Below are 69,901 nucleotides of genomic sequence, written 5' to 3' on the forward strand. Positions count from 1 at the left end.
CGGGTCATGATCTCGGGGTCCTGGGATCGAGTCCCGCATCGGGCTCTCTGCTCAGCGGGGAGCCTGCTTCCCTCTCTCTCTCTCTCTGCCTGCCTCTCTATCTACTTGTGATTTCTGTCTGTCAAATAAATAAATAAAATCTTTAAAAAAAAAAAAAACAGAAAGTTCGTATCCATAGAGAAATTCAAGAAGCTCCTATATCCCCCAAATAAAAATGGTATGATGTAAAAATGATCCAGAGAATAAGGTCCACCAAATTTTTCTAATTTGATGAGTATCTATCTTTACGGCTCAGTATGTCAACACTCATAGCTTAAACAATGTGATTCATAAGAGAGAAGAAAAGAATAAAACTCAAAAGCTCTCCTTCTTCTCGGACCTTCTGTGTCCTTATGTAACCAAATGTGGAGGCTGGTGGCTCTGCAGTGAACGGTAACGGGGAGCAGCAGATTTGTTCTTCAGGAATCAGAGGCTTTGGCTCAGGAGGCTGGATTCGTGACATGCACACCCAGGTTCTGGCCGGCTCTCCAGGGCCCAGGAAACAGCATTCTCTGTGGGTGCAAACAAAGACAGACTAAGTTCCTCAGAAATGGACAAGGATTCCAAGTTCATGGAAAACAAAGGATAGGACCAGCGAAATAGGAATGAGGTAAAGGATGGGAAAGCCAGAAAAAATGCCGACCGTCTGCAAGGGAGCCTGGGGCCGTGGTATGAATCCAGTTCCCTCCTGGGGTCCCCAAACTGTTCCCTGAGCTCAAACCCACTCTCAGGGGGCACTTGTGAGCGGGCATACCACTTTGATCTTGTGTGTGTGAGAGAGAGAGAGCAGAGTCCTCTGCTCCTATGATTTAAAAATGAGCAATGGGGAGAGGGAGGGTCCCTTAGACAAGCAAAAACCAGCTTTTCTGGGCCCCCTTTCTGCCTATGACGCTAGGGACAGGAGACAATGGCAGAAGAAAGAAGGACAAGATGCTAAAATTCCTTTATTTCTCACATTCTAGGGCAATGAGATGCCAGGCATGACTTTCCTAACACCATTGCACATGACAGCTGCCCTCCTCTGCAGAGAGCTCCAAATTCAGATGTTGCCCAAGCAGGCAAGTGAGCCCACAATTTGATCTTAAGGTCAAGAGAATGAACACAGTGTAAGATGGGGCAGGACCCAGCACTTTCCCAGTAACGGGTTCTTGTCTACACAAGGAGGTGTGAGCAATGCCGAATGGAGGAAGGAGAGGCCAATGAGTGAAGAATCCGTTTCGAGAGCCTAGAAGAAGTATCAAGTAAGTTATACCTTGAGTAAACAGACTGAGGCAAATAATGAGGAAAATAGACTGACAGATGAGAAAACAAACAAAAAAAGAATCAGCAAAGTCAAAAGTCGGTGCTTTGAAAAAAAAACTGGTAAAGTTGTGAAACCATTGCTAAGGCTGATCCAGGGGGGCAGGGAAGGAGAGAAAACACAAACAGCCAAATGACAGGGGAAAAGCTGGGCAGGGGGTATGCACATTTGATACGTATTTGTAGACAATATCATAGAACACTTACATCAACACAACTGAAAATACGGACAAGATGAGAAGAAATCTGGAGCAATACATTCGCAACAAACTGACACAAGAAGAAACAGAAAGTCTGAGTAATTACACAGCTATGAAGGACTTTGACGCATAACTGAAAACATTTACACCAAAAAACCCAGACATAGATGGCTTCATCTATATTCTACCAAATGCTCAGGAATGAAATTATCTTCATCGAACAGAAACCCTTACATTGAGTGCCAAGAAGGGATATTTTCACTCAGCCTGTGAGGCCAGCACAGTCTGACTCTGAAAACCTGAGGAAAAAATTACAAGAGAAAAGGAGGGGCTGACCTCACGCATGCAAACGGATGCCGAACTCCAAAACAAGATACGTCAAACTAAATCCAGCATCATACAAAGGGGGAAAATACGTCATGACCAATTTGCTTTATCCAAAAATGCAAGGTTAGCTTTACATTTGTAAACTGATTAACATAATACATCAAATGGGGAAAAAAAAGAAAGTAGTATAACCATTTCAATAGTAGAAAATATAGTTGGTAAAATTCAATCTCCATTCTAGAAACAGAAGATAATTTCCTTGATCTGATAAACAGTACCTACAAAACACATTCAGCAAACATCATTTTTAATGGTGAAATACAGAAAACTTTCCCACCACCCTTGGACGTGAACATAGATGCTTGACATCATCACTGTTTTTGACATTGTACTGAACGTCCTAGCCACTGAAGTAACACCAAATAAATACACAGGTGGGAGATAAAGAGATCGAGACAGAGATATACGGACACGGCATAAGGATGGGAAAGAAAAAATTAAAACTTCATCAGTCGCAGATGATATGAAAGTATATGGGAAAATATTTAAAAATCTAAAGATAAATTATTCAAGAGAATAAATGAGTTTAGCAAAGTTGTTAGAGATATCCCTGGCATTTCCATACATCACCAACAAAAATAAGGTAACATTGACAACAGTATAAGGGAAAAAAAAAAACCAAGAAAGAAGGGATAAACCTCACGAAAGATGTGCAAGATCTCTACACACAAAATTATAAAATATTATTTAGAGATATTAAAAAAATCTTTATAAAAAATCTTTATTCCATGTCCAAATCTTTATTCCATGTTTTCTTCCTGTCTAGAAGAAATAGTATTAAGAAACCATTTCATTCCAAATAAACTCTAGAGTTAATGTGTGATCCCTGTTGAAAAACCAGCAGGCTTTTTGCAGAGATCTACCTCCTGAGTCTAAAATTCACACAATATTGTCAAGTGCCCAAAATACTCAAGACACCCATGAAGAACAAGGTGGGTGAGCATGCTCCACTGGGTGTCACCACAGCATAAAAAGCCACAATAATTGGGACAAGTGACAGGATAGGCAAACTAATCAAATAGAAAAGGGAACCCAGAACAGACCTAAATATATTTATGACAAAGGTGGAAATGCATCACAGCTCAAAAAGGACTGTTTTTTTTCCCCCAACAAATACTGCACTAGATTATGTATTTGAGAAAAAATAGTGATTTCCCCCACCTCTTATAATACATAACCATTGCAGGTGGATGGTAGATCTAAATGAAAAAAGTGAAATCATAGAGTTCCTAGAAGCAGCATTAAATAATATCTTGAAGATCCTGAATGAGCAAAAATTTCTTTAAAATGGCACAAAAAGGACCTATGATAAATAAGAATACAGAAAAATGAAGAGTTTCTGTTCTCCAAAAGACACCGCTAAGAGAGTCCACAGGTGGGGGGAAGAGAGATAACTGAACAAGGGTTCATATCCAGTGTAACCCTCGCTCTGTCTCTCTCTGGAAGAAAATGTAAAGGAAGAATCATGAATTTTCCTGTAGAGAAAACCAGCATCCAGGACCTCACTCACTGCATTCATTATACGCCTGAGCAACCTGGAGGCAAGCGGTCTCGGAGCCGAGGTCTTCTAAGCTTGTCTCATGCTGTTTCTCCACCAGCAGACAAGATAAGCACACAGGACTGAGAAAACAGCAACAGCAACAAATCATAGGATAACCTGAAAATCTCAGTGATAATTATACAAGGAACAAGGAACCGGAGGGAATTTTCTCCTCCCGATAAAAAGGCATCTAAGAAAAACCTGCAGTTAACGTCAGACTCGATGGTAAAAGACTGAACATCGTCCCAAAATCAGAAACAAGACAAGCCTACCTGTTCACACCACATCCGTTTGACATTGTAATGGAAGTTCCAGGCAGAGCAGTAAGATAAAAAAAAGAAATTTAAAAGCATCCAAATATGAAAGGGAAAAAGTAAAACTGTTTCTATTTCCAGACAACATGATCTTGTAAATTTAAAAAATGCAAGGAAATCCACTTAACATTTACTATAACTAATACAAAAATTCCGCAAAATTCAACTGCTTATTTCTACAAATTAGCAATGAACATTCTGAAAACTGAATTAGAAAACATTTCCAATTATGATAGTACCAAAAAGAGTTTTGTAAATATTTTTATTAGAAGTAAACTTAGCAAAACAAATATAAGACCTGCAAACTGAAAACTACAGAACACTGTTGAAAGACATTAAAGACCTAAATATTTAGAAAAAATCCCATGCTTATGGTTCAGAAAACTTAACCTTAACGGTGGCAACACTTCTTCAATCAATCAACAGATTCCATGCAATCTCCATCAAAATCCGAGTCAACTTCTTTGCAGAAATTGACCAGCTGATCCTTATGGATTCCATCCATATGGAAATGCTAGGGACCTGGAAGAGCCAAAACAATTTTGAAAAAGAGAAAAGTTGGATGACTTATGCTTCCTGCCTTTAAACCTCACCACGAATCTACGGTATTCAAAACGCTGTGGCATTGGCACAAGATCATACACACTACAGTAGCAGAACTGAGAATCTGAATCAGCTGATTACCGACAGGAGTCTCAAGACAGTTTGGACAAAGAACGGGCTTTCCAACAAACGGTGTCAGGATAGGGAGACACCTGCATGCCAAAGAGCGGAGCTGGACCCCTACCTTGTATTGTGCACAAGAAACAACTCAAAATGGATCAAGGACTTAAATGTAAGCACTAAAACCATAAAAACTCTTAGAAAAAAAGCAGATGTGATCTCTGACCTTTGGTTGGACCATGGTGTCTTAGATATAACACCCGGAGCACAGGCAACAAAAGAAAAAAATTGATAAGTTGGACTGCATCAAAATTAAAAACAAATTTGCTACAAAAAGTGTACTTTTTAATACACTACCAAGAAAGTGAAATATTACCCCACAAAAGGGAAAAGACATTTGTAAATCATACACCTGATAATGAAATTGTGTCTCCAATGTGTAAAGAATACTTACATCTCAATAATTCGGGGACAATTTTAAGAAGGCGCAAAGGATCTGATACACATTTGCCCAAGAAGACACACAAATGGCCAGTACACACATGAAAATACACTCCAGGTCAGTAGCCACAGGGAGATGCAGGTCAAAATCACAGTGAGATACCACCTCACACTTACTGAGTTGGTCACAAGCAGAGGACGGGTGCTGCCATGGGCGTGGTGACACGGGGTCCTCCGTTCGCACTGCTGAGAATTTAACAGTCTGTCCACATTTGGGCTATTGGGGACATCGCTGCTATAAACATGGGGTGAAGGTGCCCCTCTGGGTCACTGTGTTTGTATCCTTTGAATAAATACCTAGTAGAGCAGTTACTGGGTCATGGGGTAGCTCTGTTTTTCGTGTTTTGGGGGAGCCTCCGCACACTCCTCCAGAGTGGCTGCTCCAGCGTGCATTCCCACGAACAGAGTAAGAGATGTGCATCAACAGATGAGTGGATAAAGACACACACACGCACGCACACGCACAATGAAATACTACTCAGCCATCAAACGGAATGAAATCGTGCCATTTGCAAACATACAGATCTAGAGGGTATCATGTTAAGGGAAATTAGTCAGAGAAAGACAGAGACCATATGAAACAAACCGGATAAACATAGGGAACGAAGGAAGGAAACATAAAACAAGACGAAAACAGAAAGGAAGGCAAATCATAAGAGACTCTTGACTCCCCGGAACAAACTGAGGGCTGCTGGAGGGCAGGTGGGGGAGGGGCATGAAGGAGGCACCTGACGCCCTGAGCGGGGATGTCCTATGCAGCTGATGAAGCACTAAATCCTACCTTGAAACTAATAAAAATCAGCAAACCAACGAATCAACAAATCAAAGCAGTCAGGGGTTCAAAAGGTCTCCCAGCGCGCCCCCTCCTCCGAGGTCGGCGCCCACGGGAGTGAACGCGCACTGCCGGCTAAAAGCAAACCCTGGATGGCCATAGATTTTTCAAAGAAGCCAAAAAGTGGCACCAGCCCGAATGCCCACCAGGAAAGAGCGGAGAAGCAAAAGCGTCTACCCACAGGACGCGACATTGTCACCAGCAGAAAGAATGAAGGACGCGGTCGCCGGCAGCACGCGGAGCCGTGGACACAGGGGCCCAGCGGGAGGAGGCCAGCCGCGGAGGACTGTCCAGTGTGACCCACGCACGGGCCTTTGCCGCCGCGGCGCAGGAGCGGTGCTTGAGCACCGGGAGCAGACGGCGACGGGAGGCTGAGGCTCAGGGTCGATGGCTTCTTCGGGATCACTGACCCGGCCGCGGCACACTTGTGCTGCTGGGACTACAGAGGGAATCACCAAGTTGTGCCCTTGGAGCAGGTGCCCTGTAAGAATAGGTTCGCTGCATCTCCATAAAGCTGTTATCACCCCCCAAAACGGGGGCATTCCCACTGCTGATATACGTTAGGAAAAGTGGGTAATACGTTTTTCCAATTTATAACAAGCTTAAAAAGGTACCATGGTCCTTAAAAAGTGGTACCTTCCCAAGAATTTATCTTAATTTAAAAACAACAACAACAACAAACCAAAACCACCACCTTTCACCGCGTCTGTTCCCCTTTGGGCCCTTTCCGGCCTCCTGCTGGGGCCTCCCTCTCCTTTGGTCCCCTCCAGACTCACCGAAAGGCTTGGGTCCCCGGGACCCCAAGGTCACGGGGCGGCGACGACGGGGCGGGCCCGGGGCGGCCGCTGTGACCTGGGGCGTGTGCAGACACCGCCCTCCGCGGCCACCGATAGGTCCCACCCCACCTTGGAGACCTGCGGGGCGGGGGCGGGGAGAAGCTGCGCAGGAGGCCGCGCGCGCGGCCCCGGCGGCTCCGAGGAAGCTCCGGGAGGCTGGGGAGGCCGGGCAGGCTCCAGGGAGCCCGGGCAGGCTCGGGGAAGGCCAGGCGCGGGATGTGGGCGCCGAGCTGCCCGCCGGGGCCCGCGGGCTGGGACCGCCGCAGGGTGGGCGCCCGGCTGCGCGCGGCGCTCGCGGGGCTGCGGGAGCTGCAGGGGCTGCGCGCCACACAGCAGGCGCGCGTGCGGGGCGCCCTGGCCATGCAGTCCCCGCCGGGCCCCGCCGCCCTCCAAGACCCCGCGCGCCCCGAGCACCCCCGCGGCCCCCGCGCGCAGGAGCTGCGGTTGGAGGCGGCGCTGGCGGCGCTGCAGGAGCAGCTGGTAAGGAGCCGGGGCCCCGGGGGTGCTGGGCGCGCGGGGCGACTGGGGGCCGGGCCACCTGGTGCGGGAGCGCGGTGGCCGGACTGCCCCACTGATTGAAGGGGACGCATTCGGGTTCGGATGGGACGGCCGCGGAGGCCCGCGGCACGCGGGTGGGGATCCGGACTCGGAAAGGCGCACCGGGGCTGCCCCGTGGCGCTGCCTCCTGCTCCCGCGGACCGGCTCTGAGCGCGCCCTCCTGCTGGACTTCCGGGCTGTTCCGGGAGGAGCGACTCAGTCGGTTTCCCCGGGGCAGGGGCTGCTTGGGATCCTGGTGTGGGATCCCGGGTGCAGGTGGCCCCGCCGCGGGGCTCTGGAGCGACACTGCCCGCGTGCTGGGCGCAGCCCGAATTGTGCCCGTACATCACACCCGAATTGCTCAGATTTGATGGGTCGGGTCGGTTGTAACAAAATGTGGAGGAAAGCATGTTTCCCAGGAAAGCTTCAGCTCCAAAGTGTAACCTGACCTGCAGAATGAGGTGTGTCCGCGGAGTCCCCGAGCGGGGGAACCGGGCACCCTCTTAGGGCGGCTGCACCTGTGTGTCTCCTGGCTCCCCCGCCTGCTCCAAACGCCAGCTCCGTCTCACTCCACGTTGTTCCTGCGGTTTTAATCTGCTGCCGGCCTCGTCTTTCCTCTATCCGACACAACTCGGGAGTTTTTCCAGCACTGAAGTACGTTTTAAAGGAAAAATGAAAAGGCTCTATGGAAAGGTTCATATCCGATGGCGTTCATTCTAGTCCTCTTAAGTAGAATTTTTTAAATTTAGAAGTTCAGATCTGTTGTGTTTAAACGCTGCTGGCTGTTCTCGTACAGCAGGCTGCACGGTGCTGCGGCCTTCCTCTCTGCTTAGCTCCGTCCGGTGACCGGCGCGTTGGGTGTTTCTGAATTCCAGAACCTGGAAGATGCCTCTGGGGACTCCAGACCCACATTGCAAAAAAAAAAAAAAAAAAAAACAGGCAGAAAGTGGAGGGAGCAGAACCTGGGCCCTGACTGCGCAGACTGCTCCCCGCCTGTGACTGGGCCGCCCACAAGGGCAGGGGCCAGCTCTGGAGCGGGACCCGCACCTGCGGTTTGCCTGCCCTCACCAGTCAGCCCCGGTTCCCTGTGCATCTGCACCCAGGGCTCCGTGGCACCCGGCCGCCCGCAGAGATGTGTGGCTCCGGGGAGAGCCGGGCACAGCTGAGAGGCAGCCCTGAACTCCTCCGCGGGCACGAGCACAGCTGATGATTAACTCGACTTCGGGGATGCACCAATCAGACTTGCGAGTCGTCAGCCTCTAATTACAAGTAGCCTTTGGAAGAGATCAAACAGGTTTTTTGTTTAATTTTTTTTTTAATGTGGGGACCAGAAGGAACACGCAGACTTTGTCTTCAAACTTTGTTCTTGGCGTGGATTATGTGATCAAAAGAGAAGAACTGAATTTGTGTGACATCAGCTAGGGCTTAACACTTCCCTGTTTTTCTTGCAGGGAAAACACAGGAGTAGTGCTAGAGCCGTGGGGAGAGCATGATTCATGGGCCTCCTGGCCATGGCGGCTGCAGACCCGCAGCGCCGCTCACTCCGCCTCCCCCAACCCCTCCCCGCCGGCGGCCGGGTGGCCGCGCTCGGGTGAGAAGACCAGAAGGGCTTGGATCTGCCCTCGCGGCCTTGTCGCGCACGCGTCCCCCGGTCGAGGAGCAGGAGCGGTTCTGGGGACCTGCACCGCACTCGGGTGAGCAGAGTTAGCGCGGTGACTCGAATGGAAGCAGGCTGCGCCTGAAGTCGCAAAGGAGCATGCAGGAGTCGCTTAGTAGGTGTGCGATGAGCAAATACAGGAGCGCCTTTCATTGCTCTCCTGGGGGATAACCTTCCTGTCTCCCTGTTGGAGCTGACGATGCCCCGTGACCCCGTGTGGGGCAGCTGCTCCTCACTGGTGGGTCCTGGGCTGATCTGTGGATAACTTTGGGGAGCCCAGTCATCCCTGAGAGGCGGCGGCCGGTCCACTGCTCTGGTGTCAGGTTCCCGCGACACCCATGTGGCCTGCGGTGCCCCAGGGCAGGCCAGAGGCCCCACCCCCCGCTCGGGGGCTGCCAGTGGCACTGGGAGAGGTGCCCCGAGGTGCCGTGAGAAAGGCCGCTGGGGACCCCGCCGTGACATCTTACCCCGAAGAATTTCCCAGGAGCTGGCTCGGCGGGTCGTGACTTGTCCTGAGAGTGGCAGCGGGCCATGGCTGCTTTTCGCGGGCAGGTGCTGGCATTAGGGACAGCAAGAGCCGGCGGGCTGCCTCTGCCGGGGTCAGCAGGAGGTCAGCTGCGTTCCTGCTTCCCGGGCCTGCCCGCTGGCTTCCTGAACTTGCTTCCTGAACCCTCCGGGGAATGAACTGGCTCAAGATCCCCAGCGGGGGCGGGGCATCCCCGACAGGGCCAGGCCTCCGGCCAGTTCCCACGCGGCCCATCTGTGCCCCTGGCCTTTGCTGGTGGTCGGTGGACTTCTCCTGCAGTCTGGCGGTCTACGGCCCCCGGGATAGCTGCGGCTTTCGCCTGTGTCCTGCTTCCTGTGTAGACGCTCAGCTTTTGAGGAGAGAGAAGGTGTTTTAGACGCCGTGGGTGTGTTCTGAACTGGAGGGCAGTTTTCCTTTTTGTCCTTTGGCTCTGCCGTGAAGGCTTGAAGAGAGCGGAACGCTGATTTGTGGATGGAAACCGAGGACAAAGAAGGGGAAACCGGGTGGTTCTCTTAGGGTATAGACAGCAAACTTCGCAGAGAAAGGATAAGCCGAGTCTGTTTTTAACGGCGATCTGTAGAATGCCCTTCTCCAGCCTCTCGTGTTCATCCGTTCCTAAGAACCCTTTGCGTTCCCTGGGAAGCTCGTCCCGATGCGCAGGCCCGGGGTGACCAGGATCCCCAGAATCTGTGTTTATGCTCAGGCGACCCCACCTCCCGGGGACTTGTGGGTGTGCACTGCCTTCACCCCAGCCCCAAACACCGGCTGGGGGGGATCCTGACTCCGTACACCGCCCTGATAGTGAGCCTGGATGCTGGGGACAGAGGTGGGGACGAGGGGCCCCCCAAACGCACCGGCTGCTCTGACGGGGGTGCACGTGACTGCCACGGCCCTGGTCCCCCGGTGCCCGTGTGCCAGTGACGTCTTCTCTGCAGAGGAAATACGTGAGGAGAGATTGTCTGTGGCCGGCTTCAGTGGCCCCTGCTCTCTCCTGGTCACAGACTGAACTTGGGCTCTTAGCACAGAATTAGACACAAGGAGTAAAGGAAAAAGCAGAAACATGAACCCCCAAGTGAGGGAGGGAAGCCTCAGCGAGGACGGTGTCACCCCAGACAGCGAGGCCCGCGCCTGAGCTGCCGCGTCCCGGGGACACGGTAAATCGTCGGGGCACCCCCGAGCCTGTGCGTCTTTGACCTCTTGCCGTCAATAAGGAACCGCCCACCGAAGGCCTGGCTGGGCACACAGTAGTCACAGAGCGGCCATTCTCAGCACAGACGCACAGAGGGGACTCTCTTTTTTGGAAATCGGCTTAGAGGAGCCCTGGGGGCTCAGAGGTGCCCTCCTGCTCCAGAAGGATGAGAATATCATGATTTGGAAGAGAAGCAGTCAGATTGCTTTGTAAGCATCGAGCTGTGACCCCACAGAGTAAGGCACAGCAGCCCTATTTAGGACAGGGAAGGAAAAGTCATTCGCAGTGAAAACACACACTGGCCCCTTTGCCTGAATGTAGTGTTCTTTGTGCGGAGGGTGTTGGCGTGAAGCCCAACTTCGCACACCCTCAGCTCTCTCTGCCATGGCTCTTGACACGGTCACGTTCTCCTTGGTGAAAATATTCAGAGCAAGAGGCCGCATGTTCAGGCTGGACTGGATGGTTCGGGGATTACAAAGTTTTTATGAAATCCAGGACTGGTTTTGGCTGTGATACGTTCACAGATTATCCTGTGGCATAAGACTCTCTGGCTGTGACACGTGGAGTCTGCTCTCAAAGCCGTGGATGTGGTCCCCGAGCAAAGGGGAGTTGGGCATGGTGGCCCGGGGACGGTGGCCCGGGGATGGCGACCTGGCACGCACCAGGCACTGTGTCAGGCCATGGGCTTGTCACCCATGTCACCTCTCTCGGGCTGGATCCAAAGGCTGTGCCCACGCGACCCCCTTGTAAGAATCGGCAGTTCCTGCCACCTGCTTCCCTCCCAGACCGCAGCCTCGCGGTGCTGAAATTACAGAGATAATTATGGGGTTTAGGGAACTTCCTCCCCTGTGATATTAGATTTGAAACACAGTCATTTTCTTAAACAGGGTGAACCACATAATTACATCCATTCATTATTTGCCTTAAACTTAATTGTTGATTAAAAATAAGAAATTTATGCAGCAGGCCCTGAAAACGGTGCTGCCTGACAATGGAGAGAAGGGAGTCCACATCCGTGAGGCACTCGTGCTAGTTCTGCACGTTTGTCATTTACTGTGGGTGTGCAAATGCGTATTATGGACAGTAACCGCGTACACATACGCGTATTATATGATCACACACATACGTGCGGCTGATGCTGTAATAACCTGTATATGCCTGAGCCTGGAGAGGGTAGAGCCTCAGGGCAGAGCCAAGATGTGAACCTCTAAACCCAGAAGATTCTGGGGCAGATTTCCAGGTGCGCTGAGTGCAGGCACTGCCCCCTCCTGCCGGGCCTCTGCCCCTGTCCCTGAGGGTTCCACAAGGCGTGGAGGTGACGCCTGTGAAGGGGGATCCGAAGAAGGGGGCCTCTTTCTCCCTCGGGGACGTTCCCATGCCCTGAAAAGTCCGGGGGCCGCACAGGGCCCACTGAGCAAGAGAATGAGGCACACGAGCGTGGGAAGGTCGGTTCTTACATAAGCCTCGAAAACAGCAGCCGAGCGCGACCTCTGGGCGGCGTGTAAGAGCAGGGGCCGCCTTTGACTCTGAGCTTGTGCCCTGTCAGTCTCCTTAGGAAGACATACCTCGTGGAGAACTGCTGACGCTTCTAGAGGCCTGCCGTGGCGGCCGGCAAGCCGGTCGGCGGGGGCAGGGGCTCTTTTCCTCTGGCGACCAGAGGGCCAGAGCTTTGGCTTAGGGAAGTGGAGAGGAGCTACCGGGCTTTGGAGCCGGAGCCGCGGGCGTTGCGAGGCACGTCGTGTGCCGGTGCTCACTTCCCGGGCGTCGGGCTTGCTCTCTGCACTTGGACAGCTTTGTGTCCCGCTTTCCCCGTAGAACCGCTTACGACGCCAGGACGTCGGCCTGAAGACCCACTTGGAACAGCTGGACCGGCAGATCGGCGAGCTTCAGCTGGACGGGAGCGGGCCCTGCGGCAGGGCGGCCGACGGCGACAGCAGGCCCAGCTCGGGTAGGCCGCGCCGGCGGGCAGTGCCGCTGCGGAGAGGACCCCCTTGCCCTCTGGGGACCCCACACCTTGGGGGCCGGTGCTGCGGCGGGGGGGTCCGCCCAGGCTCTCAGGCCCGGCTCATGAGTGCAGCCCCCCCCCGAGAACCTGTTCCCAGGGAGCACGCACTATGCACCCCTTCCTTCCACCTCCCTAAATGTGTTTCTGGAAAGAGGAGCGTGTGCACACTGTGCGTTTATGGGGAGCTCTTTGATGGGAAAGGCCTGCTTCCGGTGGACGAACCCTCCATGAGTGTCTCCCCTTCTCTGGGCTGACACACGTTCCAGGCTCTGTTCAGGTCGGAGTAACAGGGAGATGGTAAGGAGCTGTTTTAGGAGGTGATCGTCTGCAGGTTTATGGAATCTCAACTCTGGGTAGTTTGTCAGAGAAGGTGGGCAGGACACTGTCCCCTTGCCTGCTGCCCTTGGTTGAGAGCTGCGAGGAGATGGCTCTGGAGCCCTTCCAGCCCCCCTGGTTTAGAGCGTGTCTTCCCATGTGCCCGGAGCCTGGGGCACACGCAAACCCAGGAGACCGTGGGCAGCACCGCCTGCTGTTTCTCAGTCTTTTTGTAAATTTGCAAAACCACGGCCTAGTCTGGGTGTACAGCACGTGGAGTGGAGTGGGCTGGAGACCCCTGGGTGCTGTCCTTCCTCTGATGGCTGCGGGCACCTGGGAAGAGGGAGAAGAAAGCCAGCAGCCCGGCCACGTAGGGAGAGGGAAGCCACTTGCCTGAATGGGGGCCGAGCAGGTGGTGGGCTCCCACGGACTGTGCTCACGAGGCAACCGTGGACAGTAACGGGGAGTCCCCAGATGATTTCTCCAGCGCCCGCATGCTGAGATCCTGATCCCCTCTTAGCCCTGGGGCCGGCTCGGGCAGGAAGGGGGCCACTGCCCCAAGGTTACTGACTGCCTCCGCTCACCCCGTCTAGGCTTCTACGAGCTGAGTGACGGCGGCTCCTGCTCCCTGTCTGCATCCCGCACATCCGTGTGTAGTGACCGCGTGTACTCCTCCCGGGACACTTTGCTGCCGGCCAACCCCACAGCCAGGCCCGATGCGGGGGACGGCCGGCCCCGGTCGGCCGATGAGACCACTGTGCACGGAGCGCCCCTGCCCGCCTGGAGACCCCTGGCCACAGAGGAGGGCGTGTCCAGGCCTAGGCCAGTGTCTACAGGTAAAAGAGAGCCGGGCGGGGTGGGAGGCGCCCTCCCAGGTGGCAGGGGCTGCTGAGTTCAGAGCCGGGAAGCCCCAGGTATACTTGGTGCCGGTGCCAACCCCACAGGTACCACTCCAGGCGTTTTTGGTTTTCGGATAGAGACGGGAATACGACTGTTCATTGCAGCAAGCCTGCTGTGATAAAAAGCATTCTTTTCTTACAATTTAAGTGGACATCAGGAATTTATTTTACAAATCCTTCTAGAACCCTTACACACCCTGACGGGCACCGTCTGTCATCGGAGCGGACACAGCACCCAGAGTGAACCAACCTCGGGTGAACGAGGGCATCGAAACAATCGACTTTGCGTCAGGGCTTTACCACGCATGTCGGGGCAGAGAGGGGAGTCGGGACAGGTGACGGAGTGAGCGCTCAAGCCAGCCCTTTCTGCAGGCTCGTGTCCGGCGTCACTGAGCACGGGCTGCTGCTCCCGCCGGCCTCCTGCCCACACCCGCACAGGGCGCTGCGCAGCCATGATGCTGCGTGGAGGCGAGCCCAGGGCCGTCCCCAGTTCACCTGTTTGCTCTTTTTTCTCGTTCCCAGGCGATCTTGAAAGAGTCCTGCCGTCCGAGCTGGAGCTCCAGAAGGCCAGTGCACACCCCAAGTCCACTTCCGTTCTCTGCCCCGGGATGGACCTCCCGGCCCCCGTGCTAGACCCCAAGTACCAGTGTGACCTGGTGTCCAAGGGAGGCAGGGAGGTGTACCCGTACCCCAGCCCCCTGCACGCTGTGGCTCTGCAGAGCCCTCTCTTCGCTCTCCACAAGGAGGCCCTGCCAAGTCCGGGCCACTCGCCCCCCAGGGAGCCCCTTCCCAGCCCGGCGGCCCTGGGCTCCATCCAGACCAGACCCGTCCTCGAGGCTGGCCCAGCTGCGGCCTATATAGACAGGCTGCTGAGGCTGCACGGCCGAGGGGTCCCCCTGAGGGGCAGCGTGGGTGAGCAGGGACCCCCAAGACATGAGGGGCCCCTATCCCCGCCTATGCTTGGTGGCCAGAGAGCAGAGAGGGAAGGTGGCCTGGACAGGCTGGTGTGCACCCCAGAGAGAGCAGGGATGGGTAGGATGCCTCGGAGTGGGGACACCGGCAGGGACAGCCTCGAGCAGGGACCTGAGCGCCTCACAGCCACCCCTCATCCCAGGAGCCTTCCAGAGGAGGGACCCGAACCCCAGAATGGCTGCGTCCGTGGGGAGACCACACGGGGCTCCCCTCCGCTGGGGCATGGGCCAGCCCCGTCTCCCTGCCTACAGGCTCTGCAGCCGGCTCTCAGCTGCCAGGACGGCACGGTCCGGTGGCCCACCAGGAAGGGGGGCAGGGAGAGCCCCGCGCTGGCCCCAGGCCTCTGTGCCCAACCCCCGTTTGCTGACCATGGAGCTTTCCTCCTGGGGCTGAACACAGGCCACCCCAAGACAAAGGCTGTGAAGGTCAAGAGAGGGGCCACCGACAAGGTCCAGCCGTCCCCCGGGAGGGCTCTCGCAGCCCCCCTGCTGCCCCCAGAGTGGGGGCAGGGTCTCGGGAGGAGGCCCGTGCCGGCAGGGGCAGCGCCTAGCCGGTCCTGCTCTGAGCCTAGACTCTACCCCGTGCCCCTCCTGGTGCCCCTGCTGGTGACCCGACGGGAGGGTCGCCGGGCCCCGGTGCAGGCCTTGTTCCCCTTGGAAGTGGCGGCTGGTGTGCAGGTGCGGAAGCAGCAGCGGAGGTGGCTGTCCTCCGTGGAGGTCGCGGGCGGCCTGGGGCCCCCCAGGCCCGCAGTGAGCCGAGCCAGGGGCCCGCAGCCGGGGTGTGCCTGGGCCAGGCCCAGGCTGCCCCGCCAGGATGCCCGGGTCAGGAGTGAGTCAGAGGGCTCCGAGCCGTCGGCCAAGGGCGTCTCCTTGCTCTATTCCACGGTGGCCGAGACCAGCGAGGACGGAGCCAGTGACCACACTTCCAGCCGCTTTGGAGACCGGGAGTCCAGCAGCAGCGACTCAGAGGTCGGGGCCTGGCCTCGGGCGTGTCCCCCGCAGCCCTCAAGGGCCCCAGGGGCCCGCAGGCCACCCCTGCCCCCGATGCCCAAGCTGTGTCGCATCAAGGCCTCCAAGGCCCTGAGGAGAAAGATTCGAAGGTTCCAGCCAGCAGCGCTCAGGGTCATGACCATGGTGTGAGGCCCCGGAAGTTGGCAGAGAGCCTCGCTGGCCGGGCCCAGGCCAGGGTTATCCCCAGGAAAGCCATCCTCTGCGGAGCGCGGATGAGCACTCAGGCCCTGGCTAAGGACGGGCTCTCGCTTCCCTGGTTGCCCGCCGTGTGGTGCGGGTCTGGGTAGACTTGCCAACATGGATTTTCTCCCAGGTCACTCGGGTGAAGTGGGTCCCTGGGCTCGCCCCATGGACCAGCTCTGAGGAGCGTGTCCCTGCCCGGTGGAGACTGCCCCTACCCCTGCGGCCTCCGTGTCCGCATCCTCCCTGGGCAGGTGTCCCATCCAGGCTTCCCTGGTGTCTGCCCTGGGGTCCTGGTGGTGCTCCCCTACCTGCAGCCCCGGGCCCCCGACCCCAGCCCGTTCTGCATGGCTGGGCACCGGGGTCGGCCCAGTCCTTCTGAACCATGACTCCCAGGAATCATTCTCCCCGAGGGCCGGGTGGAGGCCGGTGCCGGAGAAACCGGGGTGTGAATCCCACGGTAACTCCTCACCGGCCAGGACACGCGGGTTACGCCGGTACCGTCACCGGCCCGTCTCTTCACGCGCCGCTGCTCCTTCCTGCGGCCCTCGGTGGGCTCCCGGGCCAGCCTGACCCCCCGCCTGGGCGCCCCCCCCAAAGTGGGAAAACGCCGATTCGAATACACAAAACGGAGCATGGAAGTGTCGGCTCAATCCGTGGATGGTGCAACTCGGTCTCGGGGTTGGGAGTTCAAGCCCTGCACTGGGTAGAGAGATGACTTATAAATAAAATCTTTAAAAAGAGTGTTTTTGAAAAAATAACCTTTTTTTTGGTGTTCACTCTTTGAAGAAATGCCCTTCAGCTTTTCCGGGATCTTCAGGAGAGCGGCCTGCCGAGTAGGGCAGCATTTGTAATCCTGAAGCGGCTCTACCCGAATCCTTCCCCGGCCGCAAAGGGCTTCCCCGGGCCTGGGGCCTAAAGAATGGGTGGGGGTGTCTACACTGCGGAGCCTGGGGGGCCGGGGACCTCAGCCCCTCCGTGGGGGTGGTTTGAAGACAGACGAGCTATTTCACCTTCCCTAAAGAATTTCTTAAAAAGGACAATTTTGGATCATTAGAAATCATTGAATCATTTGTAACTTCGACTGTGATTAAAATACAAAGACTTTAGACAAAACCAAAAAAGAATGAACCAGGTTCCAAGGGTCCAAGTCAAAATAAGGTAGAAATTGAATATGTGAGAGTCGTTAATTCATAAAAATTAGGGAAAAGGTGTATTTCCGCACCTTGTGTCATTTGAGGAAACTGAAGTTTTGCCTTTTGTTACGGACATTCAGTCCGAGTGTGCCGGAGCTTGGAGGGGCCTGGAGGCTGGGGGAGAGGGTCAGGCAAGCGCGCCCGGAGGTGGCCGGAGAAACCAGCCCCACGGCCCCTGGAACCGAGGGGGCCTCAGCCCGTGGGAGGGGGAGTCCGTGTGTCCTCACTGCCGGCCGTCCCTCTGCCTGCTCAGGCAGACGGTGCGGGAGCAGTGGGGAGAGCCCGCAGCCCTGCAGGCCAGAAACACTGACGCATCCCATGTATTTCCCTAAGAATCAGGAGGCTAGTGGAGACCAGAGCTGAGTCTTCAGTCAGCCAGCCAAGCGCATGTACGGAGCACCTACTGTATACAGGAGCTGCGCAGACCCTGCCATATAACCGTCTGGCAGGGGGGGTTTTGTGGATTGTGAACATTAATTCTTTTTCCTTAATGTAAGTCTCATCACATTTCCGAAACGTTCTGGCCATCTTGCCAGTCTGTACTCTGCTGGGACATTTTCCTTTTCCTCTGAGCTTTAAGGCTCAGCGCCACGCACCTGCCATGTATGTGGCTGCCTTGTTGCATTCGGGCGGCGGTTCATTCCCGCTCTCCCCGGCTTTTATCCCGGCCGGCCTTGCTGGAAGTGCCGCCGTGTTACTCGCCTCACCAGATACGGCTGTTCTGTGTGGTTCTGTCGTCTGGCCGGTGTCCGGGACGGTGCTCACAGGATTCACTTTCCAAAGCCGCGTGCTCCCATGATCCTTCTCACCCCACCTCCTCCAGGTCCGCCCTCGAGTCTGTAATTCCTGTCCCCCCGTCTCCTTGGGGTCACGCCGCAGCTCCGAGCCGCACGACCGCGTCGGCGAAGCCCTCCAGCCCGGTCTGCCGTGCTCTGTGCGCCGAGAGGCAAGCGTCTGCCGACTCCGGCACCTGCTCCCGCTGAACCTGCGAGTGAGCTGGGTCTATACCTACTTCCGCGCAGAAGGGGCCGTGTCTACGACGTCCGCGGCGGCTCCCTGCGAGGTCGAAGGACCCGGCCTACGTGCGGACAGAGCTTTGAGTTCTGCCCCTCGCGCTTCCCGCTTGTCCGTATTCCTTGGGCCCTCTCGGGTCGTTTTCGGGGGCTCGTCGAGGGCAGCACTGCCCCTGTATTGGCGAGGAGGTGAGGCCTCCGAGACGTCTGTGCCGGCCGACAGCCTGAGTCCCGGTGGAGCCGCCACGGCTGGTCCCGCACAGACCGGGTTGGCTGCCCCCGTGCGAGGTTGTGGCTGCTGTGGGCGGCCAAGCACCGCCTGGCCCCGTGCGCGCTGTAGGACACTTTGCCTTCCCAGTGGTGGCTCTCCTCAGCCTCACTCGCGGGACTTGTGCCCCGGGTGACACCCTGTTCTGCACACTGTGCGGCCGGTCACGGCATCACGAGCCCGTCGTGCTTTGTACTGTCCTTGGGGGAACACCCCTCCCTGCCTCCGTCCCCGACTCTGCCGGCGTGTTGTGGGGTTCCCGCCCTCACAGCGCGGAGGACGCCGACTCTCTCACACGGACCGAGCTCGCGGGCGTCTGTCTCCGGGGTCTTACTTCGTGTCTGTCGAAGACCGTACTTCTCTTCCATTTAGCCCATTACAGTGTGACTGTTCTTTTCAAAATTTCCATCCGCCGTGCGTCCTAGTTGGACGGTCTCGGTGTCAAACCACCATCCCTCCTCCCGTGCTCGTTCCGCACTCAGGCACAGCGAAGGACGGCTGGACCTCAGCCGCTCCCTCCCCGCACCCGTGCTCCGGACGGAGAACGCTCTCGCTCTGGGCACTTGTCCCGTCGGCGGCCTGCTTCATGCCCTGGGTAGCTCCACCTGCTGAAACCGCCTCTTTTGGGGGAGCCCGAGGGCCGCTGTGTCCTTTGCGGTCGTTCCTGGAGCCGCTGTTACAGCTTCTGCGACTCTCTCTCTTCTTTGGTTTCATTTCTCTTCTTCTTAAAGAACAACTTTGACAAGTCCTTCCAGGGAGGGCTCGTGGCCTCGTTCTGGCCTGAAATTATCTCTATTTCGTGGCCATCCCGAAACGGCGCCTTGCCTGGGAAGATCCTTGGGCGGATGGTGGCGTCCCGGAGACCCTGGCCACCATCTCCCGGCCCCCTGGCTCCGTGGCCGCAGTCCTTCATCTCATGTTACAGGTGAACATGTCTTCCAATCAGAAGCATCTTGGAATTGTGTAAGCCAGTACCACGTCTTGGCCTCCATGAAACGCGGCGTGGCTGACCGCGGCTGTGGCCGCCTGTGCCGTTCGGGGCAACCTCTCCCTCTCTTCGCTCCTCTCTCTCTCCTCTTTGGGAAGATTCTTCCCTTCCTTCCTTCCTTCTATCCGTTCTTCCCACACATTCGTACTTTCCTTTTCTCGTTCTGCCTTGTACAAGAATGGGACCATATCCAGCCGGCCACGTGTCTCAGCCCTGGCACGGACGAGCTCTGGGGGGGATGGTTCTCCGCCGGGGAGGGCCGTCTCGCACGTTTCGGGATGTCCTGCAGGTGAGCGCCCTCCGACAGCTGGCCCTTCCCAGGGCGCAGAGTCACCCGGACGTCCCCGGCACCGAAGCCACGGCACGGTGACTGCGTTCTGCGCTCGCAGAACCGGGCGCCTGTGCCGGGATGGAGCCCACGTCCTGCGCAGGGGCTCCCGGGAACAGGTTGCCGTCCTGTCATGGGTGCTGCCTTCGTGCGTTCGGTGTGTGTGGTTGGCCGCGCGGCCAGTGCCTGAGCAAGAGCCCATCCGCGGGAAGAGCCTTCGCGGAGACGGAGCCTCCCTTGGCCTTCGACATCCCTGCCTCCTGCTCGAGACCAGAGGTTTCTTGTTTCCAAAAACAGGGAGTGAAAAATCAAAGTAAAACACATTTTCAAAGGTCTCCGTGCCCCTAGTTCCTCTGAGAAAGTTCTCCTACGCGTAAGAAGGACTTTGTGGGGTGACCGTCCTGCTTCGTGCTCTGGGACCCAGGACCTCAGAGAGCCTCCGTCCAGCCGTCCACCTCCACAGAGGAGGCGCGGAGGGCAGGGCGTGGCCATGGCCACAGGCGGGAGCAGAGGGGCCATCAGCCGTCGCAGCATCCGGGCTGGATCAGCCGTCGCAGTGTCCAGGCTGGGGCCGCCCCGCACCGCGCACACCGTGAGCCCGAGCTCGGCCCCCACGGACCGGCTTCCTGGAGGTTAGCCTCACTGGTTTGCAGGCTGTGGCGTTTTCGATGTGCAAACACGGAAAGACACTTGCTGATGTACCAGATACACCGAAATCAAGGATCTGATAAGCAGAAATGAGTTTGGGATGAATTTACACGTTATTACTAAGAACAAGAAGGAAATAAACATGGTGGAAACAAGCCTGAAGGCAGTTATCGTTTCTGTCTGTGTGTCCATCCACGAGTCTCTGTCTCTAAGGGCCTCCATCAGGAAGGCCACAGTGGATGTGCTCCTGGGACCCTCCCTGAGGTCCACTGGCCCAAGCCCCTCGGTCAAAGGTCACCGTCGGCGCGCTGCCTGGCCCCCTTACCGCGTGTGCTTCCAGGGAGGCTGTGTTTAAGGCAAACAGAGGAAGGGAACGAAGGCCGTGGGCCAGGGGCGATGGGTGCGTCCACCCGCCACCCCGTTCCGCCCTCCCCCGCGGGCGGGGGTCACAGCTGGGTCGCAGCCGGGCAGAGGATTCCATCGAGGCCCCTCCCTGCAGTGACCGCCCCGTCCCCGCGCTCCCACTCACGCCGAGTTGTGGCCTGGCACCGTTTGTCCTGGGAGCCCTCCTGGGCGAGCCGCGCGGAAAGGCCAGGATTCGGACGCCCGTCCGCGTTCCTCGGGCCTCGGGTGGAAGACAGGAGGGCGGTCGCTGACCTGGGGCCGGGGAGCAAACAGCCCTGCGTGTCCCTCTTCAAGAAGAAACGCCCCTGCAGCAGAGAAGGCTCGTGGGACCAGCGGCCGGAGAAAGACTGGGACCCAGGCTGGGGGACCGCAGGGACCCGGGGCCTGGCCGTGGGGGCGCTGGTGTCCGGGCCGTTCCTCTGAGGGCCGGGGCCGCTCCGGTGGCCGACAGCTGTGCACGGCTCTGCCCGGACCTGCCCACAGCGCTCACGAAACAAGCTCTGGGAAGCCCAACTCGGGATGTTTTCAGAGCAACATGCCCTGGCGCTGACCGTTTGCGTAGTGAGCCTCCGGGAGGGCTCGGCGCTGACGGCTCGTGCCCTCAAGTCTGTCCGCGTGCGTTTCTCTCCGCCGCTTCCTTTCACACCACCTCACCCTGGGCCCGAGGCCTCTCCTGTAACTTCCAAAGCAGGATTTTAAAACTTTGGACAGAACAACGGATCGGAGGCTGTGTTTCGGAGATAGGGCCTCCCGAAGGGGAGCCAGAACTCACACGCGTGACCCCACCCACGGGGGACGGGCAGCGCCCAGCAGGCACTGCTCCCCCAGCCCGTCCCGGTCCGCGCAGGGCGCTTCGGATGAGGCCGCGGGCGTCTGGAAGGCCTAGTGTGTCGGGCGGGGAGAGCGATCTGTCTCCGTGCGGTGCCGAGAATCACTAGGCACGGCTTGCTTCACTCTCTGACTCAGTCAGAAGGGTCGGGAGAAACGGTTCCTCCGGCGAGGCCCAGGAGGACGTGGGACCGGGACACCGGCTCCAAGCTTGTTCTCATTCTCTGTAGCTCCTGCTCTTTGGGGGACGGACACCCGCTGCCGCAGCAAAACCACAGCCTTTCTTACCGCGGATGAAGCCCGCCTTCGGACGTTCTCTCGTCCCACGGAAAACCCGGCAAACCAAATCCCATGCTGGGTCGGCATCTCTACGTACGGCCGAAGAGGTGTTGGTCTCTGGGACGTCCTCCACAGACGCTGAACAGTGCCGTCCAGTCGGCCGAGACCTCGCTCCCTCGTCGGAAAAGCTCCCTCCCGTTCAGTCGTGGGGCCGGGGGGAGCTGGGCTCGGTGATGGACATCCGTCCCCGTGCTGGTCGTCCTGCCTCTCCCCGTCCGCACACTCTGGGGACCCCGCTGGAGGGGGTCGGGCTGACGGGCAGTGTCATCGGCTGACGGGCAGTGTCATCGGCTGCCTCATGACCCGGGCGTGGCAGGCCACACAGGCTCCCAGGACGGGGGCTTCCCCAGAATGGGGGCCCCAGCAAGCGCCCAGCACCGGGTGCGGCCGCGACAAGAGGCTCTGCTCTGCCGTCTCGGACTCGTGGGCCTTCCAGAGAGAAAGAAACATAGCAAGAGGAATGGCATCTTACAGACAAAGTTACGACATATTAGGAATCTCAGTACATGCCACAGGGGCCTGTGAAATGTGTCACACGTGTCCCCTCTAACAGACACACTAACAGGCTTAGCCTCGGTGGGACCCGGACTCGCAGAAGGACGCGTCAGATCTTACAAGGTAATTCAGCTCAGACGGCAAAGGCGACCTGAGAAGCACTAGAAGCGAAGCAGAGTCACCTTCTGAAACCCCGCAGTGGGTAGACTGAAGCTCCGTCTCCTCACGCAGCTCCTACCCTGGTTTCCAAAGCAAAGTCTAGCGTTATTCTGAAATCGTCTAGAGGACACGTCAGGACTGAGACCTTCAGAAATTGTCCTGATGTTCAAGGGTGGGGGAGAGCCTGAGCGAACGGTTGGCCGAGGAGCCCGGTTCACTGCGGGACTGACTTCACGGTGGACCGCCGAGGGCGCAAGAACCCAGGCCAAGCACATCCAAAATCAGGGGCTCATGATATCGTGGCTAAAAGGCTTTGAAATGTCCCCAGATTCTCTGCCTTTTCGACACAGGAAAACCCGCACTCACCTGAGCCGTGTCTTCCCGTCACGTCGTGTGCTCACCACGTCCGCACCCCCCCTTACCCCAGACCTGGAGGCTCAGAACGAAAGGAAAACCCCAGACCTTCCCGCAGAGACCTCTAAGGTCTAACCGCAGTTGCAGAGAGCGACAGGTGGACACGGGGACCATGGGGACACAGGGACTCTTTATAGGCCCCAGAGACCATGGGGGCCCCAAGATAGTATTGTGGGGACGCGGGTCTGTAGTATAGGGGCTCAGGGACTGTGGGGACCCCAGGACTGGAGCTTCTTTAAAACCCCACAACCTTAGAGCGTCAGCAGTCACAGCTACACTAAGGAAAAGAATGTCCTTCACGAAACCGTCAGCCCCCAAAGGCCGGTCTGAGGCCTGGGCGGTCCTCCAAAATCCGGGCTGCCCTGAGTCCCAAGCACGTTGTCCCTCCCAACCTGGGGGTCCCCACAGTAGAGATTGTTCCGGACACGGCTGGTGTAAATGGGCTGAGGCTCCCGGCAGCAAACGCCGTCCGGGGGGCAGAGTTGGCAGCTGCGGGGGTACCGTGTGGGAAGGGGCCCTGGTGCAGGGTCCTGAGATCCAGTGATTGGCACCTGTTTGCAGGCCCAGGTGACGCAGACTGTGGCTGAGGTGAGACCAGGCAGAATCAGGGTTAGCTCATTGCACATGCATTACAGAGTAAACCGGACCTTGCGGGACAAACATTCCGGGGGTGGGGGGCACTGGCCATGCATGCCCTGAGGGGCCTCCACATGCTCCCAGCAGGGCGCCCGCATGCTACTGGCCATCCTGCCCACTCCCAGAGGACAGGGACAGCATCAGCCTGGATGACAGGGAGGGGAGGGCACGCTCCCAGGGAGCCATGGGCGGGGGCGTGGGGCGTGGCTTTTGACACGAGACTGTCCATGGTCTGTCCCTGCATGGAGCTCAGCCACCGGACCTGGAGGCCTGACCCACTCCAAGCCTGGACTCGACACCTTCACCCCTGCCCCGAGGAGCTGGCCGGAGACGCTGCCCGCTGAGAGCACTCCTGGAGGGGCCAACCCTAAAGGGCCTCCCCTGCCACCCAGGCCCAGGGTGCAGAGCCCAGATTGGCGGAAGGGACAGGGAGGGGCCCGACTGCCCCGCGTTCCTGCTCCTTTTGCACTCGCAGCACCAGGTGGAGGGAAATCCATGCTGAGCGAGTTCTCAGAGAGGGGATGCCAGGGCTGTGACCCCCGCGGCACCCTGACGCCCTTCATCACCAGGGCCGAGGCCTGGAGACACCGGTGGGGACCCCGCATGTCCGCCCAGCTGCCCCATGTTCTGCTGGGCAGGAAAGGAAGAGACAACCTAAGTCATAAAATGCACAAGGACCGAACCGTTGGAGAAGCGCCGTGAGACTTTCTGAGTCCAGAACCGAGAAGGGGTCCCCCAGCCCCGGGCACAGGCCCCAGGCATCCGCCCAGGGAAGCTCGACGCGGCCCAGTCCCTGGAGGGAAAGCGCTCCAAGCTCACCGCCTGTGGCCGCAACATCCGTCCGCAGGGAGTCGTGTGTTCAGACAAGAGACGGGGTGTCGGGTCAGCAGTCTGGGGGATGAGAACACACGGAGCGGCCCACCCGGGAACCGCACCCGGCGCTCCGCAGCGGCGCGCAGGCCCCGGAGAAAGGAGTCATAATCGCCAAAGCGTCTGAGCTGTTATTATATAAATAAGGGATTTCCAGGAACTGGCTCCTTCCTCTGAAGCAGCTGCGCAGACTTGCCAATGCGACGGGAAAGCCTGGTCCGGAGACTCGTCACGCACGGCAACAGGCCGCAGCGTTTCCAGAAATCCAACCTGAAATCTCCCACCGCCCTGCTCCGGTCGGCTCGTCATAAATACCGGGTCTCGCCGGGACACAAAGGCAACGGAGCATGTTAAGCCTTGTGCGGGGGCGGCGGGGGCTTCTGCTGACTCACGCGCACAGTCGACGGGGTGCTGCGTGCTAGAAGGGGCTGAGGTCCCAGCGCCCCTGCTCCGCCGTCCCCCGCCGCAGGGTCCGCGCTGTAGCCCGCGGTTCTCGCCGCCCGGCCCCTTACGAGCACGCGGGTGGCAGAGAGACAAACGGGCTGGTTCCTGCGGCTTCCCACGCCTGGCGAGAGTGAACCCTGTACGGAGGATGCGGGACCAGCCGAGGGAGACGACCGGCGGCTCCTGGTGGGGAGCAGAGCGGCCCCCGGCTCAGAACCGCGCCCCGGAGGGCGGCTCACACGCGCACACCCCAGCACGGCCTCTCCTCGGTTCTGACTCCTGCAGAAAGTTCTGACGCAATAATCCTCACCTGGAGACGGCCCCGCGGCCGAGCATGGAGGGGGTGGGGGGAGCTGGAGCGCAGGAGGGCAGGCGTGGGGTCACTCACCCTCCACACGACGCCCCGTGGGCTCCTGGTGTCTCCCTCCACCTCTCCCGCGCGCCCTCCACCGCCCACCGCCCAGACCCCAGGTCCTCTTGTTGCCTGTCCTTCCAGGGGGTCTCGGGTGAGAGTGGCCCTAAGCCGTGCATCTGCGTGGAGAGAGGACTGTGTGGGGACAGGTCCCCTCACCCCAGGCCCAGCCCGCACCCCGTTTCCGGCCAGAGCGCTGGGGGCCCAGGGCACTCCCATCAGCTGGGCTGCACCTGGCGGGCGCCTTCCCACGTGGCCGGCACTGACGGGTTTTCACTGTTAGACCCTCCGGTGGGTGTGAAGTGCCCTCCTGTTCGTTTTAGTTTGCAGCTCCCTAGTGAGTAATCGGGTCGGGCGCTTTTCCTACACTTACCGGCCATCTGGACCCTCTGATGGTAGAGCCCAGAGGCTTTCCTGAGGGCGAGCTGGGTCTGGCTTTTTCTCGGGTCGGTACCATCTTCCAGGAAGGAGCTACTCGCTGCAGGGACCGCCTCCCCCACTCACGTGGACCCGTGCCTCCCGCGCCACACTACAGCCGCCGGCCTCATGCTCCCCCACCCCCACCATGGCTCCCGAGGTCAGGGGAGTCCAGCGCGTCAGGAACTGAGGCTCCTTCCAGAGTCTTGAATCATGGGAACTTTCTGTCTCTGCAAAAAAGGGACTTGGAGAAGCAACTTGCAGAACACATTTTTCTTAAAGTGCAGGGAGGCTGCGGTGTTCAACAGAGGAGGCCCCGGGGAAGGAAGATGAGCCCGATACGTACCCTCCTCCACTCGAGGACGGATGCAGGGCTCACCCCCGGGTCCTTGCCTGGCTCGGGGAAGCTGCGCCCAGGAGGCAGAGGACCGCAGGCCTCCTGTCCAGGGTCCTTCCGGAAGCTTCCATCCCACAGCATTGGGGGATACGTAGCAGTCCTTGCAGCCAGCAGGCCTACCAGGGCCCGAGTCAGCTGGGAGGGCATAGTAACTGGGAGAATTAGCATGAAACCCCAAACTGCTTCAACGCACGGATGCTTTCCCAGTCGCTCGAGGTGGTTTCCACAGACCGGCCCCTACAGGCCTGCAGCTTCAATGCACCAGAGGCTTCAGGGCCCCGGGCACGCTTGACGCAACAGAGAGGCACGTCCCACCTCCCTGCGTGCCCCCAGATCGTGCGCGGAGAGGGGTAATACCCCCACCGTCACCGACTCCTGCGTGGGCGCGGCCGGCAAGTGTCCGCACAGCCTGTCCACTTCTGCTGCTGCGCCCCGCGCGCCCGGAGCTTCCCCCCGCACCTTCCTTCCCTGGCATCCTGGGCGAGGGCACCCGTTTGCAGAAGCTTCCAGGGATCACAGCAGGAGATCCTTCAGAGAGCAAACCTCGGAGAGTGTGGCTGCCCGGGGCCGCACTGCGGAGTGTCGGGGGAACCTCGTCGCCGCAAACCAAGAATCCGGAGGACCAGGTCACATCAACAGCGGTGCTGGGGAAGATGTTTTGTCCGAGATCGTCTTGTTTGCTCGCGTGAGCCGTCTCATGGAGCCCTACGTCTTTCTCTCAAAAAGTGGATTTAGCGTCTCTGCAAGCAAACTGACCGACCAGAATTAGGTAATTGGGAAAATACAGTCCGTCAACGCAGTGGGATATTTCCCAAGTTTACAACCGTCGTTGGAGGGACTTACGGAGTCACACGTGCACGCACACGCACACACACACGCACACACCCCATCCAGACAACAAGAAAGTGCGTCTGTCCTCGGAGCCAGTCTCAGAGCCCCCGTCCTCCTTGTCCGAACGACATGAGAATGTCCGGGTCCCTCAGAGCCGCCCACGGCAGAGAGAAGCGCGGTTTCTGGCGTTGAGAAGGGCTTGGGAGGCTGCTGGGAGGTTCTCGGGAGCTGAACCAGCACTGGCTTTGGAACAAGAGCCGCAAACAACCTGGCTCGTGTATTAGTCCTTTGGATGACGGCGGAGACCTATTTGGTTTCTGGTTACAACACCTCTTACAATGGCGTGACACCTCAGGGAGAGGACGCGCTGCTACACGGGTCCCACAGTACCCCAAACGCAAGCATTTGGATCCTGATGCTGTCTCGGGGCTGTGGCGCCCTGGAGCGGGGGGTACCCTGCGGTCAGGGGCGGCTGAAGGCCCCAGGACTCTGCACACGGGCTGGTTCCTGACCCAGAGCTGCCGCCTGAAGCCTCACCTGGACCCCCATCGTGGGCAAGCAGAGATGGACCTTCACGGGGGCTGCGTGACGCCGGTCAGGCCCCAAAGCCCAAGCCGGCGAGGACCAAAGACAGGAGCACAGGGTCTGGACGGTGCTGGCACCAGTCCGCATCCCTGATCAGAACTCCCGTCACGTGGGAAGCGGGGAGAGCTCAGCGTCTGGGCTATTTCTCCATGTTGGCGGCCCAGCCCCACATGTCCCCAAAATGCTTCCCAGTGCAGGGACATCGAGGGCCCGCGTCACGGCATGACCATGCACTCCAGACACGTCTTCGGAGATTCGAGTTTCTACCTTACACCTCACGGGACAGATTTGCACCTTAGACAGTCTCACGTCTGCGCGGTGTCCAGGCAGGAGCTGGACGTTCGACACTGACACAGCCCATGGTTTGCTCACCCCCAGAGGCCTCTTGGGAGGAACTAATAAGCCCATTCTTACAAATACAGGGAAGTGCCGTTGGGGCTACAGGGTGCTGGTAAGTCTCGGGGCTGGGACCGGGCTTGCCCCCACCTGGTGACGGCAGACGCGTGACGGTCGGTGCCCTAGCCCGAGGGGCACGCAGGGCAGTGGGGCTCCGTAGGGCTTACCCCGCTGCTCTGGGCCTTGGTCAATTTTTAAGACGTGTGTGAACTGTAAAAGACTCCCGAGGAGTAAATCAAAGCTTCCTGAGTTTTAATCATTCCCTGGGAGAACGCAGTGTGCCCTGGGAGGGAGGTCACTGAAGGTTAAGAAGAAGCAGGGAAAAGCCCTCCTGGGGATTGCAGATGTTGTAAATAGACATTCTAGAAGTCAAAGATCCCGAAAGCAGCCGCATGCCTGCACCTGGGGACCAATTAGCCTTTTCCTGTGCAGTTTGTTCAGCGGGACGCGGCCGCTCCCGACCTCATGCAGGCGGGGACACGGCCCGGCCCCAGACCACGCGGGGTCACACCGACTGCTCTCTCAAGAGTGAGCCTCCTTGAAGACGACGGAAAAGGAGGATTTTAAAAAGGAAGCTTTGATGTTTTTGGGAGAAAGACTCCCGACCGTAGGGTAATTTCTTCGAGTTCAGCCTTCACGTCCTGTGTTAGAAGACATGAACATCCCGTCTGAAGTGCCTTGTGCTGCGGGGGCCGCGGCGGTTTCTACTCCCTGAGCCTCCTGCCCCCCCAGCTGGGCGGCGATTCAGGCCCCTGCTGTGCCTCCAGCGCGGCAGCAGCTCCACCGCGGCCGGCGTCCTGTCCCGGCATCTCTGCCTCTCCCGCCCCAGCCGTAGCCGCGGTCCCGATGTTCCGGGCGGCGGGAGCGTCCCCTCACCACCCGCCAGCTCCTACGGGGCGGCCCTTCCCAGGCCCGAGAGCCTGCACCCCTGGTGACCTGAGGGTTCCCGGCGCTGACCTGCAGAGCTCTGAGGTCCGTGCTGTGTTCACGTGTCCCGTGGAGCTCCCCAGACCCAGGAGGAAAAACAGCAGGTCTGTGCAAACACTGTCCCTGTTTTTGGAGTTTTACTACCTGTAAATTAGAGCCATAGGCCCTTCCTCATCTCAAGATGTTTTCATAAACGTCCCTAAGAACATGGAATTATTTAGTGTTTTCCAGTGTAAGTAGAAACAGTGAACTCAAGTGTCCAGTGGAGACGGTTTTGCAGCACTTGCATGAAGACAAAATCCGTGTCTACGCAGGGGCTAAGAGCAGACCAGGGCACGGCCTCCGCAGGTGTGTCTGTGGACAAGGACATCCCGCTGAGCCCACAGACCCTTGGAACACCTTCCAGCAAGGCCTGTAGCCGTGAGCACAGCAGCCCCAGGCTCCGAGAGCCTCCGGCCCCTCCCGGAGACCCGGCCCCCAGGACCTCCTCCTGCTGACGGCCTGTGCTTGCCCCCCACCCCCAGCACAGGCTCAGGTGACAGGCCTGGCCCCCTCGCCGATGCGTCTTCCTCAGTTGGGGGGTGGGTTGCGCAGAACCACGGGGCCGTCTGGCTGCGGTGGGGGAGGCGCCGCTGAGGGCTGGTCCCCAGAGCCGCGTCCCGATGTGCGTCTAAGCTGCCAGAGGACAGGCCCGTCCAGAGCGAAGGGGAGGAAGAGAGTCTGTCAGGATCGACGACGGGTCCCCACTGCGGGGACAGATGCCCAGGAGGGAAGCACGGCCCGCACACGTGGGGAAGCAGGCTCCACCCTGCTCGGCCGCGGGGTCTCCCCCTGCGATGATGGCCTCCCCCTCCTGCCCCTCCTGCCCCTCCTGCCCTTTCCCCACGACAGCGCCACACTCCGCCGTCCACCCGGCCGAACAAGGGCGTCCTCCACCCAAGGACGGCTTTCCCGCTTCTCGGGGCAGAGACTCTGGAGAAAACCTGGCTGAGATGAGTGACTGGCGGCCGGGCGGCCGGGGGGGCAGGACCTCACTCAGCGCGTCCAACGCCACTGCACGCGGCTGTCTGGGACAAGAGACTCTGGGGAGGGGGTGATGCAGATACCGAAATGTCGGACAGACAGATGCCTCGGCGAGGCACTCTCCACTGTCAGACTTGTTCAGAGCAGAGGAGTCCGTTTAAACGTGTAAAACATCATAAGATAGAGTCCCAACCCGCTGAGACGGGGCGAGAACTCAATGGTCTCAGCTGAACCCCCTCCGCCCCCCGGGACAGGGGCCACAGCGGACGAGCATTGCCCCCGGGAGGGAGTCCCGCCCCGACGCACAGCCCAGCCGACGGCACGGTGCTCCCCACTGCCGGCCTGCGGGGACTTTCGGCCTTCCGCTCAGTTGTGCATTTAGGACTTCTCAGACGAAAATCGCAATTCTGTTTTTTTAAATCATCAATAAAAGTTAACAAAGTACGAATATGGAATTGGGACGGGTAGCGTCGCGCTGAGCCGGGGGACGCCCCCATGGCCCGTGAAAGATCGGTGTGTGGGTGAGGATGTTTCCAGAAAGATTCGTGCTGGAGCCGCTCGTCCGGTGCTTCGAGGGGCCAAATAGAGCAAAAGACAGAGGAGGGGCGAAGTCTGTCTGTCCACTTCTGCCTGCAGACATCAGCGCTCTGACCACCCGGCCTCCCGGCTCAGACCAGCACAGACCCCGTGTCCCCCCGTCCTCGGGCCCTGGGGCTGAGCCGGATCCCACCATGGGCAGGAGGACAGAACAGGGCGCTCCCAGCCTCATAACCGAGGGCCGGTTCCTATGATAAATCTCCTGTGTGTGTCCTTCCATACGTTTCCCCGGGAAATACAAGAGGAGCTCAACGTTGCCCATAACCCTCCAAGACGTACCCACAGACACAACCATGTGTTGGGCCAAAGACCGCGCTGGGAGCAGATGTCCTCAACCGGTCACACGTGACTTTAAAAATGTCGTCTCTCGACGCCTCTGCTCTTGCGTTTCTCTGGGTCTCTCTTTCCCAGCAGAAAGCAGCTCCGGGTTGCGGGAGGGAGTTTGCATTCCCGGCACGGACCGTGCTGTCTCGCGGTAAGTGGGGTCACGCCAGCGGCATCCACGAGGATGACGTGTGGCGCCAAAGCATCCACATCCCCATGCGTGCGGGCAGGACGCGGTGCGTGGGGACGCTCCGAGCGTGACGGCTCTGTTATTCGGGGTTTAGAGAGTGTGGCCCAAAGACAACACACCTGCTCCACTTAGTAACACACATCCGCCCTGCGTAGCACACACCTGCCCCCAGCACACACCTGCTCCCCAGCATACCCGTGTCCCGGGGCAGATGCTCGATTAGTGGTAACAGAACAAGTGCATTAATAAGATAATGAAATTATGTTCAAACATACGTAGTAGCTCCATAAATAGGCCGGTTGAGATCCGAGGGGTGAGCAGCCGGCTTCGTTCTACACATGGTGTCCGCGTGTGCTTCTCCGTACGCCGACTCCACTGAGGAGAAAACAATGTGAGAATCCTTCTCCAGCAGGTACCATCCCTCCAAACGTCCCCACAGAGCCTCGGGCAAAGCTGCTTCTTCTCATGGAAGCTAGCTGGAAATCAGTAAGCTTTGAGGGGCAGGGCCTGGCCGGGCACATGGCCGGTGTGCGGCTGAGCTGAGGTCAGTAGGGCGGAGGGTGGCCCGGCACGTGGGGTCATCGCCCACGGACAGACAGCAGTGGCACGGCTGACGGCCGCGGGGCCACTGACAGCAGGCAGTCGGGCCACTGCCGGTCTCAGGGACCCACTCGGCTCTGGGCCAGCAGACCTCACGCAGGCCTGTTTGAGTTCTTTCAAAGAAAGCTGAGATCATGGCTGCCCTCGAGCCCCAGACCGTGTGAGGCCCCAACAGTAGCGATACAAGGAGGTTCTTCTGCCTCCATCTCCTGCTTCACCGAGTTACTTCCTGAGTAGCAGAACGTGCTTCAAACTTGATATTTACAACACAAAATACACTCGACGCACGTTATTTGCGGTAACTACTGGCACGACCCTGGACGAGCAGGGGCGCCGGCCTCCGAGGGTACAGGGAGTGGCTTCTCGGCCAGCGACGGCGTTTAGGGCTGGGGTCATCACGTGCCTGCGGTCCTCGGGTGGCGCTGGGACACGGTGCGCAGAACCCACGTGCAGGGTCCGATTGCCGCCCGCAGCTGCCAGGGGTCTCTGCGAGGGCCTGGCCGTGGCCGCCGTCCACCGGGAGCTCCGCAGCTGCCCGAACGGGAGCAGCTCTGGCCGGTCCTTGGTGTCCTCGAATGTGCGGTGACTTCTCGAAGTGTAACACTGGTGGCTGGGCCGTGACCCCGGCACCGATGTGGACGACTGGACAGAGCCGCGGTCCAGAGTTAACTTCCTGACTTTGCCCAGAAGCAGGCCACGTGGGGACCGTCTCGCCTCCTGCCCCGTCCCGCATTTGGCCGGGGAGGCCAGGACCTCTCCTTCCTCTGAGAGCCATTGAGGGGGACCAGACACCCCCTTGAACAGATGACACAGAGGGTGTCATGGACAGTGGGTAGGAAATGGAGACCGGTCTTTCTGGCACCACGGCCTCAACCTCTGAACACGGTTAGAGCTCTGACCACCGTGGCAGAAGTTGCTCTGGTCTCAACCGTTCTACTGTCTTGGCAAATGCAGGACTCGAAAAGTGACCCGGGTCGTACCTGCCGGAGGATCCTGGATTTCCGGACCGGCACCAACATTCCAGGGATTGAACCTGTTCCCGGGGACCTCCCAAATCCAGGAGCATATTTGACCCCTTCGGAGACATCCTTTCGCAGGAATGAATGATGAAATCTCAGTGTCTGCGAACAGACCTCGTGGCGTGGAACGTCTTACTCCACACTCACGCCGAGAGATGCCACAGGGCCCGTCACGGGTCACACTCTGCTCCAGGCTCACGACACACCTGCGGGCACATTCGACACACACCTGACCCCCTTTCTCACTGAGCGTGAGCTCCTGCGCGATGGCACCTGCGGACTTGCAGCGGAAGCCCTGGCGACGAACAGACGGTCGGGTCTGTGCCGAGAACGAGCATCTCCCTCGTGGCGGTCGGTGCCACTGGGAGACAACGCAGACTGCCCCGGCATCCAGTCGTGGGGGCGACCCTCCATCACAGGAGACTCCCTGAAGCTCAGTTTTGTCCTCTGTGAAGACTGCACCGGGTCTGCATGTGACCTGCAGGTCACAGGGACCGGAAGGCCCCCCCCCACCGCGAGGCCCGCGTCCTCGTTTCTAGGCTTGCAGAGGGCGCCTAAACACAGCGCACACGGCGGCTGCCAGCTTCCTCCCGCAGCCATGCCTGCCACGGGAGCGCCCGCTCCACAGAGGGGTGCGTCCTGGGTCTGTGGGTGCTCTGAGCCGATGAGCGGTGCCCTGGGCCCTGCCGTCCGGTGCGCCGTCCTCTGCCTGCCTGCAGGAAAGCCCCGTGTGTCCGCAAGGCTGCAGATGGCATTCAGCGGTCCGGGGCCAGCGGGACCACCGGTCTGGTCAGCAGTGTCGCCCACCCCGCAATGGTACAGGGCTTTACGGGGAGCCGTGTGGGGCACACTGGGCTCCATCCGTGTCGACAGTGAAAATTCTGCTCCCTTCCAGCTGTGTTTTTCTAAAAAGCACCTCCCTGCCCCTCGGTTACCTGGTGACTCAGCGTCCTGGGACGTGCCTTTGCCAGCTCACAGAAAGTGTTGGCAGGTGCTTTCTCACGCAGGTGAGCCTGACCCCGGCCTGCCTCTCGGTTCAGGCTTTTTTGTGTGTGAATTGGGTTCATGTTATCCTTTTATGAGTCACGCGCTTCTGCTCAGAGCCCTGCAGCTTTGAAGAGCCCCGAGTAGGCTCAGCCCCAGGGCTTGTACTGTTCCAGCTTGGGCAAGGGACAGGGACGCTTTTGTTTTCAAGCTTGGCTACGAGTTTCAAGCAGCACAAACCACTCTCCCCTGTCGGCAGCCCTGCAGGCCGGTGAGGCGGGACATCCCAAAGCTGTGGGGAAACCCGCGGAGCTGCGGATCGGCCCAGATGGGGACGGGCTGAAGGACGGCAGGAACGGGCCTGCGCTTGTCCTCTGCGCCCGCCCCTCCTGGGCCTGGGCGAGGCTTCGGGGGACGGAATGGGGTGACTTCTGGCTCATCAGGAGTCACCCCATAAGCCAGCACTGCTGAGCACACACATACGGCGGTCCTCATTCCCGAAGCCCAGCCTGCAACGCAAGCCCCGGAGCAGCGGGGGCCTCGGAGCCAGGAGTCACCATCTAGAAGGTCCTGCCACGTGACATGCAAAGCGGTTTTATGCCGCGGTCGTGCAGCGTGTGTGCCTGCCTCGTCACCTCTCCCGGATCAAGAATACCACCTGCTCGCCTAGAACACACCGTCTGTCTCCCCAGAGTCAGAAGCGCGGCTGTGGGTGTCTTGGGGCAGACAGCGCCCGCACTCACTGTGTCCCGAAGATCCCTCCGAACCTGGAACCGACTAAGCCCTACTCCAACCTCACTCAGCCGAGCAACTTAAGCTTTTGTGCAAAGTCAACCTCAGGGGACACAGTCACAGCAACGGGGCAGTTGATATCTAGGGGGTGGGGCGGGGGTAGGAAGTGGACAGGGTGACAGCGCTGGGTCCTTGGAAGGGAGGGACAGGGGCACGGGTGTCCCCCCTCGGGGGCGAGGACAAGGGCCCCACAGGGCTGCCCTGCTTTCCGCCAAGGGGGGCCTTTGTTGGTCAGGGAAAGCAGTTAGACTCTCAGCTTCACGTCCTAGAAGCCGGGGAGGCCCCTATTCGGGCAATCCCTGCTGCCTCGGGGGAAACTGTCGCCCATTCAGTTTCTATCTTTCTCATTCACGCCGTAGGTCTTCATTGTTGGCTTCTAGGAGTTGACCGGGAGGGAGGGTAAGGCTGGGCTGAGGGAGACGCAGGAAGCTGCCTCGCGATGAAGCTTCTGCTCTGGGCGGGGGACGGCAGGGACCTTGGCTGTGGCCATCCCCGGGGAGGTGAGGGCCTGCCCCATCTCCCTCCCAGGCTACCCCACCGGCTCTCACTCCTTTCCTGCGCCCGTGTCCCTCCGTGCCTGGCACTCGGTCTTCCAAGTGATTCCTTCCTGCCCCACAGCCGTCCGCACGGCCGGGGTCTGTATCTGGAGGCAGTGCTGGGGCAGGACTCGGCCCCCGGCTCCCAGGCAGGGGAGGAAGGTGACCTGCGTGACTGTGGGCAGAGGCAGATCTCACAGCCAGTTGCGCGTGTGGCCAGGAAAGGCAGCAGTTGACCCGGCACCATTCCCCCGATGCGCTTTCCCGGTCTCTGCATGAGCTGGGGCACGCCGACCTTGACCCTCATCCTCCACACCCCAGGGCAGCATTTCACCCCGCCCTCCCCAGACTGCTCCAGGATGCAGGGGAGGGGCTGCGGACAGCAGGGAAGGCCAGCCTGCATGGGAGGGGGAGGGGGAGGAAGGCCGCCGGTGGGGGGAGGGGCTGCCTTCCTACGTCCAGTGTAGACAGCTGGAGAAGAGGGCTCCACAGCAGGAGGGGTCTGGGGACCTGGAGCCAGCCCTGGCTGACGTGAAGGGCCCCCCAGATTCCCTCCAACTGCTTGTTCCCCACAGGCAACGGACAGATCACAGGGCCCCACGCCCACCCTCTAGGCTGAGCTCCCACACCCAGGACCTGGGAACTCCTGTCCAAATGGCCCCAGACGCCATGCTTGGGCTGCTCTGCCCAGCCACGAAGGCCCCCTATGGGTCACTCCCTCTTGACTAGAGCCTTCTCCCACACCCACAGCAACGGGGGATGCCGGCGAGTCCTTGGTAAAGGGACCCACCCCCCATGGTGTCTCCTCCCCATGTGCCTCCAGTGAAAGGCCAGTAAAACGCGTCTACAAGTCCAAGTCAGCGGAGCCCAAACGCCCGGAGAGGCGGCCGCCCGCCTGACAGAGCGGCCCGGAGCCCTTGGTGAAGGCAGGATCCTCCTGCCCCGAGTCCTGGGCCCTCACAGTGGGTGGTCGTTGACAGTCCCCGTAGGGGTGGGTCACCAGCCTCCCAGAAGGCAGTGCGGGGATGGCCGGGGGGCAGCAGGGCAGGTGGGGGCGCGGGACGCGGCGGCGGGCTCAGCGCGGTCCGTAGAGTGCCACCCGCCAAGGCCCCTTTAACGCGTGTCCAGTACTTTGGAAACAAGGACTCCGCATGCGAATTCCCCGGTTCACTTTGTGTCCTACTGTTTCGTGTTTTGCCTAAGAAATTACCAATGCAGGTAACATCACAGGGAGCCCACGCCGGGGTCGGAACCGGTAGCGGCTAGGATTAGAGACTCGGGTGCAGGTTTAGTGGCTCACGGATGACGATGTAGGCCATTGTGTATAGGTTGGTCTCGTGTTAAATTAAAAATAGGGTCAAGAAGAAGATTGTAGACTCGAAATTCATTATTAGTGTTGCGGGGAAAGTGCAGTTGCCTTTACATGCCGTTCACATGGCTGGCAAGCCCTGAATAAGTCAGGGTACCGTGAGTGGATTTAAAGCTATGATTTGGTCTAGAAATGCTCAGCATTTCAGAGATTCTGTTTTTCTGGATGTTAGCAAAATGGACCTGCTTGTGAAACTGTTTTTTTGTTCCAAGGACCCCTCGGTAGCCTGATCCTCAGGGGGACGGGAGAAAACCAGGCTTAACTCCCTCTCAGTAGATGCCAATTTCTAGCACATTCAGTCATATAAACCCATTTCTTTCCTCGACTCTCCGACACTTCAAGCCAAAATAGGTGTGAGGGCAGGGTAACGAGTGTGGAGAGACACAATCACTCCCGCTGCCAGCTGCGAAACCGTCCGTTTCTGGGCTCATGGGCTCCGTCCTCAGTCATCGCCTGGAGAGGCTCGAATCCAAGCCCCGGACGCTGGCACTCCACGGGGGAGGGGAGAGGAGCCCCGTCGTGTGCAGACGCCCGCGCAGGTCCCGGCCAGAGAGCCCCCCTGGGCCCACGTTCCACCGTCCAGGAAGCGACCCCCAGGGGCAGCTCGGGGACATGTCAGTTACCGAGGGAGGAACCTGAGGAAAAATAAGTTCCTTTGAAAGGTGGACACACCGATGACCACAGGCACACGCAGTCCGCGCTCGAGAGGCAGCAAGGAGCCCCAGCCCCATGAGGACCCGCTCTGAGTCTGCTGCCTTCTTCCCGCCAGTCAAGCACGGGTCAGCGGCCGCCCAGCCGGCCCTCTCTCGTCCACCTTCTCCAGAACTCTTTTAAAACCAAATGCTTAAATGGCCAATTGGAGAGGGCGAGGTGTGAACGTGCCTTTCTTCCTCGCTCTGAAGACTGAGCTTGGCGAGCTGATTCCAGAGAAGGTGGAGACTTGGGTCAGCGTGGGAAGTAGGAGTTTGGGGCTCGGTGTCAGCGTCCCAGAACGGACGCCCCAGAACATCCCTGCAGGGGTCTCCCGCTGGGCTCTTTCCTGCAGGACATTTCAGCTCATGACCAAAACACTAGCAACAGCCCCTAATTTCTACCATTCTGGGTTTTATGAGAATACCGCATAAGCTTCTCGCCGTTTAACCCACTGCATTAACGGACACGCATCTGTGCTTTCGGCAGTGAGGGTGGTCATGAGGACCCCCGTGGCACAGATCACGGTTTAGCTGTGCACGTTCAGATGCCCAGAAGTTCCTCTAGCTTCACCGAATGTGCACGGGTCGGCCTTGCGTTTGGGTTGCACGAGCATGGAAGGGAAGGCAGGGCGTGGAATCCTCCAGAGAGCGCTGGCTGGACAGAGTTCGGCTCGCGCTAGAGGTTAGCCCCAGAGCCGGCCTGTCCGCCTCCTCATCGCCAAGCAGAGCCCACCCGGAGCCTTCTGTGGTGCCGTCCTCCGCAGACGACCTGCCGCCTGCCCTCCCCTCCACCTGGCACAAGTCTCGGGGCCGCCCGTGGAAGTCCAGCATTTTTTATTCAGGTGTAGCAGACAGTTAAAGTTACGTCAGCACCAGGTGTGCACGGTAACGGTCACGGTAGACGCAAGGATCACAGACAAGTCTAGCTACCGTCTGTCACCACACACGGTTACAAATACAAACCAGAAATCCAAGAGGAGCATTTCCAGCCTCAAGCTGGGCGTGAACTTCTGGGGACGCTTTGCTGTCCTAGGAGGCTGGGGGGCAGGTTCAAGTACTCACTTGCCAGTCCCCAGTCTGCTGTAGACTATGGGGTACCCAGCCCCTGCAGGGCACCCACGAGGGCACGGCTATTTCCATCATGGCACTGGGAGGCTCCTGACCGTGTGGACGATCGTGGGTGATTGGGGCACCCAGCGGCCCCGGCCCAGTGCTGTCCACCACCACCTCTTGCAGGAAACGTGAAAACCAGCTCCCCTGAAGGACGTCCCTCCTGACGCAGAGCCTCGTTCGACCCCGGGTGTGCAGGTCGTCTGACCTCCCGTAGGACGAGAACTGCCTCAGCGGCCACACGTCACAGTGACCGCCGACCTCAGGACGGGCTCCCACCTGCCCTTGGGGCCATGAGCTGAACGGCCCACTTCGGCTCTTCTTTCCACGGACAGTTCTTACCGGACGAATGACTGAGTCAGACGATGCTGTTCCACTTGAGGGTTAGGGTTAAGGCACCCGCTCTAGTGCTGAGGAGTGAGCTGGAGATTTCGGGTAAAAACTAGAATTTTGAAACAGCTTCATCCGCCACTGTGACTGTGATAGTTTCACAATATTTAAAGACTTTCTGGAGACACAGGGGTGATAAACAGATGTGATTTGGGGAAAGCGTAACAGGAAAGTGGAAATAAATGCAGACGCCACAACCGAGAAAACTGCCGTGTCTATGCCCCGCTCGCGGGAGGGGGGACTCGGCTGCCGGCACCCGGACGGGGGGCAGAGACGCAAGGGCAGACGGGGGACAGGACAGCCACGGGGGAGGCCTGGGACCGGGGAAGCAGGAGGGGTCACGAGGAACAGGGCATCCTGTACGGTCAGGCAGGGGACACACTGGGCTTTCTCTGGTCGCCCCTAAGTTGGAACGTCCGGGCAGAGACGAGGGCCGCCATCGTCCCCTGGCCTGGCCGTGTGGGGCCACGTTCCCGGGCCACGTTTGACCTCCGGACCATCACTGCAGATTGGGGTCTGGCTTCCTGCACGTCTGATCTGCAGCAGGCCAGCTGCCCGGCCACTCACGGTCGGCTCTGCGGGGGCATCTGGGCGGGCTGCTGCGGCAGCATCTCGGCCCGACAGCCGGTGCAGTCTGGCCACCAGCCATTTCTGTACGCGGTCTCTCAAAAGTAGCAACGTGGGAAAACCCAGTAAACCAATATTTGCCAAGACTAATGCATGAGATTGCAAGATTGGGCACGGGCAGAGTACAGGACTCAGAAATGATGCTCGACACGAGGCAGCTTGACAAGTTCACTGATCAGGTCGCAGACTACATTTCTGTTTGTCTTTAAGAAATGACAACTTGTCGCTCTTCTGTGTGGATTAAAAGAAAAACACCTGTGATCATCCAAAAAGGCCGTTAGCATGTCCCTCTGTGTGCATGTGTGCCTGACCTCTGCCCGCGTCCCGCAGACAGCCCACGGGGATGGACGGGGCACAAAAGCAATGGGAGGGGCGCCTGGGGGGTCAGTGGGTTAAAGCCTCTGCCTTCGGCTCAGGTCATGATCTCAGGGTCCTGGGATCGAGCCCCGCATCGGGCTCTCTGCTTAGTGGGGAGCCTGCTTCCCTCTCTCTCTCTGCCTGCCTCTCTGCCTACTTGTGATCTCTGTCAAATAAATCAATAAAATCTTTAAAAAAAAAAAAAAAGAAGCGACAGGAGAGCCCGGCCGCCCACTGTTAAGCCAGACAGAGGTTTACACAAACGTCTTCTCACTAATCTCTTTTCTCTTTTGGAAAACACGGTTAACTTTAATAAAAATACACTATATATGGTAATGCATGTCCATTTATCATTTAAATGAATTGCAATATATATTAATAGATGTCTAACTTCTGACACAGTAAACACAGACGTGAGCTTCACACCCACTGAAGCCCTCCGGGCGCTCGACAGTGTCCACACCCCCTGGGCGATTTTCGGAGGACAGCCATAGCTGAGAACTGCGGCTCCAGAGCACTTTACTGGGGGGTGTGTCCTGTGGGCGAGGCGGCAGAATCGGGGCGTCCGTCTTCTGGGACATTCCTGGGTACAAGGGGTTAGAGAACCTCTTGGCCCAGGTAACTTGTGGACTCCACGGCCCCAGCGGGCCAAACGAGCTCATGTCCGGGCCCACAGGCTGGGCTCCCCGAGAGCTGCCGCCAGGCCCACCGCCGGGTCCACCGCCGGGTCTGCCCCGGGAAGGATCTGGCTGGCTCTGGAGGAGTCGGCCAGAGGCAGGAAGGTGGCCGTGAGCACGATGAGGGCAGCGCTGAGGGAGGCCTCCTGACGTGGACCCCGTGACCGGGCTGGAGATGGCGTTTCAGAGACATGGTCCCCTGCCACCACGTGGACCCCGGAGCCACAGCGCGGATGCGTCAGTCCGGTACCTGCACCCTCCCCTCCCCCCACGGTTTGGCAGGTGCGTCCCCTGAGGCTTTAGGTATAATTCCAACTTCTATAGCTTTAACTTTGTCTGACGGGTAAATTCAGGAGAACACGGACACGCTGATTTGTTTAAATGTCGGGAATGTGGAATGTCCCTGTGGCTGGTTGTGGCTCCCAGTGCGGCACCACAAGCCCCATGTGGCTCTTTGAATTCAACTTTAAATTAAGTAAAAGTAGATACAATGAAAAAATCCCATTTCTCCATCTCCAGAGCTCCGGCCGCAGGGTCCACCAGGCCCGCAGCACATGGACTCCTCGTGGGCCATCCCGCGCGGCGAGCACAGCCGGGAGGCACCAGTGCTTTCGCGGATGGGATGCTAACCAACGGCACGGTTGAGACGAATGAGTCTGGGCGCCGACAGCAGCCTCTGTGAAGCCGACGCTCCAGAAGTGGGAAAACAGCAACCAGAGCTGGTCTGCGGCCCCGCTCGCGGCACGCGGTCCGCAGGTGCGTTTCCTCGGCCTCCGTTCACATATACACCTCCTTCTGATGGAGCGCGGCCACACGCGTGCACACACACACACATGCACACACACATGCACGCACACACACTGCTGCCTTGTCTCAACCGCAGGGCCCCACGCAGATCCCTGACTTTGTGTCCAGCTCAGGCTCTGCGACTCTTCCTGAAGCTCCTGCGGGGTGTGGCGTGGCGTGGGGAGCGCCCCACTTGGGGTGACACAGGGCTGCGTTCCAGTCCCCGCCCTTTGTGGCCACGGGGACTGCGGCCACTGGCTTTGCACAGGCAGGTCTCCCCGTGTCCGTCAGGGCGGCGGCCACAGAGGTTGAACAGGGTTGCGGAGCCGCAGCGGCAGGAGAAGCTCCGCGGTGAGCAGGGTTGAGCCAGGCTGCGGCAAAGACGGGACTCGGCCCCGGCGGTGAGGCCTGATCTCGGTCTGCTCGGACGGCCTCTTCCAGGCCACGGTGGATCTCCGCCGTTCATTTTCAGGCTTGCCTCGTAGCCGCGCACACAGAGCCCGCGCTCCTCTTCCGGCCCCGCGGAGCTGACAGCGGCTACAGCAGCTGGTCTGGAAGTCCGTGAACTTGCTTTCTGAGCCCCAGAGAAAGGATCACGCGCCCCGCACCAGGGCCTTGCTGTGCAGACACACGGAAGTGCAAGGTGAGGAAGAAGCAACCAGGCTTGGTGACCAGGCTTGGTTCAGGCTTTTGGAACCTCACCAGGAGCCCAGGACCCTCCCGAACCAATGCTTGACCTCGGATGGGAAACAGGCGAATGTTTACAACCTTCTTGGTTCAGCTTCAAAAGCTGGGGAAAAGGACATCTTGGGTCCCCCGTGTGGGCTTGCCGGGGGCAGAGACCGCTCTGGCCTCCACTCTGGGCAGCATCACTGGGACCAGCAGGGCCCAGCAGGACACAGGGCCATACCCTGACCCTCCTTGTCTCCTCCAGAGCGACCCCCTCTGCCAGCCGCAGGTGCAAAGCCCTGGGTTTAGCGCAGCACCCCTACCCTTCCCGAGGCTGGACTTGGAGCCCCAGCACCTTCTCCGGTGCCTACACCTGCCAGTGTTTGCTGGAACGGGGTGTGGGGAGGTCAGGGAGCGGAGGGCTTTGAAGTCCCGGCCCAGCACGATCTGCATCAGGAAAACGTGTGTCCTCGAAGCAAGAGCCAGCGGGGGTGAGTCACGGATGCACTTGTGGTTCTCCTCGCCCGGGCTGCAGCGAGCGCAGGGGTGTGTGTGTGCACGGAGGAGAGCTCGCGGCTTCATCTGCTTTCCATGTAAGGACTTGGACACAGCAAATATGGAATTCAAGCAGATGCCAGAACACGATGGAAGGAAATCCACCGGGCCAAGAGCTTTGCAGCAGCGGCAGCAGGAGCCCACGGAGCCAGGGCCACAGGGAGGGCAGGGCCGGGGGAGGGAGGAGCGAGGAGGCGAGCGCGGGGACATGGACGGAGGCGGCCCTCACCCGTCGGCTCGGTCTGCGGTCGGGCACTGGTGGCTGCCTGTGACCCCAGTCCTCGGCGCACGGGGGGCCGTCTCAGGACAGCTGCGGTGAGGGGCGTCCGGGCGTCGTCGGCCGTGGAAGCAGGCCCAGGGTGGCACCACGCGTGTGCTGCCGAGTCCGCGCCTTTGCTGCAAGTTGCCACGGTGATAACACAGCCTTCCCCGGTCTGTCTCGCTAAGACGGGTGACAAAAGTCTGCCGAGATGCCCTTTGGGCACATCGCACAGGCAGTGGTTCCACAGTCACGACCCACCCCTGTCCCCGGGGTCAGCAGAGTCCTTCTGGGGCTCGTGGACAGACAAAAAGGTTTTTCACGTTATGGGAAAATATGAGTCTATAAACTTTTATGAGGAATAGCTATCCATGAATCACTTTTAAATGATGGTTAAGGATTAACAAAATTGGTATAAGAAATTGTTTTATAAAATACAACCATTCCCGGTGTCCATGTTCCCATGTCATGATCCACGGAGGGGATTCACAACTGGTGGGCGCACGGCTCGGCGGTCTGCGTCGTCCCAGAGTTTCGAGCACACACTCCCTCCCTCCTTCACGCACTCGCGTACGCACGTCACACACATGCACACGCATGCACACGCATGCCACACACCAGTGCGCACACCACACGTGTGCACATGCAGACGCACACATGTGCACACACCACACACGTGCACACACACGCACGCTCCAGAGGCAAACACAGGCTGCCCCCGCAATGGTGACCCGTGACACTGCCGAACCACCGGGAAAGCCGGGTGAGAGCTGGGCTCTCCGGCTGCCGAGCTGAAGGCAGGGGCGCCGCCGGAGGGTCCAGCTTCCAGGCCCCGGCTTCAACCCTTCCCTTGGCAACCTGGCTCCAGCCACACGCCACGGGGCCTCTCCAACCCGCACATCAACCTTGACCCTGCCCTGCCAGAGGTCACCTCTTGTCCTGGGAGGTGGGGGGGCGCGTCACCCTGACAGTGCACACAAGTGGGCCAAGCGCATCACTCTGAAAAGCCCCATCAGACCCATGAACGGTCATTTCTTCCCCGGTTTCTCCTCGCCCGTGTCACTACCTCTGAGAAGGCGCCGGCCGTGACCAGCGTGGACGAACCCGGCCCATGGAACAAGCGTGTGTGCCTGAGACACAGACACGTCCCTGTGCGCGGGTCACGCACGGCGCGGGCGCCACACCCGAACGCCTCTTCCCCACTTCACTTTTCTTCCTGTGACGCAGGCGCTGCCCGCCTCTCCGCCCGTCCTGAGACTGACAGCACCGAGCCACCGGCCACTCTCCGTCTGCGTGACTCACTGCCGCAAAGCCAGCTAACCAGGGATCTCTCTAATCTCGCTCTGGCACTGTGTAGGCGGCGGCGTTATTTTCATCGGGAAGACAGCAAGAACATCACTCACAGGACTGCCGAGCAAGAACAGGTGTTCGCCCCGGAGCACCGGCCTCGCGCAGCAGCCCCGCACCCCCAGCCCCGGGCAGCGGCCAGTCCTGCCTCCTGAGCGCTGCTTCCACCGCAGGATCAGACTGGGACCCCAGGCCAGGACCCTCCTTGCGTCCTCAGGACCGTGCCTCCTTCTCAAAGTGCGCCTTGTCTGGAGGATGCGGCTCGCCCCCCGCGGGCTCTCCCACCCCCACCGGTCACCATCTTCCCCCAGGGCTGGGTCTGCGCCCCGGGCAAAGGGAAACCTGGAGAAGGTGAGCAGGCAGACAGGGTTGTGAAACTGGAGCACACGGGAAAGAGGGAACGGGGCCAGAAGCCCAGGGGACATGCTGGGGACAGGACGGGGGTGCGCACAGCGGTCGCCCTGCTGCGCGAGCGTCCCATCCAACCTCGCAGTGACAGGCAGCCGGTCCTTCGGCCATCGGCCACACCATTGTGCACACCCAGAAGACTCTGCTCCACCCCTTCCGTGGGGGTCACTCTGGGGCTCAGCCAGAACACACAGTGGCCGCCAGGGGTAGTGCTCACGAGGGGAACTCCCGGGGCGCCCTTGAACCCGGTCCCACACCGCAAAGATTCTGAGTTCAGCTCTCCAGTGCAGCTCGGGGAGGGGTGGGGTTGGAGCCCCGGCAGCCTAACGTTCCCACGCGTGCACCCGACACGCTGTGTCTCCCCCTCCAAGCCCAGACTCTGATATTTCAGCACGATGGCTTTGTATTCATGAAAACGAACAAAAATCAGATTTTTCCTTGCTCGAAAGATTTGTTGGGAATCCTAGGACGGGGTTTGCTGACAACGTGGGAGCTGCCAGGTGACGTTGGGCCCCTTCTCTGGCCGTGAAGACCAAGCGGTCACTAAGGAAGGAGGTGGCGCCGTGAGACCCCACTGCTGTCGCCCGAGGCCGCCTCGTCGAGGACCACGGGACTCACCTTCGAGGTCCAGGTCGGGTTTGTCTCCTCACGCATTGTGGATGAGCCCGCACACGCCACGAAAGGCAGCGGGAGAAACGGGAACGCGCGGGCTCCGTCAGGAGCGAGAGGCTGCTGCGTCCCGAGCACCGAGCGCCTGTGCGGCGCGGAGGCGTGACTCACAGCGCGAACTCGGGCCCCTCACCCCCCACAACCAACCTGCGAAGCCGTAACTACTCGGGTCGTCTTCTTTTTACAAATGAGAAAACGGACTCCCTGGTCGTCGGTGGCGGCGAGGGCACTGGACTCGGGGAGCTGAGAAGGGAAGACGCAGCTGCAGGCGGACTCGGCAGACGCAGACCGGCAGCCTCGTGGGCGGATTCGCTGCGCGGGTGTGAGCGGGAGCCCGGGGGCCAGGGCTGCACCGACGCTCAGCCCCAGGCCAATCACGCAGCGTCACAGACACACAGCGGAGACGAGGCGGTAAGTCACAGACGCCCCCTCGTTCCCAGTAGCTGCTCCGGTCCGGGCTGATGGGGGCTGGTCGCCCGCAGGGACAGGTGCTTCCGTGGAGCCCCCGAGAGCGGGCAGAGCCTCCTACACACCCGCCATCGCCTCACCGCGCCCGCTCTGGGCAGGTCGGGAACCCCACCGTGGCACCGGCCCCAACCGCTGGGTTTAGAAACCAAACGTTATCTTTGGAAATACCCAACTGACACCGGAAAGTCTTGTTGGCCGATTTCGAGCGCGGGTTTCACTCTCCCTGTTCCTGAGATGATCACCTGAGCATCGTCTTAAGCAAAAGAATTGAACGATCGCCCGGGAATTTCTGTCATTTTATTACTGAACTCCCAGAAGGTTTAGCGCAGGACTTGAGGAATACAGATGTGATTTCCACAGTTTTATTTCGGGAACGGGTCTATTTGGGGACGCAGGAGACATCTGTGTGTAAGTTACAGGCAAGAGGCACAGGCGTGATGAGCTCCACTGACTTAGTAGGTCCACATTCCAGTCAGTCCCCGGAAATCTGGGCCTCGACCAGCCGGGACGGCGGACGGGCTGCTGGCCTGGAAGGCTCCCCGGAGGGCGGTGGGCGGAGATGTGGGGCTTGACGAGGTTCTGGGGTGACGAGGTGTTCACACCAGCCGGTGCGGTGAGTCTGGGCCACAGGCAAGCTGGAGCCCCGGGGTCACGACACCCAGCCCGGGAAAGAGGAGCGCAGGGCAGAACAGCGAGCGTCTGTGAGGGCAGAGGACAGACCCTCGCCCCCGGGGTCATCCCCAGTTGTTCTGCGCTGTGCGAACCGCTCTGTCCTTGCACTCGGGCTCCCGAGGTGGGTCTCTGTTCCTGCCACAAACAAGTCCCCGTGAGACAGTGGTGCACTGGAGGGTCCCCAGAACGACGGCTTTCCCAGTGAGCACGCGCTCTTCCCACAGGCTTCGGAAGGCAGGGAAGTGTGAGGCGCTGGCGTGGGCACGCGCGGGACTAAGAAAAGCCGGGTGCCGGGAGCTCTGTCACGGGAGGGACCTTGAACCGCCGTGAGCACCTGTGACTCACTTTTCGCTGTTTGCAGGTAAAACGGACACATCCTGCTCCACCGTGCTCTGCGAGGATCTTAATGGGACTCGGCACAGTCGGGTCTGAGCCCTGGAAACCAGCTGCCATCAAAGAGCTGCTGTTGGAGCCGCACGTGTGGGAGCAAATGGATAGCCTCGCCCGCCGCGCTGTTGCGGGGGGTGCAGGGCCACCAGCTCCAGCCTGACGTCCGCGCTGGGGTTCTGGGGGCCATGTCCCCTGTCATGATGGGAGGGCATGTCCCCTGTCATGATGGGAGCCTGCAGAGTCTCCCCCAGCACCGTCGCCTCCGTCCGGGACCACAGAGATCTTTTCCTGCGAGGCGCCTTTGCTCGCCTGACTGCCTCGGCTACGACAACCTCCTCCTCCCTTTCATTTCCTGTTTAGGGGTTTGGAGCCCAGAGCTGAGAGCGTTAACGGTCGCCTTTGCCCGGAGCCGACAGTCCCATGAACGGCTGTCACAGAGACCCATTCGAAAGCAGGGCAAGAATGCACGTGTGTTTTGTCCCGTCTCCTAGCCAGCCCCGGGCTGTGCTGCTGGCCAGCCGTGGGGACGGAGACAGGGAAGCGCGGGCCCCTCCCTGCCCGGGCTCGAGGGCAGCCTGTCCCCACGATGACGTGACAACGGTTGATTCCCACCAGTGAAAGCTTCCAGGAAAGAGCGTTGCCCCGTGAGCGGCTCTGCGGGTCACCAGGAGTATCTCCCCCGTGCGAACTGGTGCGGACGGTATGTTTCCGGGATGGGTTCAGAAACGGTCGCATAAGCACCATCAGCTGAGTGTAGACGGCCTCACTGATGACCCCAGACCCAGCTCCTGTTAAGACCACCGTGTTCCGGCATACTTACCCGTCGCGAGGCTCATTGAGATGGAGGCATAGATCTAGATCGAGCTTTTGTTTACTGATTCGACAGAGAGAGAGAAAACCGGGAACAGCAGCAGCAGAGGGGGAAGCAGACCCCCACTGAGCAGGGCGCCCGACGGGGGCTCGATCCCAGGACCCCGGGAACCATGCCCTGAGCCGAAGGCAGAGGCTTCACCGACGAGCCCCCAGAGGCCCAGGGCACATATACTTTCATAACCCTTTGGGTATCTTCTCTTACTTATTCCGAGACGCTACCCTGGGCCAGAGCCCACCTGTCTTATTTCTGACCCTGTTAGAGGAGTCACGCAGGTACATTTTGATTATCTTTCCTTGTTAAGAAAAACACTTTTGCGTCTCCATTTGGGACAACATCTCACGCAGACCAACACGAGTGAGAAAACAGACATTTTATACTTATCTGGAAAGTGGACCAGCGTCCCCACTGCCGACAGGTAAATGTCCGTGTGTCTACACGCTGGTGCTCCAGACCCCGCGCCTCCGGCCGAGCGCGCCCTGCCCCGGTGAGCCCCCGGGCACAAGCCCCTTCACTCCCCGAGCGCGCCCTGCCCCCGCGAGCCCTCAGTCCCGACACCGCGGCCCCCTCTGCGCTGCCGATCTTCAGGCCACCGGATGTGCGGCTGCAGGAAGGCCTGCCTGCAAGGTGGAGCACTCCAGATGTTTCCTGGGGGAGGGGCTCCGGCTGGACTAAGTGTACATGAAGGAGGAGGGACAGGAGGGGAGAGAGCAGAGGGGAGGAGAGAGAGGACGGCATGACAGAAGGAAGAGAGAGAGGGAGACGGAGGGAGAGACGGAACGGGGAGGAACAGGAAGAAGGCGGGGGGAGCAGATGCGCTTTTATTGTTTTTATAGACGTATCTGGTCCCTGAGAAGGGTTTAAATCCTGAATTAAGAAAAAAAAAAAAAAAAGCTGTCTGCCAGGTGAGGAAGTGACGAGAGCCACTTCCGGCTGGAACCTAATCCCGGGACTTCCCTTACATCCTGTTCAACGGATTCTGCACTAGATCCCACCCCGGGGGCGGGCATCTCCCCACAGCAGCTCTGCGTCACCGTGGGGGGACCTGCAGCTCCGTTCCTACACCCTCTGCCTGGGGACAGGGCGGCCCCCACCGTCCACGGACGGCCCTCACTTCAGATGCCGAAACCACGTCCAGCCTGTCCCCTGTGCCGGACCCGCTGGCTGCAAATCAGGGATTCCCACATCCCCCTCCGGGGCCCCATCTCGGCTAATGTACGAGTGGCTCCCAGGTCTCCGGAAACCAGGTCAGTCACTAAATTGCCGGTTTATTACGAAGAATATTAAAGGATAGGAATTAGCAGCCAGATGAAGAGATACACGAGGCCAGGTCCTGGACAAAGGAGCTTCTGTCCCCGTGGGGCTTAGGGGCCACTGTGCATGTGAGCGCTCGGGCTTCCGCCCCCAGAAGTTCTCTGCTCCCGTCCGGCTGGGTCCGGTGGAGGCTTTCCTACGCTCGAAGGGCTGGCAGAATCCTTCACCACTGGCTGGGTCAGCCTCCGGCCCCTGTCCCCTTACCCAGGTCGGGCTCACCCTGGTTCCCTTTGCAACCAGCCCTCCCCATTGTGGAGGAAGGAGCCGGATTCAAAGCACGAGACACTCACTGTGCCTTCATGACTCGGCGGCCGAGTGATAGGGCAGAAGCTGCTCCCTGCTCATCGCGGGGACAGTGCAGGGCTGGGGAGCTGTGAGGCAGGAGCTTTGGCTGTATTCGATGGACGTGGACCAAACGGACCTGAGGAACAGACTTGGGCCACCTGGATGACAAACGCATATTTCTTGTAAGTTATAACCCCGTGTCCTAACCGCGCAAGGTCACGGGCACGGCCCTGTGAGGGACGCAGGCTGACGTACGGCTGTGCCCTCCAGAAGCACAGGCCTGTGTGAACAAAACCACAGACGGTTCTGATCGAATCTCCCAGGACACGCTCCCCAGACCAGCCTCGTGGAAAAGCATGATGGCCGCGAGGCACTCCCCCTCCCCAAGGCCTCGTCCGACGCCCGGGGCAGGGTGACCGTGCCCGACAGGTGCCCCTCCCTGGACACTTGTCTCTCATGCACTCACTCCGGGGACTGAGACGAGCCCTGGCCCGTTGCCCCGAGTCATTCGGCAAGCTCACTTCTCACCGGCCGGTCCCACACCTTCTGCCGGTTCAGCGGGGCGGTGAGCGTGTTTAATGAGTAACTTATTAGGTGCCTGCCCGGTAGAGGACCTAATCTAGGCGGGCGGCCCTGGGGACCGCAGCCCTGTCCAAGTGCCTTGATCAGGTCACAGGAAGCAGCTCTGGAGCTATTGCTGAAACCCCCAAAGGTGCCGATTAATGACCCTGGAAATGAAATTCCTTCTTTGCTCCCCTCCGCCCCCATAGAAGGCTCCCCGGCTCCTGGTAATTTCCCCTTGATCTCCCAGCATCAACGGGACATCAGTCACGGTCAGGCCTGCACCCCCGCCAAGGCACCGAGGAGGCTGGATTGTGCCTGACCCGTCCGAAGCTCTCCGAGGCCCCCAAGGGGTCTGATCCCGCACGGCCTCTTCCCGGTGTCCAGAGATACGCTTTGGGAGCCGTGTGACCCCTCCATTTGCACAGGAACCTGAGCCCCGTCCCCCCCTCACTCAGGTGGGACCAGAGGCTCAGGCTCAGACGGACACACAGCCGTGACTCACGCAGGGTCCCAGTGAGGCAGCTGTTGGGAATGGCGTTCCTCTGCGCCTTCTGGCCCGTCACTCGGATGGAGAAATGGGGGGCAGCCTTCCTCCGCACCTCCCGGAGCGTGACCTCTCCCACCCAGGCCTGCCCTGATGGCACACTCAGGAGACCCCGGAGGCTCAGACAGAGATGGGGGGCGTCCGGATGACGAAACACGGGTAACTTCCCACCAGTCACACCCCTGCAGCACTGCACGCCCCGCACAGGCCTGCGGGCTTTGGGGAGCTCTCATCCCCCGTCAGGCGAGTTAGTGCACAAACATTCATGGCAACCGCACTGGAGACGATTCCTTTCACCACGTGTAACACAGCAGGGACCAGACTGAGAAGGAAACACAACCACCCACATGCCTGCGCTGGTTTATGTGTGTTTGTGTGTGTGTGCGTGTGTACATGCGTGTGTATGTACGTGTGTGTGCGTGTGCCAGTGCTGGTATATGTGTGTGTGTGAGTATGAGTGGGTGTGTGTGCAAGCACGAGTGTGTGCATGTGTGTGCGTGTGCCCCTTGCTGGCGTGTGTGTGCGTGTGCCTGCTGGTATATTACGTGTGTGCATTCGTGTGTGCGTGCGTGTGTGGTCAGAATTCTACACCAGGATGAAGGGAAATTCACGATCCTGGCTTCATACTTGCAAGAGAAAGGAGACACACTTGAGGCACTAATAAACCATGTGTGCAAACAATAAATTTATTTTACCTTAAGGGTGTTCAGCTTCACAGAAAGAAAGGAAAATCGAGTCAGAAATCCCTTAGATAGTTCAGAATCCAGTAGTCTGTAGCCCTGAAGTCAAGAAAGGTAACGCAGACACCTTGTTTCTAAGTCACTTTACATTTTGGCTCTTTGTTTTAAATACTTTCCGTCAAAATATTTCCCCTTGGAGTCCGCACAGCTCTGGAGGCTTAGCTTCAGAGTCTCCAGAGGAAGCCAGGGTGTCCGTCCTCAGGCAGGACGGGAAGGCAGGCAGGGCGGCCAGCTGTTCGCAGGGAGGCGCACACCGAGCTCGGCACCAGGCGCTGCAAGGCTCACGTTGGTCCTTCCGCTCCCAGACAAGCAAAGCGGTGTTTTCTGAAACACAGGAGGACATGGCCCATTGGCGTGCGCGTGCTCACCTGCGTGTGCCGTGTGTGCAGGAATGCAGTCTGTGGCCCGAGAGGCCACCGCAGCGCGTCAACAGACGGGGGGAGAATGACCGTCTGGTCCCTGGAGAACGCGACTCTATCGTCCGTGAGACGGCCTCCGACGGGAGGCTGGCATTCTGCTCGAGAAGGACCCGGGCAGGGGCAGGCACTTCCCGCTGCCCGTCCTGCCCATCAGGGCTGTCCTCGCTTCTGCGGGGGAGACAGGCAGCCCCTTGGTCACGAGTGCACTGACGGGCAGCCGGCAGTGTGAGCCCAACGGCGTTTCACGGAACAGAAGAAAGCTGGCCTGAGAGGGAAGGAGCTAGAAGGTCTTGGGCCTCCAGGCGGACTGGCCATTAACCCTGAAGACAGAGGGAACTAGAAGGGCCGGGAGACCATTCATCACGCCCGGGGAGTGAGGTCGGCCGCCGGGCTGCGAGGAGTTTCACCTTTCAGAGTATCACGTCCATTCACACGGGGAGGTAAGGACTGGACACTGTGTGGCTGATGTGTGTTTCTAGAAGGAGTTCGTCCATTTTATCTCAGGACAAAGTCAGTGGATACCCCCCAAAAGGGGTAAGACACTGAAAACTAGGAGGAAAGTAAAAATGACCTACGATCTCATCCCGGGGGCCCATTCACAAAACGATAACATTGTGGTGTAAGAAGAGAGTGTGTGCGCGCGCGTGTGTGATGCACAAATGTGTGCGTGCATGGGTGTGCACATGTGTGTACACATGTGTGCATGTGTGTGATTCACAGATGTGTGCGCGCGCGTGTGTGTGATGCACAAGTGTGTGGGCTTCTGCGGACACACGGAGACGGAGTCATGTTGAGTGTGTGCGCACGCGTGTGTGCGTGTGTGTGCACGTCTTGTGCACACACCGTTCCCAGAGTGCCGTGTGCAGCCTGCGGTCCTGAGGAACGCCTCGCACCGTGACTTCCGCAGCCGAGAGCCTCCTACACACGTACCGCAGCTGGGCCAGGCGCTGTGACTCGGCTGCTACTGCTGGTGCGTCGGCGGCTCCGGGATCGTGGGTAACCCTACAGCATTTCTCGATCATACAGCAGAAAGTCCTTACAAGACTGATGATGATAAAAATCATATTGTTTAAGAGCTGAATTTCGTGCCTTCAGAAATCTGCTGCGGGCAGAACCCATCTGAAAGCTCTGCCTGGCCCAGCTCTGTGTTGTTCTAGTTACCGTGTCTCCGCCCTCGGAACTGCCCGGTGTGCTGCGTGGCGCACAGTTATTTTCACTCACCGCTCTCCTGTTATACTAGGCCCTTGAATGGCACGGGGGGGAAGGGGCCTGACCCGCTGCGTAGACAGAAATCCACATACTCTGCAGACAGCACATCGTGGGACCCTGCATCCAAAACTAACGATGTCCTGTACCGTGACTAACGTGACATAATAAAAAAACATCCACATATTCCTTTTAAATCCTCCCAAAACATAACCATTCGCAGCCCACTGCTGACCAAAGGACTTGCCAGTAACGTAAAGAGTAGATGAACAGGTATTTTGTGAGACGTACGTGTTATACACCGTGTTCTCACAGCACAGTCAGCGAGAGGAAAGAACGTGTTATTCGGGAATCATCAAGAAGAGAAGGTAATTTGCAGCACTGGCCTGTATTTACTAAAAAAAGAGAGAGAGAGAGAGAGAGAGAACTCCGTAAACAAGTGGACCCACGCAATTCAAGCCCGTGTTGTTCGAGGGTCAGCGGCGGCCGTCAGCCGCGTGAGGACGGGAATCACAGGCATCTGGTTCTCTGCTCTATCCCGGCGTCTATGACAGAGAGACTGAGGAACAATGTTCTACTCACACGCGTGCAGTCCCTGCCGATGCGGCAGGGGACAGAACCGCCGTGTCCCGTCGAGCTGGGAGAGAGAACACGCGTGCACGCACAGGTGTGCATCTGCGTGGGCACACACACGGGCACCGTGTTGGAGCCACGAAGACAGACCAGCACAGCCAGGGCGGGCAGCGACAGGAGCGCGGGCAAGAGACCGAGAGACCCGGGCGAGAGCCAGGGTGCCGTGTCCTCCGGCTGCACACGCAGAGTCGACAATATCGTCCAAACGAAGGACATTCAGCAAAGCACTTCTACATTTGCAGAAAGGGAAAGCCAGACCCGAAATGCACACGGTTCTGAAGGGATCCCCAAAGCCAAGAGAGTCCTGGAAGAGAAAACGAACATCTTTCCCGAGTTCAAAACTTACTACGACGCTGCAGTGACAGCACTAGTGTGGGGTGGAGAAAGACGTAGACGTCGGCGTCAACGTAACTCATGAACGCAACAGCATGTAAACGGGGGGACTAGAGGTGAGAATCCGGAAGCAGACCTGGGCCTCTACGGCCGACGGCTTTTCCACAAGGAGCTACAGCCGTCGGCGGGTAGCCGGCAGCCCGGAGGACACGCGCTCAGTGCCGCTGTGACCTGAGCCCCACCGCACTGATCTCACCCAGGATGGGTCAGACCTGGGGCACCCGGGCTTGGGAGCATTCGGCGGAGCCTCTGACTCTCGATCTCGGCTCAAGTCATGACCTCAGGGTCCTGGGATCGAGCCCCATGTCAGGCTCCGAGCTCAGTGGGGCGTCTGCTTGACGACTCCGTCTCCTGCGCCCTGACTCCACCGCCCCTCCTCTAGTGCTCTCTCTCTTGCTCTCAGATTAATAAATAAAATCTTTAAAACCAAAGACGAATTTTTAGAGTAGGCAAAGGACACGAAGGGACAGTTCTCCAAGAAAGGCGCAGGACGGCCAAAAGACACATGGAAAGAGCTCGACACCCTTCATTGTTGGGGAAACACATTTCCAACTGAGTCATCCCCGCTAGGACGGCCACCATGGGTGGGGGGTGGCGGGAAAGGGGACCCCAAACGCGTTGGTGGGACGATCAAATGGGACGACCACTTCCAAAACGAGTCTGGTGGCTCTTCAGAAAGTGAAGTATAGAATTACAAGATGCCCCAACACGTCAGCCCCCGGGTCTACACCCCAGACAGAAGGAAACAGGACATGGGAGCAGCTGCTCGTGCCTGAAGGCCAGCAGCTGCGTGACACACGGCAGGAAAAGGAGCGGCAGCGCGGGGGCTTCCGGCACTTGACGGAGGCTGGTGCTCTCTCCATACGACAGAACATCACCCGCCGTAAGAGAGGCGAGCTCTGACACGCGCTGCCCGGGTGACTCTTGAAAACATCGCGCCTGGTGACAAAACAGACACACGAGTTCACATACCGTACGATTCCTTTCGTGTGGAACCGGCAGCACGGGTCTTCCACGGTCAGAAGGCAGAGCAGAGGCTGCAGGGGGCTAGGAAGGGGGCAGTGGACAGGGGCTGCGGACGGACAGGCACGGAGGGGCATTAGGGGACACGAACGTGTCTGGGAATAAGAGAAAGGTCGCGGTCACACGACATTTGAGAGAGCCGAAGACCACGGACACACTCACTGTAAAATGGTTCATGGTTCACTCACGCTACACGGACGCGACCAGATTCAGGAACGTGTGGACTCGAGCTGCGTGGAAGGCTGCCCACGGCGGGGCTGGCAGACCCGACCGCACTCCGGCGGAAGGAGGGACATCAGGTCCCCACCAGCTGTGCGGGTGAGTCATGTAAACAGACAGCGAGGGTCTGAGCGGCAGCTCATGGCTGTGGGGCCCGTGTCAGAAGCTTCTGGAAACTCAGGGAGGGGTTTTGCCGTGATGGGCTTCCCACATCATGCCACGAACTTTGTGCCACGGGCAAGCAGCCACCGAAGGTGGCAGCGTCTCTGGTGGCCTCACACTGGGAGCACCGCTCTGGAGGTGTGCAGAGGATGGTCTGGGGGGGGACACGGGGGCAGAGGCCGGGGAGAGGCAGGCCAACCTCAGGAGGGCAGCCAACAGGCCGTGGGAGCCGCCGGGGGCCCAGAACCAGGCAGCCGTCGAGAATCCAAGCCTTCAGCGTCTCCCAGGCCACGGGGCGTGCAGGCTCGTGGCAAGTTCCCACGCAGCTGAGGGCCGTGGCTTCCTCTTGGGGGACGTGCACCAGACAACGGGGCCCGTCCTGCCGACACACGTGCAGTCAGCGCTCGGTGGACACGAGCCATCATGGACGTTGCGACGTCTAGAGCAGACGGACTCATGCTCGTCGAGGGGTCGGGGTGGCACAGAGGTCAGCTGCTCTGACCACGGGCAGCGGCAGGAAAACGTCCCCCTTGTCTCCTGTCATGGACAGTCTTTCTCCCTGTCCCCAGCCTGGGGACGATGGACAGGAGCAGCCATGACCCTGTCCCTTCACGCAGGCCAGGAGAATCTGGTAAAGTCTCAGCCTTGCCAAGAACCATTTCTCTGGGGTCCTCCCCGCCACACACCCCATGGCAGCCTCTGCACACCTGGGAAGGGGCTTTGGGCTGGAAGAGGGGCCACCATTGACTCGCACGCGTCTTGTGCCCCTCTGACGCCCCTGGGCTCTGGCCCTGCCACCTGCCAGCCGGACACGGCCACCTGCTCCCCCCGGCCCGGGACGCCAGACTCCCTCGTTCCTCGGCCCTCGCTCCCATCGCCATGGCCTCACGGTTCCTCGTTCTCCAGCGAGCCTTCCCCAGCCGCACAGCTGGCCCCCAGCCGCACGGGACCTCACGGGGGAAACCCAGGACTGGCCCCCAGGCTGAGTTCCCAGGGTGGTCCTAGTCCTGACCTTTTAAAAGCCTGTTCATTTTTTGGATTGAGGTTTGCTAATACCCATTTCCTAAGCATCTGATTGGCAATCAGACCAGGCCGTGGGGAGGGGCTTCGGCACTCAGAGGAGGGCTGGTTTGGTCGGACCTGCTCCGTGGCGCCATGGAACTGACGGAGGAAGCCGACATCGTCTGCTCAAGTGGAGAAGCTCTCATGGAGCCAAGTCTGGGGCCTATTGTTCTTTGCATTAAAACACAATTGAAAGGCCAGTATTTTTTTTTTTTTTTTACCAATGAAAAACTTGCATTGTGGTATTGTAAGTCGTTCTCTTGGCTCTGGTTCTGGCTTTTATTCGGGATGACGGCTAAGGAAGTCAACAGGCAAGCTTTGATTCTTTGTGCCGGGGAAACGCGCGGTTATTTACATTGGCACCTGGCAACTCTCCTGTCCCAGCTCCCAGGCAACCGAAAGCCCGCTGGGTCTTCTGGGCAGAATGAGCCATTGAGCCGAAACGCTACGGGAAAGCACGTCCTGTGTCTGCAGAAAGAAACCTTTGGAAATCGAACACACAAGCACGTGTAACAGAAGCCTGGTGTGATGGGTGCCTGTCCCGTACGTTCTTGGGATTCTGGTGCCATTCAGGGGCAGCAAGATGGGAACCCACTGAAAAATCAGGCTGGCGAGTTTAAGGAAACAAGTCACGTTTTTACACTAAAGCATTAGTGACAAGTTCTTACGAGCACGTTTCCATCGCATGACTGTGTTTCTGTGTGTCTCAGCCGCCGGCACCGTGAGGGCACAATGGAGACCACCGGACGACGTGATTCCAGCCCCAGCCGGGCTGAGCATCGGCCCTGGGCCTCCTGGGACTGTGGAACAGAGGGAGGAGCCATGACCAGGCTGAAAGTCCCCCCTTAGGCTCAGAAGCTACAAGGAACTCAGTGAGCGGCTCCTCGTCAAGGTTTTTGCAGAGACAAGTGATGGCGACAACAGTCAGTGTGTGTGCTGGGCTTGTGGGAGCCCCCGGGCAGGAGCCCCCCACCTGGGGACCAGACCCTGTTTCCAGGAGAGAAAATAACAAAACACACACAGGAATGCACACACACACACACAGGTGCACACATGGACACACACACATGTGCACACAGACACACGGGCATACACAGGCACACATGGACACACATGTACACAGAAATGCATGTACACAGACACGTGCACATGCAGACACACGCACATGTATGCACACGCACACACACGCACACCTGCACACGGACAGCCACACACACGTGCACACACACGCACCGGCACACACATGCAGAGGGCCGGGTTTCAGCGGCCTTTTCCCCCGCCAGCGCCCGCCCTCTAAGTCCCGTCAGGCAGCCCAAAGCCGCAGCTCTGCAGACGGGCAACCAGGCGTCCTCCAGTCTGACCCTACTCAGGGACCAGGTCGGCGTGCTCCGGGTTAGGACTGTTAACGGCAGAGTCAAGGCGAAATGCGGCTCCCCAAGGCCATGTGCCCGTCCAATGCCACCACCGGGCACTGGCTCCGTGACAGACACACGCAGGCGTCCCGAGCCCCCGGGCCTGGGACCTGGGGCCTTAGGAGGCCGGCTGGGATGCGCTCCTGGCCCCAAGGCTGACATTCTAGGGCCGAGTCGCCCATGAAGCAAGAACGCAGTAAGGAACTTGTGAGAAGCAAAACAGCTGGTTTCCTTGCCCAAAAGAAGCTTCGCGAGCCGTCGCTAATCAACCATCCCCTCACTGGTTTCACAGACAACAAAACAGACGCGTCTCCTTCTCCCCAGTCTCACCTGGAGATCCGTGAGTAACAGGAAATGACGGCCGGCTTCTGGAAATGAACACACATCCTGAGACCCAGCGGGCCCGTCCCCAGCAGGGAAGACGTGGGCGGTGGTCACGCAGCCGGGTCCCTGCCGCTCCCAGGAGGGCCGGCCAGACCACCGGGAACCGGCTCCGCAGGAACCGGCCACCTAGACCCAGATACGCAGGGAATTTGGGATCTGCACCCTTTAACCGCACTCACGTACGGATGCTCCGTGCCCGGCAGAAGTGAGTCCCCCGCAGGCCGGGACCAGGGCGCCTGGGAGCAGCGCGGAGGGGAACCAGGTAGACCCTCCCCGTCCAGGGGCCGATTTCCTCCAAAGGCAGAGGCACCTTAGCCTCGTGCTTGGGCTAGGGCAACAAGGCAACGCCAGCCGACCCAGCACCCCTGAGCGAGGCGACGGCCAGTGCGGTGGAAGCGGACTGTGGCAGCCCAGGCTGAGGTCAGGGCACCGCTCAGAACTGGGCGGAAGGTTACGGGCCTCACATGTTCAGAATAAGAAACAGACCCTCAGGGGCCCCTGAGTGGCTCAGTGGGTTAAGCCTCTGCCTTCGGCTCAGGTCATGATCCCAGGGTCCTGGGATCAAGTCCCGCATCGGGCTCTCTGCTCAGCCAGGAGCCTTCTTCCTCCTCTCTCTCTGCCTGCCTCTCTGTCTACTTGTGATCTCTTTCTGTCAAGTAAATAAATTAAAAAAAAAAAAAGAAAAAAGAAAAAGAAACAGACCCTCAGACCTACGCAGAGGGGGAGGCAGGGAGCCGGCTGCTGGGTTAGGGCCCCCCTCCTGCGCAGGGGTGGGCTCCGGCAAGACGGTCTGAGCCCCTTTCCAACGACCTGTGACAACCCTCCAGCCGCCCCTCAGAGACAACCAGGCCGTCCGCCGGAAATCCCGTCTTGTGGTCATTTCAGGACGTTATCCAGCCGCACCCACTCAACCAAATCTCTTCCCCCAAAAAGTGTTTTTAATTGTTTTTTAAATTTGTTTTGGTAACGTTGAAAGGACACCTCAGCCCATCCTTGCAAGCGGTTCATCTGAGAAGCTTTCACACCCACCATAGGCTGGGCTCCACCTAGCACCCGCCCCTAACAGACACACCCCTGCCGCCGGCACGAGGGGCGCCACGTCCAGCGGGCTGCGGGGAGAGCCAGGAACCCTACGTCTACGCTTCCTGTGGCTGCTCATACTTCCACAACCACTTCTCATCTTCAGGAAACGTTCTTTCTTCAGACTCTCTGGTTCGCCAGCGACAGTCCGGATGGCACACGTCTTAGAGCCACCCTGCCTGGAGAGGCGAGGCCCGTGACCTTGAGCATGTCCAGTCTACGCAACGCCTTTATTGGCCTCTGGACAGATGTGGGCACGGGTTCCCGTGGAGCCCCACCCAACCCTCCAGCACTTGGGACAGTCACGACCCCGGAGGACTCCAGGAGCTGGTGGACAGGTTTCCCCGGTGTTTCCGCACTGAGAGAGAGCGCCGTCCCAGAAGACCATCCGCTCTGCCGCCGTTGTCTTCGGCATCCTCGGGGACGGCCAGAGACGCAGCAGGAGAAGCACACGCGAGCGCGGTCCACGCATCTGCCTTCGAGGCCCAGCTCTGCCGCACATAGTAAGACCTCAAGCAGGACTGTTTGCCTGTTGAGACATTTTTTAAATGGTATTAAGTATTCACGAGCACAGAGGGAGAGATAGCAGGACCTGGGTCCTAACGTGACTCCAAGGCGTGGACAGGAAAGTGCACGTGGGTCCCTAAGCCCTGTGCTGGCCATGCGTGGTCGGCACGTGCTGTGATTCCCTCTGAGCCCCCGCGCGGGCAGGTGCGCCCGGGGCCAGGTGAAGGCAGCGGGGAAGAGAAGCCCTGTCTGTTCTTGGAAGAAGCCCAGGAAGACAGGTGCATGTTTGGGAGCCGCTCGTCCTGACCTCAGAGCCCAGGGCCACGCTGCTCCGTCGCTGGGAGGATGCTGGGTACCGTTCGACCACACACGTGTCCGTGTGAACAGGAGCTCTTTTAAGCTCGCCACGGGACGGGCAGGGGAGCAAATCCAAGGCTGAGAGACACCCGGATTCCGAAGGCCCCGGCTAGAGCCCTTCAAGGTATGGCGGCCTCAAGCCATGCTGTGCACATCCAGAGTGCCGGGGTCCCCGGCGCGCTCCCTGCGAGCAGCAGACGCCCCTCCCCCTGCCTTTCCCACAGAGAGCAGCAGGGGTCCCGTCACAGGTGTCCCTGGGCGTGCTCCGTCCCCGGCTTCCTCTTCTCTCTTTGTGACAGGGACAGGCCGGTTCCCGGGGACTCGAACTGAGGATGGAGAAGGCACACAGAGTGAGTCCCCGAGTAGGGGGCAGGGGACAGAATCCTGGATGCGGGGCCAGTGGCCGTCCCAACGCACAGGGACCTCGGTGCCTCGGCCATCTCCCCAGGTCAAAGGCATCGTAGCACAGGTGGACGGCTGGCTGGGAGTCCGGCGTCCTGCTCGGGTGGTGTCGGGTTCCCTCCCATTTAAGACGCCGTGGGACGTTTGGAGCATTAATAAAACCCTTGAAAGACAGATTGCCACCGGGAAACACCATGAAACGGGTTCGCGATTACGAATGAGAGCGGGGGTCCCCCTTCGAGGAGCTGTCCCTCCCACGTGGAGAGCCGTCAGTCTGCCTCAGAGCAGGGGTGGACGGAGCACATTCAGAGGCCCCGTCAATGTCCTCTGAAGGGAAGACCCACTCCTGGCCGGACGTCTGTCACTTGTCGCCACCTGACCCTGCTGTTAACCAGTCGCTACCTGAGCCCCAGCAGCTGTTTCCAGACTTGCTCTCCTCGAGTCCCTGAGCTCCTACGGCTTGTAACAGAGACACCTCTGTGTTCAGAGACTTTGTCCCTTTGCCAGGACGTGGGGACTAGATTAAGAGAGGAAGCCCCAGGGCATTCAGAATAACTCAACAGGAAACAGGAGGATAAGGCTGTCAGCCGACTCTCGACCTGTCGCGTTTGGCCTTAGGGGAAGGCAGAGGGGACAAGGAACCGGCTGAGGCCAGAGGGTGGCGGCCCCATGGGAGAGACAGGTGCATGGGGAAGGGGGCACCCACAGGAGAAGGGCTGGGAGTCTGAGCTCCAAAGGAAAGCACTCTCGTCCCAGGACCCCTCCAGACACACGACAGAGCACAGGGGAACAGGGCTCTGAAGTCGGGGAGGCTGTAGGTATGGCCTGGCTTCCGCTGTCCGTGGGGCCAAGCCCCTCGTGTGCCCTCGCCGGGAGCAGGAGCCAGTCCCAGAAACCTGCAGCGGCAGTGACCAGGGCCCAGCACGGAGGGAAGGGACGAGATGGGCAGAACCGGGAGCCGTGCAGGCCTCACTCCCGTCACTGGGGGACTCGCCGGACGTGACACAAAAGAAACGGTCCAGCTGATGTGCAGACGGGGCTTGGCCACACGGGAAAACTGCATCTGGTGTCAAGGCATCAGCTATAGACGGAGAAGCAGGGGGGTTGGTGGGGAGGGGGCGGTAGTCATTGAGGAAGGAAAGAGTAGTCCCGGTTGAGGCCGGCAGGTTGTGACCGGCTGGAGGACATCCGGGCATGGGGCACAGAGGTAACTGCGTGCGTCGGGCTGGGGCTGAGGAACAGCTGCGGTCCTGCCGGCCGGTGCTGCCCCGCAGGGCCGATGTCCGAGAGCCAACAGCAGACAAGCAGACGCTGTTTCCGGCTGTGTGGGGAGTAGGGACCCCAGGATAATGGGGGGATGCCTCGGTCACACCGTTCTAGGCATCGCCTCCAGCGACCCCTCCAGGAGACCCCGAGGTCAGACCGATTCTCCAGACAGGGAGACTGACTTCTGCAGGGACCTGCCCAGGCCACACAGTTTTCAAGGGGGAAAGAGAGGGGGCCTTGTTCTCTGACCCCAGAGACTGGCCAAGAGCTGGGTTGGGGCTGCCACATGGGAGAGCAGAGTCAGACAGACACAGACTCCAACCTCCTGACCTCGGCCGGAAGGGAGGGCAGCACTGGGTGCCTGACCTCGGCGTGGGCAGCATCTCTGGGGCCAGGAAGACAGTGAGGACACAGACGATGTGACTCCGTCCCCGACCACCACGTGCTCGAGCCTGTGCTGGTAACCAGGAGCGCAGCGAGACTGCTTTGCAACGCTCCCGGGTGTAAAGGCAGTGTCCACCCCGGGCGGCGGTCACCGGGGCGATGAGACGGTGCGGGCGTCGGCGGTCATCCTAGCGCCTCTGTCCTGCTGAGCTGCACCCTGGCGTCTTCCGGGCCGTGCGGGTGCTCCTTTGTGGGACCGCGCACCCGGTAGTGGAGGGAGTGCAAGCCCCTCCGCAGCCTCTCCCGCCGGCGGCTCCGTCACACTGGCCCCCCCGTCCCCTCACTCCAACCTGATGGAGACGCGACCTCGGGACGGTGCAAGGAGAAACTCGTCAGGTTCGGGGTCGCAGGCGGCCCACAGGCCGTCTTCGCTCCTTTCCTTCTCGCTCGCAGACGCAGCCCAGGAGGAACCCGAGGATGCTCGGGACCGGGCCACAGACCCCCCACTGGGGTCTATGAAGCCACAATCCTCGGAAGGTGCCCCACAGTCGAGGGCACATGGGTTCAGGGAGACAGGGTCACGTTCGTCTGCTCCAGCTGCCGGGACAAACACCACAGCCCAGGGGACACGCACAAGGACATCTCCTCAGTCTGGAGGCTAGAGATCCGGGTCCCCGTGCCCCCAGGGCTGCTTTCTCCTGAGAGCCAGCTCCGCGGCTCGTAGATGGCCACTTTTCCTTTCCACATCTCTGTCCGAACTTCCTCTCGATGAGGCAGTGGTCACCTTGCGCGAGGGCCATCCCCAGTGACCACTGAACTCCATCACCTCTGCAAAAACCAGATTCAAATACGATCTTCATTCTAAGGTCCTGGGGTAGGACTTCAACATGGGAATTTGGGGGTTCACAGTCCAGACCCCCAAAGTTGACACCACAACAGTCTTAGGGACCAGCTGGAGGGTCTGGGTTTCACCTGGGCGGATGAAATCAATCGTTCACCCTCTGAGTTTCCCTCTCTCTGTGACACGGATGCTTCCTTCTGCTCTGCACAGCCGTGAAGACTGTCATAGACGCTCTGCACGGTTTCTAAACCGTCTGCCCTGTTACTTACACTGCATTTTATTTTCCCGGTGGCAGTCCTGGGCCTGCCCTCTCGCACCCCTTCCGAGCCAGGGTCCAGTCACACCGGCTGCCACCCCTGCACCTGACTGACGCCCACATCACACCCGGCTGGTGTCTCGTGTCCCGCCCCCGGACAGCGGGTCCCCGGGGCCGCGTCTCCGTCCTCCCCGCTTGGCTCTGCAATGGCTCTGCTTCTTTTCGGAGAAGGATCCAGAGGGTCCCGTGGCCCCTGCCCACCACATCCCAGCCGCACTGACCTCCGTGCCCCCGGCAGGTACCCGCTCACCCCTCGAGCGCCCTCTGCCCGCCTCTGCCCAGCTCAGCCCCCACTTGGCCGGCCTTCTGTCTCCTGCTCCGGTGACCTCCTCACGCTCACCTGGACGGACTCCTCCCCACAGCCCACCACCTGTCACAGGACAAAATCCTCTGTGCTCGGCCACCAGCGCGAGAACCCGTGAGGCGAGGACGTGGTGTGCCCTCCTGACTCCGGAGCTGCGGCAGCCGGAGGGACCTGGCAGAGAGCAGGCGGTCCCTTCTGGGCTCACAGGCCGACTCGGGCTCCACGGCCGCCCTCACGGGGACCCCACGCTTTGCCGCCCTGTGGTTCCGACACCACTGGGTCTGGACGGCCCAGGGGCCGAGCCGCTGCTTCTCCTGTCGCTCTCCTGACCTGAACGCAGTCTCATTTCAGGTCGTGGAACGTCCGGTCCAATCCCCATGAGAGCCTTCCCACGAGGATGTGACGGGACCTCCTGATTAGCAGGTCAGCATTCTTCAAAGGAGCCCTTGCAGGCTCCGAGGAACCAGGTTTCCTCTGTCACGGGCAGAGCCGGGGAAGATTCCGTCCTAGGGCCGACGCCCATGGCCCCTGGTGGCCTTGCTCAGAGACTGGGGCGTACCCCAGCCCCACCCAGGGGCCACTGCCAAGAAGGAGAAAGTACAGGACCTCAGGAGTAGACACCGTCCGTGAGACTCTGACCACAGAACCTCGCTTACAGCCCCAGGAGTCACGTGTGCATGGTAAGACCACATGTCCCCCATGACCGCCCCCATCATGACATGGCTCGACTTGGTTCCCATGAGTTTTGAGAAAACATCCCTCTTATTCCTGGAGCCTAGACCGCTAGGCAATTCCTTTCTTAAACCACAAACACGAAGTCTCTCCAAGCGACCTTATCTGTGCGAAGTCTGTGCCCCTGCACCTGTCACCTGGCTGCCCCCGTGTGCAAACACGCTGCCGCGTTCGCTCTGTGGTGCGTGTACGTCCATGCTGGGGAGAGAGACCGGTGAAATAAACACACACGCCGGCTCCGAGAGGGGCGGGACCCGGGTCCCCCCACAGCCGACTGAAGTAAGATGTGCTTCTACGAAGACTGTCCCTTCTCGTGGGTCACGGGGTCCCCGGACACAGGCACAGCTGTGCTCAGAGATCTTGGCGGACACAAAGAAGTCTTGCCCTGCACTTCTCCGTCCCACAGAAAGGGGGTGGCTGCGCCTCTAGCCTCGCAGCCGCCCTTGCCCCAAACATGCTCCGTGAGCCCAAATGTCAGGTGCCCGGAAGTAGACCCTTGAATTTAAACTTCCTAAAAGAGATTGATGCGTACCTTTCATTTACGAACGACAGCGTTCCCAGCCCCAGACTCTGCTGCTGGCCGCGCCGTGGCTCCCGGAGAAAGGAGAGTGGAAGCCCACTTTCTAGTTACGTCACACATGAACCAGCAGAGTCTCACATCAGCATTTCCGTTATTAGGAAGGGCTTAGAGGGCCGCCCGGCCGGCTCCGTCGCTGGAGCATGGGACACAGTCTCGGGACGTGAGTCTGAGCTCCACGTTGCGCGTAGAGTTGGCTTTAAAATGTCGGAATAAACAGAAAGAAAGAAAGAAATGCTGGAGGTCGGAGGAGGAGGCAGGGAGCCTGGGAAGGGCTCGGTCTCCGCGGTGGACGCACCCACGCCTCCGCCGTCTCCCAGGTCCCTCGTCACAACGCCCACTCGCAGCGGGTCGCTCACTCCACACCCATTTTGTCGAGAAACAAACACATCCCGAGCCGGTCACAGTCGTCGAGGGGCCGCTTGTGGCCTGTCCCCCGCAATCATCCAGGGGCCCCTGGCCCTTGGCAGGTCCGTCTCCGGCCCTGTCTTTTCCCAGAGAGAATTAAACCGAAAGACCGTGCTTGCCCTGAGGGAGGTGTCTCTCGGTGTATCGACGGTGCTCTGGGCCTTCCAGAAAGGCCGCGGGAAAATGACCAAATTCTCCCCTTCCCTGGCTTCCATGTCTCGTGCTGTCCTGCACATTCAAGAGTCCTCTCCCGAGCAGTGTTGTGGAGAATTTTGCGGGGAGACGCCTTTCCTCGGTGAGACGCCTGCTCTGAAGGCAGGTCGGCGGAGGACCTGGGATCACGAGAGCCCCGAAGGGCTCGGGGAAGAACTAGAACCTTCTGGGCTGCTCTCCTCAGCTTTTCATTGCGAGAGACGGGACAGGGTTCTCCAGCGTGGTCAAGCCGCGTGGAGACTTGGAAGCCATCCGTTGCCACCGCCCCGTCTCCCGTCCTCCGTCAGATGGACGGAAGCGTCTGGAGGACGCGTTGCTTTTTCTGACTCACACGAAGGCATCCTTCGGGCTAACGGTGGCCTCGACCTGAAGAGGGAGACAGGATTCTAACGTGTTCCCGCTGACGGGGACTAGAGACCGTGGCATCTTCCTCTCTGTCTGCCAGTGACAGGCCCAGAGAGTCGACGCCGGGGTGGTGAGTCGGGGAAGGTGAGGGACACACGCGCTCCCAGACTCTTCTTTCCACCCCTATCAGGGCAGGAGGCGGATTGCCGTGGGCCCAGCTTCGGAAACGAAAGAAAATAGTTGAGCCACGTAACCACGGCATCCCATAATAAACTGCACTAAACTAAGTTCAAATCACTTTTACTCAAGTGCCCTAAATGTTTCTTAAATGCCTAAGAACTACGCTGACGCGACCCTCCCGGCAAGCAGCGACCCCGAGAGCGTGCGTCTGTGTGTCCTTCAGCACACGGCGTGTGTCCCTCCAGCGCTCGGAACCATTCTCCAAGCTTTTCCTTCCAAAATGGCATGTGCACCCCGCACAGAGAGGAGGAAAGCTTCAGCCGAGGTCGGTTCCCGGGCGACGCCGGCAAGGCCAGGGCGTTCCCGCAGGCGTGGACAGGGAAGGAACATCCTGCACAAAACGGCGGTGAAGTCATGCATTCCCTGGTCCCGGTGGCCTCGGGATATTAGCGCCTCCCCGGCCCAGCTGAGTCGTTAGTCACTACCTCCCTCCCTGTCTTCTCCCTTGAGTGAGATGGACAAAACCTACTTTAGAAAGCGACCGTATTTGGTTCTGCTCCAAACGTCTAGGATGTGCCCGCCCCCGCCCAGTGGGATGGAGCCCGCGCAGGCCGAGGAAAGCCTGTCTCTGTCCCCAGCTACGTGTGAGCAGTGAGTGACCGGCTCAGCGACCACCTGCGATGCGTGTCCGGTCTCTGTGAACACGACAGCGGTACTCCCGGAGCGCATGACAGATGCCAGCGGCGAGAGCCAGCACACCTAGAACTGCGGGCCTGGGGGTCACCGACCCTGCGGCGGAAGTGCTGGGGAAGCCCAGCACAGCCGTTTGGGGCCCCACCCACGGCTGCCCAGCGACTGGCCCGGATCATGGCCGGCAGCCCTCACAGAGAGACATGAGATGGCCCCAGGGGTCCCTTGAGAGCCCAAGACTGTCCCAAACCCCTTAGCAAGAAGAGGACGGGGGTCAAGTCGCAGTGTCCAAGCTCAAGGCAGGCCTCTCGGAGCAGCTTTCCGATGCTTTCACAGAGCTGGCAGACGGGGAACGCGAGAGTCCCCCGCCCAGCTCGGGGACGGAAACCATCCCTTTCCCATCGACACGTGGCCCAGAGCTGGGAGCACAACGGAGCGTCGGGGATCGTGTGCCCCACGACCGGTGCAGGTGCTGTGGCCCAGGGGCTGCTGTCCCCCTTGGGGCCCGCTCGTGCAGCCCGAGCACCCACCAGGGCCGGGGACATGTGGAGCCACAGACGGGACCCCAGAACCCGTTCCCCCGGCTGGCACAGATCCACCCGCCGGACGCTGCGACAAGCTGCTCCCAAGGCTGGCGCTTCGGGGAGTCGGAAGCCTCTTCCTACGACTTAGCCATGTCCCCGCCCCCTCGTGGGCACCCCAAGCCCTCCCCTGCTCCGAACGCCTCCAGCAGTGCCCCCCCATCTCGGCAGCATCTGCCTAGCGAGTGAGAACCTCACACTGACACCCTCACCCACGCTGGGGGACCCTGAGCCATTCATCGTCCCACCGTCCTCTGCCCAACGGAGGACTCGGGTCAAGGAGGTCATTTGACGTGACTCCCGCTTAAAAAAAAAGGAGTCCCAGCACCAACTCTTGCTTGACACAAGGTCAACCCGCTTCATGCCTCTGGGACCCCAGCTCGCCCCTGGGCGGTTCTGCGCTTCTCCACTCTTCTGGAAACAGACCCAGAAAGAAACCCAACCTCGAACACGGCCGGACATGCATGTGAGCCACATTTCTTGTGTGTGTGTGTGAGAGAGAGAGGTTTTTATTGATTTATCAGAGATAGAGAGCACGAGAAGGGGAGGGTCAGACGGAGAAGCAGACTCCCCGCCGAGCAGGAAGCCCGATGCGGGACTGGATCCCGGGACCCCGGGATCATGACCCGAGCCGAAGGCAGATGCTTAACTGACTGAGCCCTCCAGGCGCCCTGAGACGCGTTTCTGAAAGAGGAAGTCAGAAAACTTCTAACAGGACCTCACGGAGCAAGGAATCTGTTTCCTTCTGAGGGACACGGGGGTTAGGATTCTAATGTGTGAGTTTGGGGAGGACACGTTCAGCCCATAGCACGTAGCATCCACCATCCAGAGCCACTAAGCGACAGTGCCGATCCGCCCACCAGAAGGGACCCTACACCCCGAGCCCGCCCTGGAGGCAGGCAGCACCACTCAGACTGGGACGGTCAGACCTGGTCAGGTTGGCTTGTGACCCATGACCTTGGAGAGCGTGTTGGGCTGCAGACCTTCATGACCACACAGACCAGCGAACGCTCCGGACATTACTTTGGAGCGATGGCCCCAGAACCCATCTGCCCGGGGCTGAGACAGAGGATGGATGCCCGGGAAGAGGAGCCCCGTGGTGCGCACACGGCCGCCACCAGATCTGAGGGAGCCCTCAGAGATGTTCCCCGGAGATGCCCTCCTCCCCGGAGTGTCCCAGGGCCCAGGGGATCCAGCGCTGCCTGGTCTAACTCGGATGCTGTTAGGGGAACCCAAAGGTAGAAATGTAGATACTAAGGGAAATTTTGGTTGGAATGGGAAAAGCCGTCATACAAATGACTGGAAACTAGGAACTGTAGTCCCTTCCTGCGGAGAAGTGTTAGATAAGCCGGCCAAAGTGTCTCCTGACTGCACCTGTCTCCCTCCGCCTAGACTCCTAGACAGCCCTCCGCTGCGTCCAGCACTCACGGGCCTGAGCCCTAACCTCCCTTAGTCCGCGGCCCGGGGGCAGCCCAGGTGCGAGCGGCGCCGTCCACGTCCTCCCGTCCCACGGGGCTGTGGGCACAGGCGGGCAATGGATCTCCGTCCCACCATACTGTCGGGGACACTTCCAGCAGGGTGCCCTAGGGGACGCCGGTGCTGCAGGTCCCCCCGGGCCTGGGGAGGAGCCAGCCGAGAAGGAGAACGGCGCCGGAGAGCCCAAGCAGCGGGCAACCCCAGCAGGGAGCCCCGTGGTTCGAGCGTTGGCACCTGGAGGGCCAAGCGGGCTCTACTTGGACTCAGTGGGGGAGCCAGCCCAGAGGGTGGAGGCCGGCGTCCCCTCACGGGATCCGGGACTGGAGCCGGACATTCAGCTGGGCGGGGGCGCCTGAGGGACCCTCCACCCGGCTGCACGTGTCCCGCGGACTCCCACGCCTGCGCTGCGTGGACCTGGACGAGCGCGGATTCTCAGCACAGCCGGCTGAGTGTGGGGTCCCCTGAGGGACCGGTCACCCCCCCACGTCTGAGCCATCGAGAGACCAGACCAGCGTCCCGATGTGCTCAGCCTCGTCAGGCTCCTTCATTCTCGTGTTCCCGCGGCCGAGTCAAGCATACGCCTGGGTCGATGGCGAGAACACATTGAAAAGTGTCTCCAACCAGCTGAAGCGCCACAGGGATCCCAGCTCGGACCACGGTCCCCCTGGAAGGACGTCCCGTGGGTAAGTGCTCAACCCGCAGGCCTCCCGGGGGCTCTCAGGGAGGAAAAGCCGCAGCGGAGACTCAGGGCGCCGGTCAGGGCGTGTGGCACGCGGATGCCGGTAGCAGGAACGCGTCAGAAGCAGCATCCCCGGCGGGGAGGAGACGCAGAGACAGGGCTCCGAGGTCTTCGGAAACAGTGGGATCCACCGCCATTCCTCTATCACCGTACGCCCTTCACGTGGCCGTGGGTGTCCCCAGCAGGGCGGTAGCGAGCACGGCGGGCGGCCCCCGGGAAGCCCACAGAAGCACCTTCCCCAGAATCGCGGGGCCGGCGCAGTGGTGCGCAGAGCCCGGACAGGCGAGGGGGCAGGGAAGTGCCCAGAAACAGGCCGTCTCCAGCCACCCCCAGGGCCCTCCCTGTCAGGTGGGTCGTGGCAACCTGTCGGGTGGGGCGCGGGGAGGAGCCTGGCGGGGAGGGGGGAGGAACCCCCGCCGGGATGGGGGGTGGGGGCAGCCCGAAGGCCATCACCCCGGCCTGCCTCCTGGGGAAGCGACCTCACTGCAAAGCCCCTGACGAGGAACTTCCGGCAGATCCGGGAAGACTCACAGGGGGCTGAGTGCCAGTGACCTTTGGGCAGGTGCTCGCCCAGGCCACTCCCGGACGGCGTCACCCTCGGCGCTCAGAGCTCTGCGTCGGGAGCGGTGAGTAAGGTGAGCAGTGTCGTTGCTGTCACTGGAACCCGGCAGGGCCACCCCTCGAGCGCTTGAACCCGTAACCCTCAGACGCCGCGGATGAATACAAACGTGGGGCCTGGTTCCTGGCCGGTGCCGCCGTCCGGTGGTTCCCAGGACACGCCTGACCTCGTCGGCGCTGGAGGACTGGGTGTGGGGCGGGAAGCACGCCCTGAAGACCGGGATCCTGGAGGACAGGCGCGTGTGAT

General features: G+C 59.6%; 1 protein-coding gene across 2 annotated transcripts; it reads left to right on the forward strand.

Moving 5' to 3' along the window:
• The first annotated feature begins 6,738 nt into the window (after nucleotides 1-6,738).
• DACT2 (dishevelled binding antagonist of beta catenin 2) lies at nucleotides 6,739-16,645 on the forward strand. 2 transcript variants are annotated; one of them, XM_059176497.1, is made up of 5 exons: nucleotides 6,739-7,091; nucleotides 12,336-12,468; nucleotides 13,434-13,676; nucleotides 14,262-14,305; nucleotides 14,963-16,645. In XM_059176497.1, the coding sequence occupies exons 1-5, from the start codon at nucleotides 6,828-6,830 to the stop codon at nucleotides 15,848-15,850; spliced, it is 1,572 nt and encodes a 523-aa protein (XP_059032480.1). In that variant the 5' UTR covers nucleotides 6,739-6,827; the 3' UTR covers nucleotides 15,851-16,645. The 2 variants fall into 2 exon arrangements, with proteins under 2 accessions (XP_059032480.1, XP_059032479.1); XM_059176496.1 differs by having other exon boundaries at nucleotides 6,751-7,091; nucleotides 14,262-16,645.
• The last annotated feature ends 53,256 nt before the right edge of the window (nucleotides 16,646-69,901 follow it).

This window comes from Mustela lutreola, chromosome 6 (genome assembly GCF_030435805.1).
Source record: "Mustela lutreola isolate mMusLut2 chromosome 6, mMusLut2.pri, whole genome shotgun sequence".
Taxonomy (NCBI): Eukaryota; Metazoa; Chordata; class Mammalia; order Carnivora; family Mustelidae; genus Mustela; species Mustela lutreola.

Coding starts and splice junctions, on each gene's coding strand:
- DACT2 (XM_059176496.1), top strand. CDS start 6,828: ATGTGGGCGCCGAGCTGCCCGCCGGGGCCCGCGGGCTGGGACCGCCGC. Junction 7,092..12,335: donor CGGCGCTGCAGGAGCAGCTG/GTAAGGAGCCGG, acceptor CTTTCCCCGTAG/AACCGCTTACGACGCCAGGA. Junction 13,677..14,261: donor GCCTAGGCCAGTGTCTACAG/GTAAAAGAGAGC, acceptor TCTCGTTCCCAG/GCGATCTTGAAAGAGTCCTG.